At 42.9% G+C, this 72,089-nt stretch overlaps 1 long non-coding RNA gene across 9 annotated transcripts; it reads left to right on the top strand.

Moving 5' to 3' along the window:
• Positions 1-14,844: 14,844 nt before the first annotated feature.
• Positions 14,845-59,086, top strand: LOC106732223 (uncharacterized). 9 transcript variants are annotated; one of them, XR_012898067.2, is made up of 8 exons: positions 14,845-14,939; positions 24,800-24,911; positions 26,621-26,736; positions 29,965-30,166; positions 36,524-36,683; positions 38,503-38,556; positions 48,284-49,591; positions 58,356-59,086. It is a non-coding gene; the product is annotated as an uncharacterized LOC106732223 (long non-coding RNA). The 9 variants fall into 9 exon arrangements; XR_012898065.2 differs by having other exon boundaries at positions 14,905-14,986; XR_012898068.2 differs by lacking the exon at positions 14,845-14,939 and adding an exon at positions 15,873-16,111.
• The last annotated feature ends 13,003 nt before the right edge of the window (positions 59,087-72,089 follow it).

Raw genomic sequence — 72,089 nt, 5'->3', positions numbered from 1 at the left:
CCCTGTGCCGCGCGGCTACACGGGGCACGAACTAGGTAGTTCGAACTAGGCTTCCTAGTTCGAACTACCGTTACTCCTCATCCCGTGTAGCCGCGTGGCACGGGGTTCGAACGAGCAGGGATTTAAAAATGGCGGAGCCCCGCTTATGCAAATGAAGCCCGGGAAATTCAAATCCCGGGCTTCATTTGCAATTACGGTATGCCTACATTACCCTCCTATTTCGAATTAGGAGGGTAGTGTAGACATACCCTGAGTGGATCTGACACCAAAGAGATTAACCAGTTTTCATTGAGAATCTTGAATGCTGTTAGACAGAAGACTGAAACTTAGCAAAAACAGCTTGGTGACAGGAAGGGGTAAATCTGTGAACTCTCACAAAGAATTTCAGTGCATCTGAGCTGATTGGGTTCCTCCCTATTTCAGGATGAAAGAATCTTTAAAAAGCAGTTGGTCAGGGTTTGCAAAGGTCAGGTCTAGACAGTTCTAGTATAGTTATCTTTGTGGTCTCTGATACCTTCTGGTATGGCAGAACTAGTTACATCTCTCCTTGTTTTCACAGAACAGGCAAAACTGTAGTTATCTAACATGAGGCAATACTTGGACTCATTGAATATTTTCAGCTAAAACTGTTCTGTGATGGAAAATTTGTGTTTTGCACACACAAAAAAATATCCCTCACTCATTTTTTTATAAGACGTTGGTCTGTTTTCTCTGTGAAATGTTATGTTGAAAAACCCAATACTAAAGCTAAAATATTTGTTTGGGGCTTTTGGGGGGATGTGATGGGGTGTCTGCCTGTACTGGCCCTTTAAGGGATAAAACCCAACCCTGGGAGAAGGCTGAGAGAGCGGAACCCACAGCTGAGGCAGAGATAGCCAATTAGGGCCCAGCTGGGGCTGTACAAATAAGGGATCCTGCAGGGAGGTGAACAGACACTCTTGCCCTAGCTAGGGAGCAGGAGGGCAAAGCAGTGCGGGGGAGCTCTGGCCTGATCTCACCTTGCACCCAGGCTGCAGGGTGTACTAGCCAGGACAGGAAAAGGCAGCAGGTCCAAATCCCCTTGCCAATGAGTGGCCATTTCAGACTGCAGTTTGCCCCTGAGGTAAGGGGCTAAATGACGATTGGTAGAGGGTCACTGAGGCAAGCTGGTTATAGGAGAATTGGGGATTCCCTGGGAGTTGAGGACCCCAGAGTACAGGGGCACTGACCTAAGACAGTCTGAGGTGGAAAGGAAGGGACATGGAGCTGAACCAGCAGCAGACGGGCAACAGAGTCTGGGCCACTGAATCACTCTGAGACAGGAGAGCTGATTCCCCAAGTGACAAACAGGAGGCGCTGTGGGGGTGGTGAGTGCTCACCTCATGACAGAGGAAGTCAGTCAAAATGCAAACATTTTAATTTGGAAATGCTGATGCAGTATCTCATGAGAGTTGTAGTTCAAGTGCCTCAGACTCCCATTCTCCTCTGTGGGCCGGGTTCCCCCGGCTGTATTATCTCCCATGATGCAGCACAGTGACTCAGCAGCAGGAGTGACTGTGTTGTATCCTAAGGGATGTAGTTTTGCCAAAGGATTCAGTGCATAGTAAAGAATGGGGGTCTTGAGGCACCTTGGCAGGATTTCCAAATACACATTTTTGGTTTGGGCTGAAAAATTTCAGTTTTCTTCAAAAAGTGTTTTGGTTTTCACTGAAAAATTTTAGTCTTTGATTTTTCAGCAAACTTCTAATTTTTCTGCTGATTTGTTTCCCACCAAGCACCTCTAGAAAATATAAACACTCACAACATTTTGATTTAAACCTCCCAACATCTCTAGTGCCATAGTGGTTGCCTTTATGGCTTTTGACCATCCTTTGACATTTCTTAAAAATTGCCTAGAAAAAATAACAATATTAGGGTTAATGTTCTGTTGCTCAGCCTTAAATCATTCCCCAAAAATCAAAGCTGTCAGTGGCATGAGGGCTTTATATACCCAACCAAATTAACAATGATCGCAGTAGCAATGTAAGCTTATAAAATCTCGATCTTTATTTAAGATTCTAATTCTGCTGCTGTTGAAGTCCATGGCAACATTTCTGACTACAGTAGAAACAAGATTGGGTCCTAAAGCTCATATGAATATCCTGTATGCAATGGAAAATGTCCTGCTGATGGCCAACAAAGAGAAATTCATGTCTGTAAATGGAAGTGTGACAGTTGGCAATCGTCTCTCTAACAGAAATTGTTTTCCCTCTGGAATTCAATAACTGTTAATTCTTCATATACTTGGTTTCTGCCAAAGTACATTGTACTTTTCAGTGATAGGAAATTATATTGTTAAACTCCACATGAACTCCAAGTATTAATGTATAATGCTCACTAGCAAAAATGAACTGCAAATGTCAGAGAAAATTTAATAATTGAGCTTAAAAAATAAGCTCATTTTTGAAATCTTGCTTTATACATCTTGGATAGTCCAATCAGTCTTGTTAAAATGAAGCCAGGAGTGAAATGCACTGCATTGTTAATTGTCAAAGGATCAATTGGTACAACAAGGACGTTGAAAATACTGTTTGGAAAAAATTGAATATATAGAGTATGTTTAATTTAATCTCTCTCTCTTAAGCTGCCAAAGTATGCTTGTGACAGATGAGGGAGAGAGGATTGTTACTGTAATATGGTATGGGGTGATATTTGTGTGCAATTGGGATAACTGCCTTACTCATGACTGAGCTAGGCTGGTCATCCTAATGGAAGGGTAATTAAACCTTTCAGCATAGCACAGCATATCATCTTGCCGTATATTAAAATATTTTAGAAATTACATTTAAAAATGTGAGTGGGGCTTTGATCTCCCTACCTATAAATCTAGGTGACTTAATTACCATAGGCCTAATCCTCTTCCTATTAAAGTCAATGGCACAACTCTCAGTAGTCAGCTTTGGGCAAGGATCATTGCACAAAACTCAAGGGAAGGGACTCAGAAGTGCCACTTAATCACTTCCCCACAGCTCTAGCCTAAATGTGGTGAGTTGGTCTGCAGATATAAGTTAGAACCACCTACAGACAGGAGAGAGGAAGATAAAGAATGAAAGATTAGTTAGGTGAAGATAAGGAATAAAAAGTAGAAAGTCATAGTGCTTTGGTTCTGCTGCCTGAAAAGAGGAATAATGATGTGATGGGAACAGCAACATTTGATAGGTTACCAGAAGAGATATGAAACATGAGTTATGAAAAAATTTGGGGGAAAGGAGGGATGGAGGAAACAGCACAGAAGAAAGATTAGAGTTGGAGAGGATCATTCTGGTTGCTGGCAGCTAGCAAAGGAGAAATACAGAAGGAAACAGATGGGGACTGGAATTGGGAATAGTGGGAAGGGAATCAAGAAGGGAAGTTTGATGAGCATTAACGATAATGTAGAGTGAAAAAGATTGCTAGGATGGCAAGCTGGAGAAAATGATCAGATTAAAAGATCTGAGGTGACAGAACTCATATATTGAACAGCTAGCTATCAAGGACAAGTTTATTGTTTTGGGAGACTGAAGAAAGATGTGGGCAGCTGTTAGCAAAGATAGGAAGTGGAGCAAGAAAATAGGGGTGCAAGACAAACTGAGGGAAGGCAAAGGAAGGGGTGGGACTGACTGGAATTGAGGGAAAGGGATGGCTGCATAGAGTAGAGTTAGAAAAATGGGTAGAGGGGGATCTTTTTGCTGTGTCCTGTCTGGAGTTTGAGCTCTGTGTGGAATGCTGACCCTGGTGTTGGGACAATGTATGCACAATGCTGTTGAATGTTGAGGGTTTCGATCTGTTGCCGTAAACACACTGTATCCCGCAACCCACAGGTAGGAAATAGTAATTTTCAACAGCTTTTAACGTGGTCCAAGCGATGAGGCCACCAATACCGCACTAACACTTAATTTTTCTTGAATACTAGATATTAGATAAGGGCAATATATATTGATGAGGCAAGTGGCAGACTCCTCAGAAAATCTTTGTAGCAAGCTGTGTTCCAATTTAGAGTTTTTCTTGGGACATCTCATAACATCTTGTGGACAATAAAGAGGCCAGATGTTCCTGAAGAGCTGTCAGATTTTTGATTTGAAGGAAGATGTCTTTGTATTTTTGTTCTAATGATTTCCGTATGCCCCTCAAATGTAGAAGTGTTTTTCATCTGTTTCTTTGACCAGTCACTGACTAACTCTACATTAATCTTGAGTAAGTGTTACAGAAATCTCACCAGAATTTTTATGATGATGAAGCTGTGTTGAAGAAGACTTCACTCAGCTGTGTGGTGAGAATGTGTTAGAGGAATGGATGGACTGAGCTTGGCATTTTAGAAAGTTCTGTGTATATGAATGTGCAACACAAATGTACTATAACCCAAGAAACTGGGAAATACCTGGTTCAGAACGTCTATAGTGTGCCCTGATGTATTTCAAATTCAGGCCCAGCTAAACAGTTAGAGCTAAGGAAAAAAATTGTGCAAAATGTTTATTAGTTGAAAAATGCAGATTCGTTTCAACCAAAATGTTTAGCTATTTTGTGTTGATTTTGATTGTTTTGGTTGAGAGAAAAAGAAATTTCAGGATGGAGTTGCAAATGAGTCGTAAGCATTTAACTGCAACATTAGGTGCTGTTGACACAAAACAGACGAAGAGGTAGTGGCAAGTGCTCTCTATCTCCAATAGTTCAGTGGTTAGAGTACTCAGCTGAGATGTGGAGACACAGCTAAGTGGCCTAACCATCAGGCTATAGAGAAGTGCTGGACAATCTTGACTAGTGAGGGGGCCACATGAGTGGCCTTCCTTCATCTCAGGGGGCCGCAAGATTGTTGTAACCTAGATGGTTTCCTTGCATAGGATGGGTTTGCTAACTGCACTTGTGTATCTAGAATTTGCTGGATATGTTGATTGAACCATAGCAGTACTTTGATTGGGGGCAGAAGGAGTGTATGGCTCTCACAGTGAATGTTGTGTGCCATCAGCACTCGCTCCACTTTGTGTGCCTTTGCTTAAACAAGTGTCACTTTAGCAATACTGATAGGAAATGCTACATGGACAGGATCTGGCAATGGTAAACAAAATGTCTCGTGTGCCACACATAGAACTCCAATGGGCCGCAGGTTGCCCACCACTGCTATATGGTCATTTGCTCTTTGAGTCTCTCTCTGTCTGGCCTAATGGATATTTTTCATTGTGTTAATACAATGTGGAGGAGAATATAACAGGAGAAACGGAGAGTCCTCTAACTCAGAATAGCCAACAGCCTGGTGGCAGGCCTAGGTTCAAATCTTTTCTCCTGAGCAGTGATTTACCCTCAAGCCTCCCACATCCTAAGGCAGTGCCCTAAGCACAGGATGTCGTGGAGAAGGGTGCACCGCTGCACGACCAATTGGCATCTTCAATTTTGTGAATGGCACTTAGATCCCAGGGGATTGCCGGACCCTTAGACAATTCAGGGTATGTGTGTGTGTGAGAGAGAGAGAGTGAGAGAGAGAGAGGGGTGGGGCTGGGACAGCCAGCTCCCAGCTGGCCCTCAGAGCTGGCCTAGGGAATTGGCCCCTTTGCCCCTTACATCAGTGTGCCTGTTAGGTCCCCTTGTGAAGCTAGACCTTTGTTTCTAAATTTCGTTTGCTTTTATTAAACAATGATTAAAATGCTTGAAATCCAAGAGAAACACTTCATTTTACCCAAAACTTATTTTATTTTATTTTCAGAACCATTAGTGAACCACTTATTCACACATAGCTCTAGTTCTTAGAGCCAGTAAGGATCCCATTGCAGGACTAGGGCCTTTCTGTATGTTCGTAAACCTTGAACAATCCATGTTGAAACTAGTGTCTTCCTTATAGCTGCTTCTGACTTTCGGCTCCTGCTGGGTCATATGCTATGTAGTGTACTTATTTTTAATTTAAAATGAACTAAAAATGTAACAAATTAAAAAAATGAGGTTTAATGTGTTAGTATCAAATGTTGCTACTGACTCAAATGTAATAAGTAGCCTGAAAATATTAGATAATAAATATTTACATATTGTTCAAGCAAGTATTCAGGGTAGTACCACTATTTTGCTCTGTATTTGGGCTCATTACAACTCCCACTGAAAACTATGGAAAAATTCCCATTGCCTCATTGCGCTTCTGATAGCTGTCAGAGCCCAGTTCTATAAATACATGCGAGTAAATTTACTTTTGTGCATAAATGTTTCTGGGATCAGAACCGTTAGTGTAGACCAGGGGTCTCCAAACTACGGCCCGCGGGCCGGATGCGGCCCGCGAGGCCCTCTCATCTGGCCCGTGGAGACCTTTTTGGATTCAAACGCAGAAGAAGTGAGATTGTTTCAAAACCCATTTGAAGCAGATGTGGCCAGTTGCCCAGATGAACTGCAGCTGGAAGTCATTGAGTTGCAAGCAAATGACCTCCTTAGGGACAAGTTCAAAATAGGACTGGTGGGTTTTTACCAGTTTTTGCCCAAGGAAGACTTTCCTAATGTCAAAACTTTTGCATCAAGGTACCTTTCAATCTTTGGAACAACATACCTGTGTGAACAAACATTTTCAAGAATGAAATACGTGAAGAACAATTTGAGAACAAACTTGTCCGATGATAATCTCAGGTCACTGTTGATGTTAGGGACAACAAATCTAAAGCCAGAAATGTCTGCTATTTTGGCATCCAGAAAACAATTTCACCATTCACACTAATACAGGTGTTCATGTGTAGTGTATCAATGTGTTATTAAATAATAACTGAATAAAATAATATTAAATAAATAATTAAAAACAACATCCATGTTTTGATTGTTTTTTATTTGGACCTCAAGTGTGTAGTCGGCCCCCGAACTGCTGTTTGATAGTTAATGCGGCCCTCGGGCTGAAAAATTTGGAGACCCCTGGTGTAGACCAAGACTACTAAAACATTTTGCCTCAACTGGCTCAGTTATGAACTCTATTTGCCTACTGAATGGATGATGATGACATTTCCCTATGGGAAAATATGAGCTTTATAACCTTTTCCCTCTCTTGCACATCATCAAAACTGTCAGATGTCAAGTGCACTGTTGTGATATTAGCAGACTTTCCTTCTGTTTGGCAGTGGTATAGGTGTGGTCACACCCTTCGGGTTCTTTTAACTACTGAGTGCCACTCTTTGTACAGCTATGTGACCATTAACCAGGTGTGACAAAAAGAATGTTTTTATGTACTGCTAAGGAAATCCTTGGCAAATCTTGGAAATCCTCCAAAATAAATAGCTTTCCCCTACTACTCATTTGCTGCCCAGAAGCTCTTAATCTAAAGAAACCCTCAGTAGTATTTTTTATAGGCCCTTCACACTGTAATTCAGTTATGAACTTTGAGCCAGAAAAATTAAGCAATATTGACACTGCTGAAAGGCCACAGAGCTCACTGTCATTGACGATATTTCAAAATTGTGAAAGCACACACATATCGTTAATATGTATCAGCATATACATTGAGTATGTATCTAGCATGTTGAGGCACAGATAGCTTCTCACTCTCTTTGATAAAGCCTTTATTGCCCATCGGTAAATTCATTCAAAAGTTGATTCTGCTCTTTGTTCCCATTTAAGGTTTTACCAATACTGCCCACTCTGGCACTGGAGATTGGCAATATAGGGTATGTCTACACTAGCCCCCTAGTTCGAACTAGGGAGGCTAATGTAGGCATTCGAAGTTGCAAATGAAGATTTAAATATCCCGGGCTTTATTTGCATCTTCCCGTCTGGGCGCCATTTTTAAATCCCCTTAGTCCGAACTAACTGCCCGCGGCTACACGCGGCAGTCAAATGTTAACTCAAACTAAGTCCTTAGTTCGAGTTAACTGTTACACCTCGTGGAATGCTGTGTAACAGTTAACTCGAACTAAGGACTTAGTTAGAGTTAACATTTGACTGCCGCATGTAGCCGCGGGCAGTCAGTTCGGACTAAGGGGATTTAAAAATGGCGCCGGGATGGGAAGATGCAAATAAAACCTGGGATATTTAAATTCCAGGCTTCATTTGCAACTTCGAATGCCTACATTAGCCTCCCTAATTTGAACTTGGGGGCTAGTGTAGACATACCCATAGTGCTGCCTGGTCTCACAGCTGTATCTTGAATCGTGGGAATCAGATGATATTTGTCACTCAGACCCAGCTGCTTGAATAGATTGCAAGAGAACCTCAGTTCTTATGTTTTTAAAAAGGGAGCACCTAGCCTCATGGCTGTGGATAAAAATGTGAAAATGTGATATGAGTCCAGCCTAAAGGCTCAGAAACCAGAAGACAAATAAAATGATCCCAAATATATTATTTAAAATAGCTTAATGTTGTTTAAGCCAATTCTCTGATTTTTGTTGTCTGACTTGTGATTTTTTAAACTTTTGGGGTTGGCAGTCCTATAACTAAAGGTCAAAAAGGCTGAAATGGAAAGTTTTCAGCCAGCCTAAGTGTTTGTACATGCAAGAATATGAAATATGGTTGCAAGAAAAATGGTCTTAACTGCATTTGAGCTCATTTTCAAAAAATAGGGTTTTTTTTACAGTAAATTTGCTATTAAAGTATAAATATTTAACAATGGGGCTGGGAATGGGCGACTGATGTGCTGGGGAAAGAATAAACATATTTCATTTCAGAATAAAAACAGTGATATACTAATTGATACTTTTTCTAAACAATTGTCTTCTAAAGACTCTTTTTGACGCTAAGTAATCAGCAGCTCCATGTGTTCATTTGTAGCAGTCACAATAAAAATACGGGGAGGGGAAGGGGAAGGGGGTAAATTGAGAAGAGGAAGTAAGCCATGGATAAAAGCACAGTGCCAAGAGCAGAGTAATTAAATGGATGTGGCATGGGAAACAATATAAACAGTAAATCTCTGTGCTGCTGTGAAAGTTGAGAGTGTTGCAAATTGCACAGACATTGCAGGTATTTGAGACAGGACCAGGGATGAGACAGAGGTCTTTGGAGGAGAAGGGAATGGAGCTGTTAAGATTGAGTAGGAAGAACCTAACAACCAAAAGATTTCTCATTCTGACCAAGAACTGGAGCTGTTGCTACATCACAGACAGGCCTTACCCCCCTATTTCTAGTAGGGCTTGATATCAACAGGGGTACTGTTCCCAGAAATAGCGTCCTCTCAACCAGCCATACCTTCCAACTTTTGATTTTGATCCTTCAATGGGGTGAGTGGAAAGTGGTGTTAATAGTGGGTTGGTAACATGTAAAGGAGGCCTCAGAGTCTGGCCCTCCATCGCAATCTGCTTCAGCTTCCCCATAGTCAGGTGGAATCAATAATGCCCGTCTCAGAAGTGTGAAGAGTGTGATCCTGATGTACCTCATGCCAGGGGCTGGCCCTGAGGAGCGATCACAGCACAGACAATCCCACAGGGGACGCCCAAGAGATGTGCTTAATGTTGTATGTGGCTTTCTTTTGGCCTAGGCATTCATTTTAAAAATTAAATTAGCGAATTAGGGGTTGTGGACTGCATGTGAGGGTTATACTCAGGGCTGGCCTTAGGGAAAATGGCACCATGGGTGAACTTATACGTTGGTGCCCCTGGTCCCCACAGCTTCCCCAGACTTTCCATCCCTCCCTCCCATTAACCCTGGCTCTCTTTCCCCCCGCCAATTGCCCAAGCTTCCTTCTGCTGCCTTGCACCCCCGACCTGTCCCACTTCTTGCCTCCTGACCAGGGTGCCTTGGGTGATCTCCCATGTTCCTCACCCATATGTCCAGCCCCGGTTATACTGGAAGACAGCGAAGGGAAGCTGACCAAGAGAAGTAAGTATTGTGATGGGTCATGGAAGGAGTACAATACTCTCAGGTGTTTCTCAAGTTATACTGACTTCTGTCCTCATCAGGAACAATGCAGTTTTAATTTATAACTTCAGTTAGTTGTCCTGCACTGCACTCACTAAATTGCATTGCCTATGACAACTCTTTACGGGGGACAAACCAGTTGAACCCTTTCCTGCAGTAGGACAGAAAAGCACATGACTGTGCTTAGATTCAACATGAGCAAGAAATGCTGGTCTTTGTGGAAACATTCTATTTTTATTCCCAGATATCCTTTTGGGTAAACACTGAAACACACTGAATCAATTTTTCAAACAAACTTGTAAAACTGGAAAATACAACAGTCTTTGATAAGCAGTGTCATTAATTACTAGCAGCTACAAAGGGGTATTTAACCATTGGAGCATTTTGGCAAAAATACAAGAGACTTATTTTCTTTCCATGCCCTTAAAAATAGCTTTTATAAACTCTGAGCTTCCTGTGATGGCAAGTTCACCATTCATCACCTTTATGACATCTTATATGTAGGCCAGGGATAAATCCATGGGCCCTAATCAACCACTTTCCTGAGGAAATTGGCCAAATCCCGACTCTCTGAGTCAGGGGATGAATCACAACAACTTTGCTATTCAGACAAATCTCTTTTCAAGTGCCCTTAAAGCTTTTTTTCATACACAGCTAAGACAGCCGCACAGGAAACTATAATAGTTTAATCTCTTGAAAAATTTCCTTCCTGCACTGTAGCACCGTTTCAGACAGGTAGTCAAAGCACACCAAAGAAAATTAGCAACAGCTGATGCCAAGAGCAGGCTGTTACTTGAGCCTGTTAGCTCTGTCTCCTTTCCATGTGAGTAGAGCGCAACAGACGATGTCTGTGACTCAGCCTGCTCCCAACTATGTTTTGTTGCACATTAACAACAGTTACTGACATTGGGAAATGACAATGGAGGAAAGAAAACACACTGGGCTAGATCCTGCAAACAGTTAGTAATGAGCATAATACTTACTACCACGGATAAACCCATTGATTTAGGGTTCTGAGGACAGCTTATGCAGATTTCTGCATGTGAATATGCTTAGTAATAAGGCAGGTCATAAAAAATTTTGGTGAAACATTTGTTGATGGAAAATGCTGCTTTTGTTGAAATCAAAATATTTACCAAAACATGCTTATTTTGACAAGTTCATTTAGGCAAAAAGCAATGAAGCATTGGGATACTGCCAGAGCATTTGGTTTCAGCATGTTTGGAAGAGAACATTCTGATTTTTCATTCTGAAATGACATTTCCAAATGAAATAAATAGTTAACGTAAAAAAGGTCAACAGTGGAACAAAAATATTTCACGTGTATCAAAATGAAATATTTCCATTGAGCTCAAATTGTTGCTATTTTATTACATAGGAAATTTTGAAATACTTTTTGTTCTGCTTTGAAATGGAAATTTAAAAATACCTCCTGAATTCACTCAGACCAGACTATCTGGTTTCCCCCTAGCTCCAAATGATAACTATTTGCAGAATCAAACCATTAATTACCAATTCTGTGACACTGGCATTTTCTTTTTCTGATTCTTTTCCACCTAACTTTGTATTTTTTCTTAACTCACATGGAGAGAGGTAAGCAAAGGCACAAGAAAAAAAAAGCAATGTTTTACAGTTTGAGATGGATGAGATTAAAAATGGTTGTTATATGGAGTTTGGTGCAGAAATATTTGCTGTGTCAATCAACATCAATTTGCACACTATGGGCTTGATTCCCAATGGCTTTGTATCTTGTGTAGCCATTTTCATCTCTTAAGAAAGAGTGTAAAGGAGGTGTCAGATGTGGCCTTTGTAGCATCAGTGTAACATTGATGCTCACTTTGGACTGGTTCAAAAGGTGTCATAAAGTACAAGCATGTGGTGGATCAGCCCTCCTCGAATTTCACTATATGTGGCAGGGTTGTTTCTGTATCAATACCATGTGGAAAAAGCTACGTGTGCCCGTTTCTGATGCAAAGTGTACATTTTACCTGCATTCATATTGGTTCAGCCTGTAGCTGTACATTAACATTTTTCATAGAAAAAGACCCATTTTTGAGTTGAGAACAGAATGCAGAAAGCACGGGGGTTTTCTTTGAAAAATGTAGCAATTCTCAATGTAGTTTATCCATGCTGTGTACCTAGAATAGGGAGAATACAAACAGGGCCAGAGCCTGCTCCCAAAGCCATGGTACATTTGGGCTTCGGTTATTCTTTGTAGCAGGAGGAATGAATTCCTGGGAGCAGTAACAGATAGTTTACATGGTAAGAGGGAAAAGGCCTTCAGCAGAGCTGGGCTCTCAAGCACTTAGGAGCTGGAGCATACTTCTAATATCCTCTTGCAAAATCCAGTAAGACTATACCAGTTCTTCTGCCTTCAAGTTCTTCAATAGTTCTTAGGTGGGGATGGAGTAGAGAACGAAATTCTTCTGTATGTGGCTACTATCACTGAATGTGTATATGGTGATTGGTAAAACAATGCTTCTATATTCAATGTAATTAAATTGATCAGTTCTTATGGCATGATCATTTATATATTTATTATAGTAGCACCAGGAGATCTCCAAGTGAGACCAAGACCTCACTCTGCTAAGAACTGTCCAATACATAATAAGAGACAATTCTTTCCAAAAGATCTTTCAGTCTAAAATCAAAAGTAACAGAACCAAATCACTATGGCTGTGTCCAGACTCCATGCCTCCGTCGACGGAGGCATGTAGATTAGCCAGCTCGGAAGAGGGAAATGAAGCCGCGATTAAAATAATCGCGGCTTCATTTAAATTTAAATGGCTGCCCCGATCTGCCGATCAGCTGTTTGTCGGCAGATCGGGAGAGTCTGGACGCGATGCCCCGACAAAGAAGCCTTTCTTCATCGACACAGGTAAACCTGGTTTCACGAGGCTTACCTGTGTCGATGAAGAAAGGCTTCTTTGTCGGGGCATCGCGTCCAGACTCTCCCGATCTGCCGACAAACAGCTGATCGGCAGATCGGGGCAGCCATTTAAATTTAAATGAAGCCGCGATTATTTTAATCGCGGCTTCATTTCCCTCTTCCGAGCTGGCTAATCTACATGCCTCCGTCGACGGAGGCATGGAGTCTGGACACAGCCTAAGTCTAGACTGCAGACTTCTTTCAGAAGAAGCTTTTCCGGAAGAGATCTCCTGAAAAAACTTCTTCTGAAAGAGAGTGTCCACACTGCAAAAGCACATTGAAAAAGTGAACTGCTTTTTTGAAAGTTAGCGTCCACACTGAACAGATGCTATCTCGTATTTCAGCTGAGATTAGTATGGATGGAATGGCCACCAGGGCACGTGTGCTTTTTCCTTTTTCCTCTTCTTTTGAAAGAGCTTTTGGAAAAAGACTTCTTCCTTGTAGAAAGAGGTTTACCATTGTCAGAAAAACATCTCTGTTCTTTCAATTTTTTTTTTGCAATTGCAGTGTGGACGTAAGTGAAGTTTTTTCAGAAAAACGGCTGTTTTTCCAGAAAAACGGTAGTGTAGATTTACCCTCAGAAGGGTTAGTCTGTAACTGGAAAAACTTAAAAACCAACGAATAGTCTAGCAGCACCTTAAAGACTAACAAATATGTAGTTGGTATCATGAGCTTTCGTGGGCACAGCCCTTGAAATGAATAACTCCATTCAACTGAAGAAGTGGGTTGTGCCCATGAAAACTCATGATACCATCTACATGTTTTGTTAGTCTTTAAGGTGCTGCAAGACTATTCGTTGTTTTTTAAGTTTTTCTAGAACTGAATGACTTACTGATGGAAAAGACTTATTTCCTTACCCATCCCCTGGGGACGAGTACCTGAATTTTACCTATAGTATGTTTTCTTAATATTCTATTCTGAGTGGAAGGATGGTCCAAGCATCAAGGTTGCTAGCCCAGAGTGTAAGGAGACTTATTTCAATTTTCTGATCTTCCAGGTATTTTCTGTGTGACTTTGGGCAAGTTACTCAGGGTATATCTCCACTTTATGTAAGCCCATGGTTAGTAGGACTTAAGTTAGCAATCCCTGGTCTTGTTAATCTAGAGTTTGGGCACCTACATTCATTTGCAACTCCAGATTAGGGATTGTTGAATCCGAGGTCCTAACCTGGAGCTCCAGATGCATTACTTGGGCCTGAGTCCAACCACCTACAGCTCAGACTTCCTAATGCCCTTCTCAAATGTGTCCACACTAACCCCTTTGCTTGTGGTGCAATATGGGAAAACTTGACTATTCACAGGTCAAAAAAGGAAGTCAGGCCATGGGACTATGGGATACTTTTGGTGGATTTCCAGGGCATACATCCAGTGGAACTTCATTTACACTTCAAAGCAATAGGCCTTGAACCCTGAGTTTCAGCTTGACTCAGATCTTCCACTCCTGTGGGGTCCAGAGGCTTGGAGTCTGAGACCTGGGATAGCAGGATTTATGTATAAATGGAAGGGGATGGGGAAGTTAGGCTTGAGCTTGAGTTTGACCCTTAGGCTTATGTTGTAGTGTTGGCATACCTTTAGTCTCTCTCTGCTTCACCATCTGTAAAATAGTCCTAAAAGAACTTCCTTAGTTCACAGTGACGTTGTGAGCATAAAGATACTATGGTAGCTAGGAGGCCGCTTATTATTATTATTATTATTGTAATATATTATTGGTTATTATTATTATTTTATTTATTAATTTTATTTATTTGTATTACTGTAATGCTTAGGAAATCTAATGAAGAAACAGCTCACTATCATGTAAGGTGCTGCACAAATACAGAATGAAAAAATGATCCCTACTTCAGGGGGCATATGATTGAAATAGTAGAAAAGAGACAACAAATGGATATAGACAAAGCCCTTATATAAATGTTTTAGACTGTTTTTTTTAAATCCAGTGTTGTAAATGACTGAACTACAGTTACAGAGCCACCAGTGTCTAGTGATACTTCAGGATGCATGTGGGACTGTCACTTTTTGAGAATAAAGTTCAGAAAATATTTTTTTTTTGTAAAATAGGAAATAAATAAAGTACTTACAGCCTGAATTCTTGTTGTTTCTTTCATCTCACATGTGGAATAGCTTTTATTTGCATTTAGTGACAAAGGTTCTCCCTGTTATTTATTATACACAAGGCTGAATCCTGGTTACTGATTACAAGAAACAATATGAGGATGGTGAGTTTTCAGGCTGGTATAGCAAACTCTGCATCTACTCCGAGATGGTAAAAAGGATTTCTTGCTTTTTCAACAAAGATGAGCTATGGTGTGGTCAGGGTGTGATAGATTCTACCTTGCATGGCTTACGCCCCCTGCCCTTATTTGTCTTACTTGCGTACCACTGGAGATGATCTCTATCAATGTGTCTGATACTCATCCATAATTTGGTTAATAAGCTATGCTCAGGGGACACTATGTTATTTTAGATTCAGAAAGGTTGAGATTTTTTGAATCTGTATTTTTCTTTGCCTCATGTTAACAAGGCACAGAACTATATCCCTGTGTATTTTCCTGAGCTGTGATTTATTTTATTTTCAAAACACAAGCTTGATTTTGCACAACAGTTATGAGAAAAGAGTGAATAGCTTCTACAATAATGCCAGCAAGTTTCAAAGCCTTTCAAAAAAAGACAATCTGTTGCTGAATCTGAGCCTCTACTTGTTGCAGACTTTGAAAAACGCCCATTGACTTTAATCAGAGCTGGATCAGACCCCATATCATTATCATTATTTGAAAATGATAGAAATGAATGTTACAGTGAGCAAAGTGAAAACCTTGTGTTGTGCAAATTCCTTAAAATAATGAAAAAAGACTGGAAGAATTTGTCTTCAAAGCTTATTTTGGTTCATTCCTTTTAAGTGTTCCAAATGTCCTCACATATCAAGCTGCATTGTACATTTGTGAACCTCTGTTTTGTAAACAAAACAAAACAAAACAAAACAAAACAAAAAGACTATTCCTGCTGATTACTGAATGAAAAACATGAATGTATTTTTTAAATGGGGACATTTTACTGCGCTAAATCAATGTGACTTCAAGTGACCTTTTTCAAACCTGTTATCAAATTAAAAGCAGATTTGAGGTGTACTTTTATATGTCAGTGGCATGCTTGGGACAGACAAGAAAAGGAAAAGTAACAGTGTAGTTATTCTGAATATAAAATTCTTTAATTAAATAGTGGAATATATGCAGGAAATTGTGGATTTGTCTTCAGAGAGCAAAGAATGTTTGTAGAAAGTTATTTGTTCTGTAAATAATTAGCTTCAAGTTCAAAATTCTAGTGTTATTTGAACCAATTTCCTCCCCAGAAAAAACAGCACATACTGATCATGAAATCCACTCACCAAAAGGTATTTAAAAATAATTACTGATGTCTTAATTATTTAAGCTTGTTGATAGCCTTTTGTTCAGAAATATACTATATGACTAATTCTAGAGGTGTCTTCTGCCTTGTTCAAGACAGGTAATACTAGATTTGCAGGTTCTTTATATCCTTCAATATGATGACAATAGTGCAAATGCTCAGTTAATGAGAGTACTTACGAAGTATGTAAACTGGACCTTTGCCTTTAGAATTTGCTTGTCTGCTGAAATACAATTAAATTTTACAAGCCATATCTTGACTTCTCTGATATATAATGGGAAAGAAAACTTAAAAATAGATTTCACCTCTGCTGTTAACAAGTTTTGACCTTTGCTCACATTTGTTGGGGGTGGGGAGTGGCGTATAGTACCAATTAACATGAATTATTAACTACTACATTAATAATTAATTTATTAGAGGGCTAAAGGCATCTGTCTTTGCCAGCCAATACTATCGAGAGAAAATGAAGAAAACAATACAACCCTAATTATAACAGCTTAATGAGGATGTTTGGAAGATGTGATGAGATTCAGTCATTCTGAATGCTCTTTATTTCCTCTTTGAAACCACACTAGGTGCAAAGAGTCAGGCAGCTAACTATAGTTCCTGTAGTACAGGTTTTCTCCCTACTGTCTGAAGAAAGGAAGCCTATGAAGGAGAGCTCAATCTGGATATTAAGGACTGACCAAGAATGCCATTGCCTAAACATTATGAATGCTGTCTGTTTCAGTAATGAACTATGTCTGAATCACTAATGGATTGAGTATGCCAGTGAGAAAGCTTCTTTGTCTCTAAATTACACTTTTGTGGAGCTTTCTCAATTTCATAGGTACAAGAGGTCTACTTACAGTACCTTTCACTGCAGACTGTGCTTTTGGACTCAGATATGCAGATTAATTATAACAAGTTTATATTACCTGAGTTCTTTTTATAGGTCTAGATCAAAATGAAGGAAAATGAGAAAAAGAACATAATTAAATTTAATGCCTTGGGAAATTTCAGGCGAAGTAAAAACAAACTAACAAAAAGATTATTCCACAACACCCAAGTATTTGTTGATGTTTTTTGTCCTCTCTGCTGCATCCCTTTTTGTTTAGGCCCCTGAACCAGGTTGTCTGTGTCCTTTCAGTAGGCGACTGTCCAGTACCGGGTGATGCAGTGTTCTACATCTTTCATCAGCCACTGGTGTAGAAGTCTTCATAAGTAAAACCTGTTCATAAGTAACACCTCTGTGTAGTGCTCATAAGAAACATTTGTTCATAATTAACACAACAACCCAAACAACACCCCGACCACATCTCTCCTAAAGCCCCATAAATGGTTCACGACACTAACAACTTTAAGCATCTCCACAATATATTTTTGGGAGTAGTTTTCTTTCAGTCCATAATTTTTCCTTTAAAAAAACTGCTGGACTATGCAATATGTTTTATTTTCCTCTGGGCCATAACCACAAGCCCCATCACTCCGTCTTGCTTAGCAGATCAGCAGTATTAAACCAACTTAGAAAGACTAAGATGAGCATTAAATTAATCAAACAATGCTCTTGGGGAAATGGCCACTAATTTCAGATTTTTCATCTCCTGAAAATCAATTATTATTATGTTTATTGATATTATACTTGTCACTACTTTCAGTATTTTGCTTGTGGTGACAGAGACTAAAACAAGAAAGATGCTTCGAAAGATGTATTAAACCAGGTATAATCTATTCCCTAGGCAGCAGAACTTGGTAACCATCTTAGTTTGGGTCAATAAATATGCTGTAATAGGAAAACCTACCAGAATATATTTTACATAGTCATATATTTTACATAGTTATATATCATTTTATTGTCTTAACATGTTATCCTCACATAAATTGTGGTTTCAGGTTGATATTTCTCCTAAAATTGTTAAAATGGACCCAAAGAGCAGCATTCTGCTCTGTTTTCATGGGTGTTCTAGGAAGGCAAGGGGATACCCAGAGAGTTTTCCTCTACTCCCATAGGTGGGCTGGAACGGGGAAAAATAACAGGAGTTCTAGTCAATGTGCAATCTCTCAGCAACATGGCCAAATCTAAACCTTGCAGTGTATATACCTGTTACTTTCTAGCAGTGGGCATTACAGGTAGAGCTCATTGCTTCTTATGTACCTGCTTCAATGACCAATAAAATAAATAGAAACCCTTTGTAAGCATTGGATCAGGCCCTAATGGAGCAACAGCAAGTAGTCCCAAGACCCTCCCTACTTAAGCCACTTAGGCAGAATAGGCTGTATTTCTTTAGGTTGGCTGCTACCATCCTCCATTCACTCTCCCCCGCCCCCCAGGTGATAAAGAAGAATAAGAATGGAATTTCTCCTTGACTCTGTGCTTATTATTAAACTCTGATGCAAACTTAAAGATGAACTTAAAATCATTTTCATTTGTCAACATTTAAGTTCAAGACCTCAGCTATGGACTTTTGGGTTACTTTTGGAATGTGGGTATAGATTGTTGTGGCCCTCATGCAAGCCATGTGTGTGGGGAGGGCAAAGGTATCTTCCGTCTCATCTCCTGAATACCCCATTTAAAAGTGAGGTACAATTAGCTCAGAAGAGTGTAGCAACTTTTCCCTTCCAACATGCTCAGGGGTGCAGTGCCCCACAGTGGAGGGATGGATAAGACAGAAAAGCATTCCTAGTCAGGTATGAACCTAAGCACGTGCTTAATTAAAAAAAAAAAAAGATTTGCCTCCCAGAGGAGTCAGTGAAATTTAAGTGTATGTTTAATTTATACAATGAGCCTTTAGTTCCTTCCCAAATAAGAACAGGCTTAGAGTTGTGTTTAAGGAGGTACTTAAAGGTGTGATAGCAGCCTTCAACTACTTGAAGGGGAGTTCTAAACAGGATGGGGAGAGTTTGTTCTCAGTGGTGACAGATGACAGAACAAGGAGAAATGGTCTTAAATTACAGTGAGAGAGGTCTAGGTTGGATATTAGAAAATACTATTTCCTAACAGGGTGATGAAGCACTGGAATGGGTTACTGAGGGAGGTGGTGGAATCTCCATCCCTAGAGGTTATTAAATCCCGGCTTGACAAAGCCCTGGCTGGAATGACTTAGTTGGGGTTGGTCCTGCTTTGGGCAGGGATTGGACTTGATGGCCTCTGGAGATCTCTTCCAGCCCTGGGATGCTAAGTCACACTGACTTCAGTAGGTACTTTGGTTGAGCTCTGAATAGAGATGGATTCAAACAAAAGTTTAAGGGCTTTCTTGATTAGGGCTCCGTGATCCTCAGAGGCCGTTAGGCATCTCACTCCCATTGATCTAATCCCAATAGTTCATTTCAGCAAGTAGAACCTGGCAATAGCAAGGGAGCCTGACAAACAAGGCAAAGCTCAGGCTCATTCAGAATCAAAGGAGAGGCTTGCCAGTGAGTCTGCCTGTGTGTCTGCCTTAAAAGACAGCACCGCTGTAGTAGTTACTTGAAAATCATCAGCTGTGCAAACTGTGGGCCAAATCTTAGTATGCTCCCACTGCACAGCCCTTACACTAGGAAGCTGCAGTGATCGAAATCACTGGATGGATCTAAGTCCTGTTTCATACAGGGGTTCAAATGATATGGTCAATAATTGTCCCTTCTGACCTGAAAAGACCATGACTCTGTTAAAAGGCCTATTGAAATCAATGGTACTGTGGTGTGACCTGCTGCTACTCAATGTAAGTAAGGGGACCAGAATTTGGCACTTTGAAATCAGGGCTTATTTTATTTATCGCTGTAGGATTCAGGACAAAGTATAGTTAAAGCTCCAGCATTATAGAAATGACTTTCCATTAAATTAGGGTTTCTACTAAGTAAATATTAAGATTCAGCTTTTATGAATTTAATAATGTTTGATTTTAATCATAAAATATATGAAATATTTCTTTGGTTACAGACTGATAACAGCTATTACTGTAGCAGTCACTAAATACTGTTATAAATCTTGCTAATGAAATAGCAATAATATAACCCTCCAATCATTGAAGATTTAATGCTTACTCTTTCCCGATGATATAATGTAACTGTAGCTTGTCACAAGAAAAAATGTGCATATATTAGACTTAGGAATTGTCATTCAATTACCTTACCATTCCTTGGGAATAAAAACATCACAGGGTGCTCAGTGGTTCAAAGAAACAGATGGTTTACCTTGTCTGTACTACGTCTAACTTACGGTATGTCTGTTATTAACCCCTTCCCCTGCTCTCACTCCAGCTCTAGGATCTTCCCACTGACCTGGAGCCCAGGCTCCAGTTCAAGCCTGAACGTCTATACTGCAGTTCACTAATCTGTTAGGGTATGTCTACACAGCAAAGTTATTTCGAAATAACAGTCGTTATTTTGAAATAACTTTCCTAGCATCTACGCAGTCAAACTGCCATTTCGAAATTAATTTTGAAATATCGGAGCGCTTATTTCGAATTTGGTAAACCTCATTCCACGAGGAATAACGCCAAATTCGAAATAGCTATTTCAAAATAAGTGCTGTGTAGAAACTTATTTGAAATAGGGGGCCTCCAGCCTTCCCAGGGTGCCCTGGTGGCCACTCCAGCCTCAACCAAGAAGATTCCTCTCCCTCCCTGTTCCCCGGAGCCCTTAAAGGGGTTGACTCTGGCCACAATGCCTGTGCCAGCTCCAAGCCTGCCAGCCCACAGTCAGCAGTCACTGCCCCTGACTCAGTGGCCCCAAAACATGAGCCAGCAAGCCACTGGCAGCCAGCCCTCCACCGCTCCCCAGGAGCAGTCTGCCAGCTCCCAGGAGCCTGCCAGGCCCCGGAGAAGGCGGGTGCATTCCTGGTCCAGGGTGGAGATCATGGACCTTATTTAGGTTTTGGGGGGATGCCCCCATCGTCCATGATCTCCACACTAGATGGAGGAATGTGGCCATCTATGGCAGGATAGCTGCCAGCCTGGCCACCAAAGGCCACATGCGAACCCAGGAGCAGGTTTGCATGACAATCAAGCTGGGCCGGCAAGACCCTCCAATCCTGGGCCCTGAGTTTCCCCTCCCCTTCTTCCCCTTGCTTCCCCTTTCCAGCTCCCTCCTCCCAGGTTTCCCCCCCTTTCCCACCCTCTCTTCTCCCCTCTCCCGCCTCCTTTCCCCAGTATCACCAGAGTTTCATTCCTCCCCCTCCAGTTTTGTTAAATAAAGAGAGTTTGTGTCCATGAAAATACATGTATTTTATTTGACATCAGGAAGGGAGGTTAGGGAGGGGTAAGTGGAAGGATGTGAGGGAGAAATGAGGCACAAGCCCCCAGTGCTCCTTAGGGTGGAAGCTCTCCCGCAGGGCCTCCTGGATACTGACAACTCCCCAATGTACCTCATGGATGGCAGCCTGCAGAAAGTGCAGCCAGGTTCAAAGCAACGCGTCCAAGAAAAGCACCAGAGTGCCTGGGGCAGCTCTGGCTCCATGTTGCAGAGTGCTGTGGTGTCCCGAGTGAGGGCAATCAAAGCGCGCAGAGAAAAAATTTGCTGTCCCTCATCAAGGTAGATGATCAAGCAGGGAAACCTGAGAACTGGCTGTCCAGGGGGGTCCCTTTAAGCACAGACCTCAGCCTCAGGAAGCAGCTCCACACAGTAAGTACTGACCTGGTGACCTGCCGGAACTGCTTCCGGCCACCCTTAAATGTGATTCAGAGTCCACTCAGTGTGGACATGCTATTTCAAATAGCAAAATGCTATTTCAAAATGCATTTTGTGTGTATTTCAAAATAACACTGTAGTGTAGACAGACCGTAAGTCTGAGCCTCACGAACCTGAGTTAGCTGGTCTGGGCTAGCTGTGGGTTTTTAAGTGCAGTGTAAACATACCTTTAGATTGTAAACAGAGGCACGGGAACCATTTGCATAGTAGGGGTGCTGAGAGCCATTGAATCAAACTGAGAACCCTGTCTGTGATGGAAACCACTTCAAGCCAGCCGGTGATACAGCCCCCCAGCATCCTTAGTTCCTGCGAGTAAACTCTTTGGGGAAGGGACCTTTCTACATGTGTTTGTGGGGACATGGTACAGAAATAACAATGACACAAAATCACTTGACCTAGGCTTGTCGCCTTGGATTCAAGCCCATTCAGGTAAAATGAATGTGATGTTTCATAATTAGTTATACAAGCAGCTCAGAAGGCAGCACCCTGAGCCACGTTCTCAGTTGGTGTAAACAGGCGCAGTTCTACCAGAGTCAAGGGAATGACTAGTGAGGAAGGATGGGTCAGTGGTTAGAGCCCTCGATGGAAACCTGCATTTACTGTCCCGCACTCCCACCTGTTCTCACTTCACTTAAGCCCAGAACCACAAAGGGATTTAAGGGCCTAAACCCTAATTTCACTCACTCCCTGACCTCTTGCTCAGCTGCTACCTAGCCTTGTATGCACCTAAACTTCTGCCTGGGCTTGTGCACTATGCCTGGCTGTTGGCATCCAGGTGCTTATCTCATACCTAAGACCTAGGGGCATCCTCAGCCCAGCGGAAACTAGGAATTGCCCAGTCTATCCCACCTATAGGCATCTCAGAGCTCACTTACCAGCTTGGGCCCATTCAAGATACAGTGGCAGGTAGAAAAGGTGACATCTCCCTTAGAATTTTATTTTTTTTATCCTACTGGTTACATTATTTACCTGGGAATCTGTATTTAATGCTCCCTCTGCTTTCTGGGAAGCAAAGTTCTGAATAGGTGTCTCCCACCTTGCAGGAGCGTGCTCTAACCACTGACCTGTGGGCCACTCTGTGATGGGACTCCTCCAGTCTCCCCTGCTGAAATTGTTTCCCTCTGGACTAATACTCATAGACTGATTAGAGCAGGGAGACTGGAGGCAGGGTCACCCACCTCCCAGGTGACTGCACCACCCACCATGCTACAGAGACTTCCAGTCTCTTTCTCTAGGACTATCTGAGTATTTATACAAAACGGAATGGCTTCAACAGCAGAGACAGAGGGGGCGCTTCAGATTATCTGCTAGCCTGAGGGATAGGGCATGTTCCTGAGAGGTGGGAAATACCCACTTGTAAAAGGGGATAGCAGGAGTACCCAATCTTGCAGCGGTAATGTAAGGAGATACTCATCAAAGACTGGGAGGCCTTCAGCTACTATGGTACTGAGGAGCCAAATGAGTACCTTAGACAGAGTCTTGCAGGGACTGCAGTGCAGCAATGTTGATTCATACCAGCAGAACTGGCCTAGTATACTTTCCCTGTTCTGTTTAGTTCATTATACTGTGGAAACCACGGGCAGCCTCTGATACCTGAACTTTATTAAGTCACTAGAAGTCTTACTGCCCGGCATTGCCCTGGCTGCTGTCTTCTCCCCAGGGGCGGTAGTGGGGGCACGGAGGTCACCGGCCAGTGCTGCCTGGGGCTGGCCCAGGGGCAGAGGGGCTGTGTGGTGGTTAGAAGTTTCTCCCCAGGGCAGGCCAGAGTTTTGGGTGCTGCCGTCCAGCAGCTTGTCTCTGGGATGCTTGCTTCCTCTCTGTGTTCACTCCACTGTTCTACCTACTAGATCCCTCCATGTCCATTTGATGAGAAACAATCGAATTCCAAGCACATCCCATTGTCCTGGTACAACCAAACCATGACCTTGCTTTAATTTAGGATAAGAGGAAGCTGCCTACCAAATGTGGTGGTCCTTGCTCTTATCCTTTAGGACGAGCTCTTGAACAGATAGCTTCAGAAACAGACAGACAGACAGACACACATTTCTAAAATAGATAGATTTTCATGGATAGGCAATAGATGAGCAAATCATCCATACTGGGCTACATCTTGCCATTTCTTCAGGGATCATGGAAGTCCCTGATCCCCTGGAGCCAGTGAAGTTTCCCTGTGGAAATTAGGGGGAAGAACTGGGGAACCTGCACAGCTACAGACCCCTTTTATAGGTCATGGAATTTAATTCTGTGCAACTAAATTGCATTGGAAGGTGAAAGTTTGGGGCAAAGCAGAGGCAAACTTAGAGGGAGCAGACTGATGAATCTATTGTCTTTGTAATTCCCTGGATCATACCCCCACACTGCAGAGAGCAGCAGTTGAAGAGGCTTCTTCAGGGACATTTGCAGAGTAGGTCCACTGCCAGTGTGTGTGACTTCAAAAGGATTTTTTCCCCTCCCTCAACTCTATGTAAAAGCCCACTGTACATCCTGGCCTCTCAAGCTGCATGCTGCAGACAGGACTTGGACCATTAAGGGCTAGATTGTACCACTATGCACAGCCATGAGCAAGGAAAGGTGCATAAATTGTATCATTCCATGACTAATCCAAAAGTCATTGTACCTTGGAGACACTCGTCTGAGACAGTTCCCTCCCCGCTTCTCCCTTCCTCAAGAGAGTAGTGGTTTATTGCTGAGCTATACCAGTAGGAAATTACCACCTTTTTTTTGCACTGGCCCTGGCTCTGCTGTGCTGGCCTGCTTTTTGGGAGCTGGAGTCAAGGCTTCACCTATTTCCCAGGAATCAGGCCTGGATACACAGACAAAAGGGCAGTCTAGCTCAATGTAAATATTCTGGGCCTTGTACATTAGTTAGCTTTTTTTTCTACAAAGCTCCCAGTGGCTTTGTGGGTTATGAATGCTGGGAAACTGTAGAAACAAATATTACATACATTTGAAAATGTAATGGGCTAGCTCTGAGTAACAACTGGCTAAAATTCTCTTTACATTATATTTATTTTTGTTTACTTTATAGATTTTAGCTTGAGATACCTGAGACGGTTATTGGAAGTGTCTGCTTTTATGGGAAGAAGCTAAACAAATGTCTGGACCTGTACGTTTCTGATGGGAGAAATAAACTTTCCAAGGTAGTTATATTTATTTCTCTTGGAGCTAGTTTTTTTTTGTGTACTGAAAGTTCTCCCAACTTCCTTTGTCACCTAATTCTTTATTTGTGCCTAGCTAGCTGTGCAGTTTTAGTTGGCATTGTTTAATAGGAATATATGTCATAATTCAAACAAATAGCTTACTCTCTCTCTGCCATCAAAAATTGAACTCCCTATATTTGTTTTTAGAAAACTTAGATCTCAGCTAATTAAGAATTTGGGCTTATTACTTGCACATAATAAATACAATAGATGAACAAGAAATTTAGAAGATTTATGAGAAGATCTGCCAAGAAATTTGAAATTATTTAGGCAGAGCACCATCAATTCACAAAAGTACTGTATTTACTAACTGGCTTTGACAACACTGTTTAACTTTGACTGCTTAGTGTGCCTATAACTGGCTCTGTTTCTAAAAGGTTCCCTTGTGTTTTGATGAAGCTTTAGTTTCAGGTAAATTGAAGCAGAAATGTTCCAATTTGTTTTGATGGGAGATTCCTCTTGAATCCTAAATTGAATTTTCTAATTTTCTTCTCTCATGAATATTTCCAGTCCAGCTTGGACTTTTTCCAGCATTCCCAGTCAAAACTTCAACTTTCTTACCTGTTCTCCTTCACTTGTTTTCTAGGTTGCTCGTTCTCCTGATGGCATCTCTAACACTCCTCATTCACTGTCCCCGTCTGCATCAATTTCCCACAGGCTGATATTTGCCTAATTATCAGCAAAGGGATCCCAAATTCTTTCTTTCTTTCTTTCTTTCTTTCTTTCTTTCTTTCTTTCTTTCTTTCTTTCTTTCTTTCTTTCTTTCTTTCTTTCTTTCTTTCTTTCTTTCTTTCTTTCTTTCTTTCGCTGAAGTTTTAATTAAAATCAAGATAAATGTTTTGCCTTTCAAACTATAGGTAATGCATCAATAATAAATGATTACAGCCAAGGAATTTCCTGTCTACACATAATATCATTTCTGGAAAAGACCTATAGAAAATGATAATCTAATAGGCTAAGTCTACACTGCAGGATGTTTGTGCAAAAAGTCTTTTGCAGAAGAGTTCTTGTGCAAAAACTTATTGCGCAAAAGCACGTCCACACCTCTAAGTGCATTGCTTTTGCAATGCGCTTTTGCACAAGAGAGTGTCCACACTGCATTGACACTCTTGTGCAAGAAAGCTCTGACGGCCATTCACAGAATGGCCATCAGAGCACCTGTGCTTTTTCAGATAGGTTCTATTTGTGCAAGAAACCCCCGTGGAGCGTCAATACATGCCTTTTTGTGCAACAGTTGTAGCACAAAAAGGAGTTATGCCTTATAAAAGTAGGTTTACCTACACTGGAAAAAGCCCTCTGTTCTGCCATTTTATTGCCGATTTACTTGTGCAAGAGTGCATTTGAGGTGTGGACGCTTTGCAGGTTTTTTTGCAAAAACCTTGCAGTGTAGATGTAGCCATAGGGTTTTTGAACAATCCTGTAGAATTTAACAGAGAATTATATCTGTGCAATAGAAAGTGATGAGCTGATTCTCTGTTATTTTGTATGGGTTTTTACAGTAATTTCTCTAATCTATAGGATATTTCCGTAAGGAATATATCTATTGGACCAATTTAGTAAAATGAGAGAGACAGAGGAGAAAGATCAAGAATAAGGCTTCTCAATAAAGCGGAGCGATGGTAGATTACTAATGGCATTTGTCACTTCAGAGAGGAAGTGGTCAGAACAGTGAGCAGGAGAAAGCAACAGCAGGTGACTCGCAGCACAGAAGATTGGTGTTACCTGATGCTTGGAAGGAGTTGAATGAGGTAGCATGGAGAGGAAGGTAGGAAGGTGAATCTTTGCTTATAACACCTCTGAGTCTTGGCCCACTGGGTAAGGCTACATTGTGACTCAGTGCAAGGAAGGAAGGAGGAGAAAAAAGCAGGCAGCATGCTTCACTGCTTCTGTCGAGAACATGAGCAGAGAATATTCTGTGAATGGGAGCAGTCAGCCCTCAGTGCTGCCTCGAGCAAAGCGCTGCCCTCCCCAGTCCTCAGAGCTGTGCAGAGCGTGTGGTGCGGCACTCTGACAGGGATTCCCAGCTGCTATCTCTGCTACTGAAGAAGCAGTGGTGGCTACGAGTCCTGGGGCCCTTTGAATTGTTGGGCCCTGTGGCAGTTGCTCCTCCCATCGGTGGGCCTGGTATTGGCTCAGAAATAAGTCTTGCAAATGTTTGGTGCTGTCTGGACAGAATGTAGTGCAAAGAGGAGGTGCCTTGGTGAGATAACAGCAGTTGTGAGAGCAAGCTAGAAAGTCTCTCTCTTTGGAGTAGATCCAGATCTCAGCTAGACTCATTCCATCCTGAAAACTGAAACATTTTTGGCTTGGTACAGACTCCTCAGCCCATTAATCTTAACTAAGAGAAAAGGGAGGCACTTTGAAAAAATACATTGAATAATTTAAATCTTACGGTTTGGAAACCATTTTCCCTATGTCATCAGAATGTCCCAGTTAGCTAACTTATAGATGTGAGGCTGAGAACAACTGCTGGCATAAAAGTGTAGCACACACTTTCTACTCTTAAATGTAGATAAAGCAAGAAATCAAGAGGCCTCTGTATGTAGACAGATACACAACACACACACACACAAGGAGAGGGAAGTCTGAACATGTAATTTTTTAAATAATAAAGTAATTCAGAGTAAAATACTTCCGATCAAAACCTATGACTATAGCAAATGTTTTGAATAATCTTGTGAGCTGACACAAATAATGAACATGTGTTTGCTTATGAAGTTTAGCCTTGGCTTTCTAAAAGGACTTCAGTTTGCTGAAGCTAGGAAACACAGTTAAAGTCATGGACAAGAATTACAAAAGTAAGAATTATAACTTCCCTCTTCCCCTAATGGAGTAGTTAATAGTATGCAGGTGGACAACCTGGCCGGTTGTCATTACTAAGTAACAAATTATGTAATAGACAGGCAGTGTTTTCTAGTGCATAGACAGGATCTCTCCATTGTTTCCTGTGACCTCAGCCTGTGTTTTGAAAAAAAAAAAAAAAAAGTCTGGTGTGATGGCTGGAAGAAAAAAAGCTTCAAAATGTGAAGTGAATGTAGCTAATGTAACAAGGCCTGCCTAAGTCTGCAGAGAACACTGGACATTACTTCTGAGGTGTGGTATGAACTACCCCATTCATTTCAATGTCTGCCAACCCAGATACCCACAAGAATGCTCTCATTTTTAACAGTTTCATGTAAGAAAGGAGGGGAAGAGCTACACTAGTGTTTCTCAAAGGTGCTGCAGGTAGAGTGAAGGGCTAGAGGGGATTAGGGAAGCTATCTAAATCAAGATGAGTAGGCTTTTAAGACCACACGCCAGGATTTCAGGGGAGTACTATTGGTTCCATTCTTCTGAAGCTGGGGAGGTAGGAATAGTGATAAGAATTGGGACGGGTTGGTTTAGAAGGAGCGAAGGAATTATTTATGAACTGCAGTGAGCCTACTCATCTTCTAACAGAACAAATAGCTTAGTAGCCATGTCTTGAACATGAACCGTCAAGGTAGTTTGAGAAAGAGCCAGAGACACACCCATATTTGTTTGTACTAAATTACAACTTCTATCCACTGCTTTTCTATGACTGCTTTGGGCCAGAACTTTGATACTTTGCCAATGATCTCAAATCTCCTATTTTCACTCTATGACCATGGTCACCAACAGGTCAATCGCGAGGCGTCCTGTCCGCCCCACCCCCATTTCCCTCCCACCCCTGAGAAGCCCACTACCTACCTCAAGTGAAAATGGAGGTACTGCAGGCTTCCCGGGGATGGACAGAAGTCCCGCAGCTTAGCGCCACTTCTGGCGATTCCAGAAGTAGTGCTAGCTGCTCTGCCGGGTGTACTGCGGGAGGGAGCATTGGCTCCCTGCACCGCACAGGAGGGGTGAGTCAGCCCCGGGGGAGGCGCGCGTGCAGGGCGGTCAGCCCTGGGGCAGGCACGCGCAGGGGGCTTCCCTGCGTGGGGTCGGCCCCGGGGCAGGCGTGTGCATGGGGGGCTTCCTTGCACCGCGGGGGGGGGGTCGGCCCCGGGGCAGGCACACGCTGGTTTCCCTTGTGGGGGGGGGGGGAGAATCCTGGGAGGAGGCAGATACAGGGGACTCTCTTTCTCCACTGGCACCCCACTCCCACTCCCACTCCCCAGCCTCCACTCCCCAGCCACAGAACTCTGTCCCCACTCTCCGGTCCCCAGCCACAGAATTCTGTTCCCACTCTGAACTCTGTCCCCACTCCCCTGTCTCCACTACCCAAACTCTGTCCCCACTCCCCTGTCCCCAGCCACAGAACTCTGTCCCCACTCCCCGAACTCTGTCCCACTCCCCTGTCCCCAGCTACAGAACTCTGTCCCTATTCCTGTCCCCACTGGCACCCTGTCCCTAGCTGCAGAACCCTGTCCCCACTGGCACTCTGTCCCTTACATGCAGAATCCTGTCCTCTGCCCTCCCAGCACCCTGTTCCCTCTTCCCTGTCCCCAGCCGCAGAACTCTGTCCCCACAAAATGTATAATTATAAATGCTTCATTTTAGATTTAAATAGCATGAATAAAAAACAGATCATTTATTGCATAACTATAAACACGTGATTTTAATTTTATACATCGCATAATTTAAAAATAAACTGTTTATCAGAGTGTGTAAGTAAGGGCTGGGGATAGCAAGTGATGGACAGAAGGAGAATAGAGAGAGTGGGGCTTCAAGGAAGGGGTGGGGCTTCAAGGAAGAGATGGGGTGATAGATCTTCGCCTGTTTGGGGATTTAAAAAGGGATCTTGGGTGTAAAAAGGTTGGAGACCACTGCTCTATGACCTTATTCTCTTTTCCACACATTTAGTTCCATATTATCTTTAGTAACCTTCCTTTGTGGGGGAGGAAGGAGTTTCCACCTGGCTCTCTGTGGAAAGGTAGGCTTTTGGAGTAGTTAGAGCAAAGGAGGTGAAGTATTTATTCCTTTTCACACCTAAAGTTCAAGCTGGGTTCAATTCATTAACTGAGCTCATTCTTATTTCTCTGTCCAGTTACAGATTTTGCACTAGAAAATGAAGGGGCCACCAGTTTTTCAGGTTGCTATTCAGCACTGGACCCATGCTGGACAGTTCCCCATGAATGATGACTATGCGCTACATCAGGAGCAGAAGTAGTACAGTATCTACCTTTTGCCCAGTAGATTTCTTTCTTAATCTGACAAGCCCAATCTGACAAGAGCCCTTCAATATAGTGGAAAAGGTAGGAGGGTGAAATGAGAGGGTGATATGTAGAATGAGATTATCTCACTGGGATCTCATTTTGGGGGGAAATGGAGAAGAATTGGAGTAGTGATTATATGAAAAAGAAGTGAGAGAAAGAATGTGTGACCTAAATCTTAATAGAGTTTCAGTGCAGGAAACTCCAAGGAGCAAAACTTGTAGAAGTGGGAAGGTTACAAAGAACTGCAGGGTGGCATAGGCAGCATAGGGTAGGATTTTTGCCATATATAAAAGGGATTCATTGATTTTCTAAGAAGCATACAAAATATTGTAAATGGAGTATTTTGTATAAGCTAACAATTTACCTCAGGCTCATTCATGATAGGATAGTGCAACCTGGAATGCAGCATGTTTGTCATGATTATGTTGAGGAATATTGTTTAACTATAAAAATTGGGTAAGAAAAAAGGTAGTGCCAACTTCTGAAAAAGTAGCACTCTCTCTCAGGTCTCTGTGCTACATTTAATGGGAGTTGAGAATCTTCCTTTGGAATTAAAAAGCTGATTTAAGAGTGATGGGCAGGATTTGCTCTCCCATCCCAAGAGATCCTAAGACTGCATTGATCAGCAATACAACTAGGCTACGTCTAGACTGGCATGATTTTCCGGAAATGCTTTTAACGGAAAAGTTTTCCGTTAAAAGCATTTTCGGAACAGAGCATCTAGATTGGCATGGACGCTTTTCCGCAAAAGCACTTTTCGCGGAAAAGCGTCCATGCCAATCTAGATGCACTTTTCCGCAAAAAAGCCCCGATTACGAAAATGGCGATCGGGGCTTTTTTGCGGAAAAAAAAATCTGAGCTGTCTACACTGGCCCTTTTGCGCAAAACTTTTGCGCAAAAGGACTTTTGCCTGAACGGGAGCAGCATAGTATTTCCGCAAGAACACTGACAATCTTACACAAGATCGTCAGTGCTTTTGCGGAAATTCAAGCGGCCAGTGTAGATAGCTGGCAAGTTTTTCCGGAAAAGCGGCTGATTTTACGGAAAAACTGGCCAGTCTAGACACAGCCCTATTCTACTTGCAGGTAGCTGGGTGCTTCTTGTTTGGAGAAGTCAAGATTCATTAGCCCCCATCTCTTATATAAACGGGTCCTGAATATGCCTCATTATGAGCCTAATCCAAAACTCACTAAAATCAATGGGAGATTTTCCATTGACTTCAGTGGACTTTGAATCAAAATCTCTAAAATTATATCTGAATCCCCACTAAAATATATGGATTCCCTTCACACCCAGCCACACTATTCCCTGTTTCACCCTGTCCAATACCTTCAACATGCTCAGAATTCAATTAAGATTTTGATTGTGAAGAGCAGAAAATTGTATGTCAATACTGCAATTGTACACTCTCTCTTCTTTTCTGGCTCTAAAATCTTTATTGAATTTTCATCCATCATTACAAGGGATCCATTCAGCATGGTGATGGTGCCATTTAGATGCAAGCATATTCAGTCAGAGCAGGTTAAACTCTTAATTTATTGCTTGTTAAACATGTCAGTTTCCCCATCAGTGTCAGTATTGCTGATATAGAGCTGACAAGCTCTCTTGGAAGGAGATTGGAAAACCACGAACAGGCGGACTTGATACTCAAAGCGGGTGTCAAACACTTTGTAACCCACTTTGTACAGATGGAAATGGTTACACAACAGGAAAGGCATTGGAGAATGAGGTCTGTGTCTCCACCTGCATCTAACTGATGTGTTAACTCACAGTACATGAGAAGTCAAGATGTGCACATAGAATTCTTGACTGGGGAGTTATTTGGGAGCTCTAACGACTACCCACTCTCCTAATTTTTTTTTGCCACTCACTAACCACACATAAAAATAATGTATGGAATTTTCAAAGATGCTTACAGGATCTGGATGCCAATAATTGTAATAGAAATTGAGCATCCAAATGCCTTGGGAAAATCTCACCCACTGGGTGTTTAAAATTAAAGGAAACTTTAAAAAAATCAGAGCAAGAGACAGAGAGAGTTTAATCGTGATTATTTTGCATGCCATATTCTGTTTGTAGATGGACACTCAAGAAGCCTTAAAATTAACAAAATGGTGCAAAATATCCGTAAACATTCATCATTACAGTATGTGTGGTAGATCTTCCCTAAATTTATTTTAGGTATACCTCACTAAGCTGTCTGTTGTTGAAAAGTTCACCAAAGATTTCTTGGTTTCTGAAATGCAATATGAAATTATTTTTTGCCTTTTATAGCTAACCAAGAAGCCTGTGCTTTGTCCTGCTGTTTCTGTTGTGCTCTCGGAGAGCCAATGTCGTTATTATTATTTTTATTTACTGTTTGAGTTGCAGGAAGGCTTAGAATACCAAGTTACGGATACAAATCCAATGTGTAAGTGCTGAACAAATACAGAACAAAAAGATAGTCCCTTCCTCCCTAGGACCTTACAACTAAGTAAGACAGCAAGTAGTTACCAGCACAGCCCTCCCACCCAGAGGACGATTCAGAGCAGCTGCCCCATGCCCCGCAGCTTGGGAGGCCCCTCAGTCGATGCCTCAACCGTCCTATGGACTGGACTAAACATGGCCCGGGGATTACATGGTTGGGGGGAGGGGGCTGGCATGAGGCAGCAGCAGGTGTCAGGCCCCCAAACTCACTGCGGCAGGAGTCAGAGCGACCCAGCATCCTCCTCCGCTCTGCCACCCTCTCCCAGCCTGCTCTGCTTCACTTCATGGTGGCGGCTAGATGGAAGCAGAGTGTCTCAGCCCCAAGCAACTTCACTTCCTGACACCAGGGTGAAGCAGAGTGTAGGAGGCTGGAAGAGGGAGCAGAGCAGGCTGCTGGGTTCCTCTGGCTCCCACTGCTATGGTGAGTAGTGAGCAGGACTTAGGGAAAGGGGTGGAATGGGGGCAGGGTCTGAGGAGGGAGGGTTGCCCTGGGCCCCACACCTGGGCACTGGAGTGAGGGAGTTGCCCTGGGCCCCTGTAGGGATGGCCCTGGTTGCAAGACAGTCTAGGAAGCACAAGGAAACACTCAGATAATGGACAGTGGATGGGTATATCATCAACAGATGCAATGCACCATAACTTGTCAATCAGTTCTTCAAACTTCAGTTTACTGACTTCTGCAAAAACTTCTTCTGTTATCCTTTAGCTTATTCATACTTCAGAAAAAATAAACCAGTCTGGTCTCAGCAGATGCTGATGTTTTTTTCTGTATCACCCTCTCATTGGGCTGCCACCTTGATGCGGTAGAAAAACTTGCATATATTTAAGATCCTAAGAACAATGTCCTCTGGAGTCCTGTACTCTTGGTAGGGTCACTCATGGTGGTAAGGTTGAAGACAAGGTATCAGACAAAGTGCAGCCCACTGGCTAAGGAAGCAACCTGGGACAAAAAGGCCCCACTGCCTTGTGGGTGAATTTGTGAGAATGCAGGTCGATGAGAATAATTTCAGACAGAAAATCTGGAGTAGATCCCCCAAGGTGGTTAGGCATTTTAGCATCCTCCAGCAATTCCTGCAGCCGATTGGGTACCAGATGTGTTGGTCCTCTCCTTTGGGGTTTCCAGATGCATGGGCAACTGAGGATCTCCACATCATTTGTCCAGGCTATGCCCTGGAGAGGTTCTCTGGCTTTGTCTCCAGAGTTGACACAACATGGGAGACAGCTCTATTGAAATCAACCACAGAGGGGAAAAATCAGTGATTGCATCAAGCAGATGCATTGCTGGATAGTAAACTCTGAGGTTTACTCTCATGAAAATATTATTATGGATGCAGCCATCAATGCTCTCAAAAGCCTGTCTGTTATGAACCAACTTGATGATGAACCTACTTTAAAGGAGCTTAACCGTGTGACAGATGGCCTTCCAAATGAAAAGTCTCCCCTAGAAAAGACTGCACACCATCAGGCATACAGTGTGGACAACCTATTTTACTGCAACGTCTTCATGAGTTGCTTTGCCTGTGCTGGAAAGAAGGGAAAAGACATGAGAGGTGCCAACATCATCACACTTTATAAAAACAAGGGTGTCAGGAGCAACCATAAGAATCATCATGGCATTTCCCTTCTTCTTATTATGGGAAAAGCCTTTGCCGAGTTGTCGTGAACAGACTTCAATCCCAGTGCAGACACAGTGCAGCTTCTGAGCTGAAAGGTCTACTGTTGATACGATCTTTTCACTGAGGCTACGTCTACACTGCAGCCTTTTGCCAACAGAGAGTATACTAATGAAGTGCTCATTAGCATTTGTCATGTTGTCATTTGCATATTCTCTGCTGATGCTTTTTGTGCAAGAGGTTTTTGCGTAAAAACAAGCATTGTAGATGGGTCTGTTCTGTGCAAAAATCCCCTTTTGCGCAAGATTCTTATGTCTCAAATTGAGATTTTCTTTTCCCTGATACTGAAACAAGAATTAGGTTCCTCAAATGAGGGAATCTGCTTGCACACAAGGTCTGATGGAAAGCTATCCAATCTTGCAAGACTCAGATCTAAAACCTAGACTCGTTATCCAACGCCTCCTCTTTGCTGAAGATGCAGCAACGACAACCCATGCAGAAGCCTAATGGACAGTTTTCCCGAAGAATTTAGGCTTACTATAAACATAAAAAAGACTAACAATGTGCCAAGGAGATGAGGAAGCACCTTCCATCAAGATTAACAACCATGAACTGGAAGTGATGAGCGAGTTCACATATCTGGGGCCCACTATTGCAGACAACCTTTCACTTGAAATGGAATTCCGCATCTGCCTTGGAAAAGTTGTCACAACTCTGTTTAGACTGAAAAAAGGGTGAAACAGACAACACTGACAGAACACACAAGATCAGTGTGTATGGTGCACGTGTTATCAGCACACTTCTATATTGGAGCGGGATATGAACCTTATACTCATACCAGGAGACGAGGTGTAGCAGCTTTATATGCATTGCTTTGATTGAATCTTTGGAATCTCCTGGAGGGACAAAGTCACTAATGGTGAAGTGCTCAAACAGGCCAGCATACTCAGCATGCAAACACTCCTCAAACAGAGACACCTTTGTTGGCTTGGGCAGGTGTGCCGAATGAGTGAATTGGCATCTGAAAAAAGACTAAAAGGCAGAACTGTCCCATCCATAGGACAATTCAGGGAGCCCACCCCAAGTCCTGCACTTTGTGGGGCCCTGTGGCAGCCTCCTCAACTGTCCTATAGATAGGCGGGATCTGGGGATTTATGGGATCCTGGAGCAGGGTGGCAGCAGGGGTCACCCCACCCCTCACTGCAGCAGTGGAATCCAGAGTGGCCTGGCAGCCTGCTCTGCTCTGCTCTGCTATGCAGTGCTGCCCTCACCTGACTGGCTGTTCTCTGCTTCATCACAGCAGTGGGAAGCAGAGCAACTCAGCCCTAGGACGCTCCATTTCCTGCCACCGCAGAGAAGTGGAGTACAGTGGGAGAAGGTGGTGGGGCGGGGCCTCTCTGGCTCCCATCACGATGTTGAGTATGGGGGAGGGTACCCCCTGCTGCTGCTTCATGCCAGGTTCCACAATCCCCCAGCTCATATTGCTCGGAGGAGGGGGTAAGAGGGTGAAGCCGGGATGGGATGCAGGTGGAGTAGGAGCAAGGCATGGGGAGGGGTGGAGCAGGGATGGGGAGGGGTGGAACAGAGTCAGGGTAGGGCAGGGGTGGGGCCTGCAGGAAGGGAGTTGCCCTGGGTGCTCCAGACCCCGTGTTCCCCCTATGGATGACGCTATGTAAAGGATGCTCAAAACTGCATTTCAAGAATGTGTGCTAGTGAGACCTCAAATTAATGGACATGGATAAATGTGAAGGTCATGCTCAAGACCTCAGCCTTTGGAAACAAGAGCTTAGCAAAGCTCTCTGGAGTTGAGAGGGAGCAGTCCACAGGAGAAAAGAACTTGCAGAAAGCAAAGCCCAAAGAATCAAAATATCACCTTTAAATGTGACAAATGCAGCAGAGATGGTCTCTCCCAAGAGAGTCTCTTCAGCCATGCACCCGACTACTATAAAACCAACTGAATAAATTCTTTACCTCTGAGGGTAGTTCGAACTAGGAGGCTAATTTAGGGATTTGAAGTTGCAAATGAAGCCCTGAATTTAAATATCCCGGGCTTTATTTGCACCTTCCTGTCCGGGCACCATTTTTAAATCCCCTTAGTCCGAACTAACTGCCCATGGCTACACGCGGCAGTCAAATGTTAATTCGAACTAAGACATAGTTAGTTCAGACTAAGGGGATTTAAAAATGGCGCCCGGATGGGAAGGTGCAAATAAAGCCCGGGATATTTAAATCCCGGGCTTCATTTGCAACTTCGAATCCCTACAGTAGTCTCCCTAGTAGTCTCCCTAGAAACTGTTTTTCTTGTCATTTCAACCAGAAAGGACACAGTCTCAATGACCTGCTAACCTGCATCCTACTTCAGAAGACATTCAAATCTGCACTTGAAAGGGAATCCTCTGAACTGGCATTCATGCTAAAATTCGACACCCTCCGCACCGGACTTAACAAAGACCCCAACAATCTTACACATTACAAAGGTAGCTTCCCTAATTATCACCTCTAATACTATTAACTCACAGACATTTCCCCTTCCCCACCTCTAATATCATTAACTCACTGGCATTCACCTTCCTTCCCCCCCCCCCCCCACATCCCCCTTCTGTTCTGTAATGTGATTTGTCCTTTTCATGTGTGTTCATTTTTTTAAATTGTATCCTTTGGTATATATGGTTGTGACTATTTTCTTCCATTATTTGATCTGAGGAAGTGGGTCTGGCCCACGAAAGCTCATCATCTAATAAACCATCTTGTTAGTCTTTAAAGTGCTACATTGTCCTGCATTTTGCTTCTTTAAAGGGAATTTCAGTTTGTTATATCATAATTCCCGTTATGTCTCTTAGTCTGTTTTAGTTTTTTTGCTGTAATTTTATTTTCCTGGCAATGGATTAGAAAATGGAAGCTATGGGAAGAGTCCTCTCTGGCAGATTTATATGCCCAGAGATTCTCATCTCCTGAGGTGATTAGTCACAATATCACTCTGGTTTTCCTTTTTATAAGGTCTTGTCTGTATGCTGATTTGTCCCCAAGCTTCTTTGTTTACAGGAATAAGTTAAATTATGACAAGCCACAATTAAAGTGAAATTAGTGAGCCTACACAAACAAATTAGACTAAATTCATTTTAAAAACATGCTTTTGATGCAAATTTTAACCTAGGCAAGGCCTTAGAAGTAGATACTTTTTTGTGATATTAAGCCTCCAATAACAAAATTTAATGTACTGCGTTATGATGTCCAAGCTGTTTTGGAATGGCTGGATGCTGTTTTAGTGCCATTTGCGTATGAGCAATGCCTTTTTCATAAGAACATGTGTGCAAATCATTTACTACTTCAGACTATTGGTCTGTAATGATCTAAATGAAATCTTGAATCTTCTCACTCTTTCCATTTGCCTGCTGGGAGCTGTGGCTGTAGGCTTTACAGACTCTGTAGAGTGGCATGAGGTGTTGACTGAAGAACAGTGAAAAGGGCACTGTCCATGTATGTCCGCTAAAGAGTCGGTGAACTCTTCCCTTCGTATAGATTCGTCCTTTCCCTCCTGTCTTCACCCTATAGTGGTTGGACTGCTGGCCCATCTTGGAGTGTGTGGTGATTCTTGTGGATCTTTCTTTCTTCGAAGAGGCAGGAGGACATGATAGTCTATTCTAGTTTTCATAACTGATGTCAAATTGTAAGGGGCAGTGACCTCGCTCACATTTGTTTTATTTTTGGTTTGTTACTCCAGATATGTAGGTGATGGCAGTGAATGGTACAATGAGAATTTTCTTTTTCCTTCATCTGTTACTAAAACCTAACTATAAACAAAAGTGAGATTCTCTCGGTCCAGGCTGAGAGAAATGGGGAAAAAAGTCAGTGGGGGAAAATGGTGAAAAATAAATTAGATTTTTTTGTTAAAAATAAATCTATTTTAATCAGCTAAATGATGTTGTCAGAACCATACAGAAGGAATTTTAATTTTTAAAGTCTGATTTGAACCTGACAGTATTCCTTTAATTTCAAAATTCATTGCTAAAACTAAAACCACAGCTTGTCTTTTTAAAATTTTCACGTCTTCCACAATGCACTGCCTTTTATCATGAGTTTTTAGCCCTGTGGTAAATTTGTTTTTCATGTCACAAACCCTGGCTTGCTACAGGAACCACAGAAATCTTTTCTGAATTCATAAAACTCCATTCTCTATATTGAGGTTACTGCTGTCACCAGGTCACACTCCTGAGTCAGAGAATCCATTGTAGAAACTTTTTACAAATTCGTCAAGACATTTGCTTTTAATGACCATTTTCCATTTTCTTTTGAAAGGTCTTGTATCCATTTTCCTTCTCCTTTTGAACTGGGCCTTCTCATCATTTTGAGGTCAGTGAATGTTTCTTTGTTTTGTTTTTTTAAAATTCTGCAGATGATGGTCAGAGACAGGGTACGCAATTTCCTAATTCAGGCTTTTCACAAACAAACACCCAAACAAATTGATCCTCTGCTTCAATGTCATAAGTTTTCATGTAGCTTAGCATGCCGAGTTTTCACTGATTTGATCTCTTCGGTCACAGAGTTCAGACTCCTTTAATGACAGTGTCTAGAGCTGTATATGACTTTCAAAGAAATTTTCTGTGCAGTTTAAGCCATGTTCCATTAAGTATGCCTCATCTATCCCTCCAGTGTTTCTTTGGCTGACCTTATTACAACTTTCTGTTTAAGGCTTTTTCAGGCAACCTCTTTTTCATTTAATAGGATTTGAAATATCTGGACTGACCATAAAAGAATCACATATAGTGGCTTTAAAATTCCACCTGACAAAATTTGCTGTTAAATACTGCTCTATGTATACAGTTCTTTTTCAGTCTCTATGCATTTCTGCTAATTCACCTGAATCTTGGCCACCCTTTTAATCCAGTGATCATATGGGTAAAGACTACGGCCTGGTCTGCACTTAAAAGGTTAGGTTGACTGAGCTACACGCACCCCTGGAACGATGTACATAAGCCAGCCCAGGCCCCTGTACAGACACAGTAGATCAGTGGAGGAATTCTTCCCTCAACTTAGCTACTGCCTTCTGGGGAGGTAGATTACCCAGGTCTGCAGCTGTGATACTGTAGTTTTTCAGATAAGCCCTATATTAATTGAGTTAAAAAGTTCCAAAAACACAGGGGCTTTGTGAAGCAGAGTATTTCCAATGGAGGCTTGCCAGATGTAATACCACTGCAGCCTTCTGACCTAACTATACCTCCAAATCCCATTCGTTAGCAGTAAGATGCAAATTCATGGAATTGCCTCCAAAAAGGCCAACCCATCTGAAGTCTTTTTCATGCACATAGATGTGCAGTAGAGGTGGGAAGAAGAAAGAAGCTTTCCTCCTGCCTTCGAGTAGCTTTTATAAGAATCGGGCACCATATTAGTCCCTGCACAGAGAAGGCATAGCAGAAGCACAGAGATTGGTCCCTTCCCACTCCCGGAGGAGGCAGTGTCTAAAAGGGGGGGGGGGGGGAGAAAGGAGGGACTCATTGGCTACGTCTACACTGGCATGATTTTCCGAAAATGCTTTTAACGGAAAAGTTTTCCGTTAAAAGCATTTTCAGGAAAGCACGTCTAGATTGGCAGGATGCTTTTCCGCAAAAGCACTTTTTGTGGAAAAGCGTCCGTGGCCAATCTAGACGCGGTTTTCCGCAAAAAAGCCCCGATCACCATTTTCGCGATCGGGGCTTTTTTGCGGAAAACAGTACTGTGCTGTTTACACTGGCCCTCTTGCACAAATGATTTGCGCAAGAGGGCTTTTGCCCGAACAGGAGCAGCACAGTATTTCCTCAAGAACACCGACAATCTTACATGAGATCGTCAGTGTTCTTGCGGAAATTCAAGCGGCCAGTGTAGACAGCTGGCAAGTTTTTCCGCAAAATCAGATGATTTTGTGGAAATCTTGCCAGTCTAGACACAGCCATTGAGAAAAAGCTGTATTCTTATTTCATATCAAATTGCAAAGGAGTTTGGTCTCTGCCGTTTTCAATAGGTAAGTTCAGTTGTGAACTTTAATGAACATGAGTTTCATTTGTGTAAATTTCTTTGAGGGTTCTGTAACTCTTGCAGAGACTCTTGTGAAATCAGTAGTTCCATTGAAGTCAATGGCAAAACTCCCGTTGACTTCATGGGTCCAGAATTTCACCATAAAAGAACAGGATACAACACAAAATTTATGATATAATTTTCCAGATGTCCGGCCATCTCATCTATAAGTAATGCTATCTTCATTTTTAACTATCCTGATACCCTGGACTTTAGAATACAAATAAGATTTCTGTGGTATTGAGTCCACAGCCCACACATAACAGCCCAGTATATCTTCATTAACAAGAAACATTTCTATTGATTTCATTTTGCAATGTTTCATATTACACATAACAAATATGTATGGTCACCTAAGTGAATTATTGCAATTCAATTTGCAATGATTGCATCAGGTTATTGTATTATCTCTAGGATGCCTCAGTCTCTGGGTGTCAAAACTGTTTTTATTTAATGGAATAACATGGAAAAGTTAATCAGAGTAGGTTAACCTCTGTGGAACTCAAGGTCACATACATTCAGTCTGAGTTGTAAATGGGGAGCTTTCATTTTTAACTTTTTGAAAAAATACTCATGTACAGGAAAAAGCCAACATGGGAATACTTAACAGACTCACCCCCTCAGTAAGTTTATTGGGCTTTCCACCAAGGAGAATTCCTCTGTAAAGATCCTCTGGAGCAAATAGATTTAACAAGGCAAACTTAATTAAACTGTATTGTAATTAAGCTTTTTGAACTAAATCCCTCCGCTTGAGGTTTAACATTATTATGTACATCCAGAAAGTGAAACAATTGTGTTTTAAAGAAGAAAAAATTGGGATTATGTTGAGATTACAGTTTGTTTTTCTAATAATACTTGTTTCACTGTTACTTGAACTTTCCTGCCTCCTCCTGATCACTTGCATTATCAGCTTTGTTTTTCAGCCCTGTGCTTACACTGCACACCTTGGTTCAGAGATGAGCCCTTAGGACAGAGGGGTCCTCACCCTGATTCGGGGTCTCTAAGAACTATATAAATTATTTTACTCCTGTACTATGGAACTCTCTTAGGCTATGTCAATACAGTAGCGTTATTTTGGAATTACTCATGTTATTCCAAAATAACAAAATGTGTGTGTACACGACAAGCCCTTATTTCACAATAATGCCGAGCAGGAGGACTTCTTACTCCAACTCACGTAACTCGCATTTCACAAGGAGTAAGGGAAGTCAAAGGAAGTGTGTTCTTCCTTCGACTTCCTGCTATGTGGACAGCGCCAAAAGCAGAAATAAGCTATTTCGACTTAAGCAACGCAATTGATGGAGCTGAAGTTCTGCCCTGCTGTGTAGACATGCCCTTATAGGCCCTGTCTGGTCAACTAGCATATAAATAGAGCCACAGGAAAAACATTTTAAAAAAATTGTAACGGGAACAGCAATATGCCCTCTGAAATGTGGTGAAACAGACTAGGGAAGGGGAAGCTCACACTTCAGTTGGAGCTATTATTTAATCTGTTTGCAGGTGCAAGTGGTAGCAGTCTGCATTCTGATGGATTTGATGTTTGGCAAATTTTAAAGGGAAGTATAGACTCTGGCAAATATTAAAAAATTCATAGACGATATAAGGTAAGAATCAGTCATAAAAACATAAGAACGGCCATACTGGGTCAGACCAAAGGTCCATCTAGCCAGTATCCTGTCTGCCGACAGTGGTCAGTGCCAGATACCTCAGAGGGAGGGAACACAACAGGTAATCCTCATGTGATCTCTCTCCTGTCACCGAGACAAGCGGAGGCTAGGGACACCATTCCTACTCATCCTGGTTAATAACCATTGATGGACCTAACCTCCATGAATCTATGTAGCTCTTTTTTGAACCCTGTTAAATTCCTAGTCTTCACCACATCCTCTGGCAAGGAGTTCCACAGGTTGACTCCAGGCTGGCTCCAGTCGTTCGAGTGGAAAGATTTCTGTTTTCTCAGTAACTAGCAACCTTGCAAAGTGACACTAATACAATTTCAATACGAAAACAGGTTTCTTCTAAACAGATTTATTTTTATAAATGTTGATCATAGATAATATTTTAATGAAGCAGAAGAAATTTTTGGTATTTGCAAATTTTTGGTATTTCCTTTAACCATAGATAAATGCCTGAACATCAAAGCCTACTAAGGAAGTCCCCGTGTTTCACAAATTCACTCTCCATCACCTCTGACTTTAAAATCCACCCCTGTGCAAAGGGCCAGCCCAAAGTCTAGCCGTCACTTAAGTCTCATTACACCATACAAAATGGGACATGAGTGAGACTGAAATGCACCTTGGGTGGATGTTACATTGGCTTTCAGAGGAAGATATATTTCAGCCATAGGTAGCAGCCATCAAACCACGGTGAAGGTTGATGAGTAGGTAAAAAAATTCAGAAGATAAAATGTAGGTGCTGGGGCTCTGAAATCTTCTGATTTGTGGTGCTAAATAAAGTGCCAAGTTCTATTTACACAGGACTTGTTGATGCCTCTTCTCTTCTCTAGCATCATCCTCTTAATTGTGTATATCAAGGTAGTACATTGCAACTGGTGGATTGGACCCTTTGGAAGAATTGTCTCTGGTAGAGTAGCTTTAAATGATACTTACTTTTAGGTTCATTCTTTTTGTTAATACTTTAGAGAAATTTCCCCCCTGTGCAATAACATGTTAGTCAATGTCAATATTCTTCCTCTCCAAATGTACCAGCAATGGATATAGTGTTCTGCCCACTGGTTAGAATAGAAACCAGCAAACTAGTTTGTGTTCTGGCCTGGATCCTGTTCCAGCCAAATCCTCCAGCTGCTGCACAGCCTGCTGTCTTCAAAGCTGCAAAGTTTTGGGGAACTGTAGATATTAAATCCTGATGCTGAGGACAATGGACAGACATAGAGTCCCTGGGCTCTTTTGCAAACAAAAAGAAGCTGCGCTCTGTCACTGTCACACAATAAATGATTTCCATTCGCCAAAGGGTTTGACTGAATTTCAATTGCAGCCTTATAGAGTCGGGCCTGGCTTTCTCCAGGGAACAGGGCTGTTTTCAGTGGTCAGCAAAAGAGAGGCCAGAACTGATCATTAATATTTTAAAAGCTAAACATGGAAATGACATCATGAATGATGTATAGAGCCTGCTGTTTCTATACTAAGACAATGATTTCTAAGCAATCAAGATTTTTCTAGCTTGGGACATTTAAAAGAATGGTCCCTTAGATTCTTTAATTCTTCTGTGATCAAATTCTTAAGCACAGAACTGTGGGTTAGATTCTCAGCTGCTGAGAATGAGCCCAGCTTCACGGAAGCCTAGCCAATGCTTGTTTCCCCAGTATTTTTATCCTCATGCCAGTACTAATGAATTCAGGATTTTCTTTCTCTTCTCAGATCTATGTTTTGGACTTGTTTCTCTCTATTCTATTTGATTTTATTGAGAATATTTTTGTTTTTATTGTTATACTTGTTACATACATTATACAACGTGATATGTTGTTTTAATCCAAAATGCTACGTGGATATGGCATTTTAGCTGAACAATATTTGTCATTTAATTTGCAATATCTAATCATAACAAGAAGAAAAGTGCATGAGGCAGATTAAGACACACATTTAAAGAAAAAATCCATATTTACAGTGAAAAGATTTTGTTTTGCAATTCTGAGTACTCCATAGCCCCTTGAGAAAATAATGAAACAATTCTCTAGAGTTTCTGGATATGTCTACACTATTCAGCTTTTAGCGAGACAGATTTGTTAACGCAGCCCTGTTGCTAAAAGTCAGCGTGTGTGAATGCTGTTTGTTGGCACTTTTGTCGACAAAACACTTCCAACCCCCAACAAAGCACTTTTGCATTGTCAGCAGCACAGTGGTCCTACTAACAAAGCAGGGGGGGGAGAGGGGGGAAGGAGGGGAAGGGAGTATAGGGTGTGTGAATGTCTACAGTTTTGTTGATCAAAGAAAGTGTAGATATAGCCTCTAGCTTAACATATGTTACTGATTTAGACTAGGTTTTGCATAAGTACCTAAGTGCCAGATTTACGATGGTACTTAAGTGCCTAAAGATGCAGATAGGTGCCAACTGGGATTTACACTGGTGCCTAAGTGAATTAGGCATCTAACCCCCATTGACTTTCAAATTTATTTTGATGGGAGTTAGGCCTGTAGGTGGTTTTATAAATCCCATTACATATCTGTAGGTATCTAAGTCCCATTGTAAAGCTGGCCTAATTGACTTAAAAACACAAGTCACCTTGGAAAGTCAATTGAATTTATACTCCTAAATCACTTGGGGCTTTTGAAAATCTCACCTTTCAGGAACATTAAAATTTATCCCAGAGGGAAGACAGCTGTATAAAAGAATAATAGTACGCCTTTCATCACTAAGAAGATTATATATTTAATATAAAGTGGCAGAGCCACCATAAATATGCCTATGTTATAGGATTTTTTGGATTAGGAAAATTAATATGGTGATTATTCTGTGATATATACAATTGAAGCATCAAATCAATATATGTTTGAAACTTCACATTTAGGCATAGAGTTCCAAAATGTATTACCAGCAGGTCATGTGATAGTAAAATGCAAATCTTCATACCTTCTTATTTTATTACTTTCTTGTGTTGCCCAAGCTATCTATGCTGAGGCTCTGAACACTCCAAGGAAAACCTATATTTCATTGTAATTTTTAAAAATTCAGTTTGAAATTTTTGCAATTTTATTTTTGCTGCTAAAAATCAAGGATTCAGGAATCGTCACATTTTAATCAGATACACATTAGATATACGTCTCATACAACTCGAAAGATATCAGTTTAATACTATAGTAGATTTCTGAAAAACACTGCTGTTTTGGATAATGCAGTGAAACCTCCACAAAGTACTTCTCTAATTAGGCTACTTCCTGTTGGAGGAGACTACTCCAAAGTATTCATCAGTATACAGAGTAGAATTCTGCTTCACTGTTCTTGGAAGGCTGTCTGTTAAGCTATAAATGGTGGTAGCTCACAGACTTCATTACACATTGTACTGTACACAGTTATGTTATCTATTCTAGTCGAGATTTTGAAAAGTGATTAGTGGTTTGGGGATGCTCAGGACAGTCAGCCACCTGAAAGGGCTGATTTTGTCAGAGTCCAGTGGTGCTGAAGACTTTTGAAGCACCCAACATCACTAGTCAGTTTTGAACATTTAGGCATTTATATCCATATACAAGTATATGTTTCTAATTTTTCAGTATTCGCATAACATTTCAAGGAATTGGTTTTGTAAAACCAATAAGACAGTGGTTACACTGTTAACACTCAGGACAGATCAGAAAGTGTTGAAGTGTGCAGAATCAGGCTGAAATAATATTTGTTCTGAGAATAGTTATAAGGAAAGGAAGGATGCAAGGGCTAAATTGTGGAGATAATAGAAATTCAGCTACACCCTGACTTATGGAGAGACTATCACCACTCTATAATATCACAAGTTAACACCCTGCCAATAAAACCACAGACAAGAAAATACAGTAGGGGAAATGAAAAGGAAGTTATTGTGAATAATGCCGATGAAAAATGATTCCAAGAATATTTTAAAAGGGGAAAACTGAGATGCTTCCAAGCACTGCACAAGCACTCCTCAAACCTTCCAGTTCTCCTGTCTCAACTTTTTTTCTCCACACTCCTTCCTTCTAAGAGAAAATTGAAAAAATACCACACAACTTTCTCCTCTCCTTGGTTCATCTTTCCTCTCCCCTTCCTCTTCTACAAGTCTTTCCTACACCTTCTGGGTCACAGACACAGATGTTTCTCATCTGCCTTCCTCAGCTAACCTTGCCACCGACCTCAGTGACCCCATCCCATATTCTAATCTCCCTCACATATGTTCTTATCCCCTCCCTTAGTCCTCTTAATTTCTCACTCTGCTTTGGCTTGTCTCCTCACAATACAAGCTCATCCTTGAGCCCATTTGCCTTGCTAAAAACTTCTCCATCTCCCTTTCATCTCTAAACACATTGACTAGTTTGTTACTCTCTGGAGTTCCACTCTCCACTTCCATTCTGAATGCTTGCCAGTGGCTTTTATATGCCACTCAAACTGCTCTTGCCTAGGGACAAAACTGGTATCAGAAAATGTAAGTGATATGGTCTACAAACATTTATTCAACTATCAAAACAGCGTACGTGGCAATAGGTTCATATGGATACTTTTCCACCTTAAAACTTTCCAACTGCAACAAGCCAGTGGAAAGACTCCTGTGTGCACATTTCTCTCTGTCTCTGTCTCTATCTCTGTTTCTGACACACACACACACACACACATCCAATCATACATCATATGGCCATTATGAAGACCCAGTGTTACCCAGGTTTTCAATTAAGAGAGCTTACATGGCACTTTTTGGTGAAGTAGGAAGGAGCTACCAGACTCAGGAGATCTCCATACCCCTTAGGTACCCATGTGCCCTCTGCCAATTGGCACTAAGAGTTTCCTGGGTTGCAAAGGTATAATCTGCAATATCTGTGCCCCACAGAAAATATTAGGTGTAAAAACCTGACCTTAACGAAGTCAACAACAAAAAATGCCATTGACTTCAATGGGGCTAGGATTTCATCTGTTAGTATTAAACAGTGTAGACAAAGAGAATGAGACGTGCTGTTCCTACTTTTAATGAAGCCCATGTGTATTGCAAACTTTTAAAAGTTCCTAGTGTATTTTCTGTCCTCTACAGATAATTTCTTTGCAGTATTTAAAAACATTGTTCTTTGTTGGCAAATCATTTTGATGAATTTTGTGGAAATTTTAATCTCAGAGGTAGAAACCCTTAATTGGTTAACTCGTACCCCAATATATAAAAGCATCAGGCCATGACATTTAAAATAAACTGCTGCAGCTTAAATTCTTACAAATCATTTTCTTGAATATATGTGTTACCCTTGGGAATCTCCATTAATGATCTTGTGATTTTTTTCATGGGTTAAGAAGAAACAACAGCGTGGCCTTATAGGGAATGTCTACACAGCAGCATTATTTCGGAATAAGCGATTTTGGACTAAAAACTCTGAAATAGCTTATTTCGAAATAGCACGTCTACACTGCAAATACCCATCAAAGTAATGCTGAGCTATTTCCAAATAGCACGTCCACACTGATTGGATCCTCAATCACATTTAAGACCCCTCAGAAGCACTTCAGGCAGGGCATCAGGACAGCAGTCACTTCCTAGAGCTGCGGCCTGAGGCTACCTGAGGCTCATGCTTAAATGGACCCCCCTGTACAGTCATGTCTCAGGCTCCTCTCTTTTGCCTACCTCCGTGAGGGACAGCAAAACCATTCTGCTGCATGCTCTGGTTGTCCTTGCGGACACCACAGCATGTCTGCCATGGAGCCAGGCCTCTTGCAAAGCAGGGTACGTCTAGACTCCATGCCTCTGTCGCCAGAGGCATGTAGATTAGGCTACCCGACACAGTAAAATGAAGCGGTGATTTAAATAATCGCCGCTTCATTTAAATTTACATGGCTGCCGCGCTGAGCCGACAAATAGCTGATCAGCTGTTTGTCGGCTCAGCGCGATAGTCTGGACGCTCCCCTGCTGACATCAAAGGTATTTGTCGACCACCCAGGTATGCCTCCTGGGATGAGGTTTACCTGGGTGGTCGACAAATGCCTTCGATGTCGGCAGGGGAGCGTCCAGACTATCGCGCTGAGCCGACAAACAGCTGATCAGCTGTTTGTCGGCTCAGCGCGGCAGCCATGTAAATTTAAATGAAGTGGCGATTATTTAAATTGCCGCTTCATTTTACTGTGTCAGGTAGCCTAATCTACATGCCTCTGGTGACAGAGGCATGTAGTCTAGACGTACCCGCAGTCTCTAGCTCCTGGACCTAGGGAAGGGGGAAAGGTAGTGGAAGCTCCCTCCCTGGGAGGTTTTCCAGCCTTGCCTTCGCAAATCCCTGGGTTAATTGGGGTTGGGATTGGTGTGTGGAGAAAGGGGGGTTGGGCTTGGGGACCTCCCAAGGGCTCTGGCAACCCTGTGATTCTCTGTCTCCTTTTCCAGGTGGTGAGGGCCATCAACACCATCCTGCTGCGCAGGCTCATCCTCCTGGGTGATGTGGACACCATTGTCACTGGCTTTGCCGCCAGGGACTTCTGCAACTGTGTGTGGGGGGGATTGGCTGCATCCACATCCCCATCTGGGCCTCAGACCACCGGGCAGCCGACTACATCAACCAGAAGGGGTACTTTCCCCATGGTCCCACAGGCTGTTGAGCACCACCATGGCTGCTTCACGTTAATTAATGTCAGGTGATTGGGGAAGGTGCCCGCATCTTTAGGTAATCCAGCCTCTACCAGATGATGAATGCTGGCACTTTTTTCCATGACCGCACCATCAGGGTCAGGGATATGGACATGCCCATGTGCATTGGGGGAAGCCTACCCTCTGCTGTCCTGGCTTACAAAGCCCTACACTGGACCCCTCTCTGGAACAGTTTAATGCCAGGCTCAGCAGGGCCTGCACTGTGGTGGAGGATGCCTTTGGGCATCTCAAAGGGAGATTCCTCTGCCTCCTCACCTGCCTGGACCTCGGCAAGCAGAACATCCCCCAAGTAGTGGTGGGATGCTGTGTCCTTCACAATATTTGTGAGGAAAAGGGGGAGATGTTCCTGTTGTGGGGCAGAGGCTGAGTGGCTTACCAGGGCTTTTGAGCAGCCGTGCACAGCTGCCATTCAGCAAGGCCATCAGGGGGCTGTGCGCATCTGGGAGGCCCTGAGGGAGAGTTTCAGACAAGGACATCTGTGAGACTCTCCCCTGGGCCTCCCCACAAGGGGCCTCTGCAGGGCCCCGCTGTGCCTTTCCTCCTTCACCCCTCCCTTCCCCAGCCCTCCCTTCCCTCTCTCCCTCTCCCCTCCACGGCAGATACAATAAAGCAGACTTTTTGGTTTGGGACAATGAACTATGTTTTTTTAATTTGTGTTAATGAAAATTGGGGAGGGACAGAGGAAAGAATGTGGGAGGAGGGAGGTGGAAGGGGGAGGAGAGGCTTCTTCATGTGGTTGACGGCTGCTGTATATGCTGCACACATGCTGCGGGTCTCTTGTGCCAAATCCCAGCAGGTGTTGCGGCAGGTCCTGGTCCACTTCTCACCACTGGTCCTGCTGCTCTAGAGACTGCTGGAGGCCATGCAGACAGGCAATGTGTTCCCACTCCAGGTCCTCATGGGTTCATCTGTGGAGGTGGCTCCCACGGGGTCAGGAGGCTGGCACGGGAGGCGTGGTGTGTGCCTCACTCACAGCTGGTCCAGCTATGAAGAAGGGCAGTCATCTCAGGAGACAGGGTGCATGAAGCCTCATCCTCATCTCTGAGGGTATGTCTACACTTCCCCGCTAGTTCGAACTAGCGGGGGTAATGTAGTCATCCGCAGTTGCAAATGAAGCCCGGGAATTCAAATCCCGGGCTTCATTTGCAACTGCGGATGACTACATTACCCCCGCTAGTTCGAACTAGCGGGGTAGTGTAGACATACCTTGAGATGACACCGAAAGTTCTCAGGTCAGACAAAGGTGATGTGTATGGAGCAAGCAGGTCCTTTACTGCAGGGGCACAGCTGTCCCTGGGGGAAGCCTCGCTATCCCCACATCCTGGGGACAAGCAGGCATGGGAAGATGCTAGCCAGGTCAGGAGCCTTCGGGCAGGAAGGGGGTGATGGGGCGGCTCAGCTTCCTTGCCTGCTGCACACACGCCGGGTCTGGCAGTGGCAGAGATCCCGCAGGGAGAGGACTTCTGTCCCTGCCCGCTGGAGTGGGGGGGAGGGCAGTGTGGGAGGTGTGTGTGTGTGGCAGAGGCTGCTTGCTAGAGAGTTGGGGTCCCCTGCACTTCCTTCCCCACCCAGCAGGCTCCCCTGCAGGGGCTTAGTGTCCTCTGCCTCACTGTGTTTGCCCCGGAGAGCATATTGCCCCCGAGAGAGTGGGCCTGACCATGTGACACTACTCTGTGTGTGTGTGTGTATGTGTGTGTGTGTCCTTAGTGGTGGCTTGTGGTGTGAGGGTGTCCCACCATGGAGTTGGGAATAAGGCAGGCCTCTCCAGAAAACCTGTCAGCAGGAGCACAAGGGCCCTCTGAGGCAACCTCATTGTGGCTGTGTGCTCTGGCCTGGCGCTCCAAGTGCACAGGCTGCTGTGCAGTCCCCAGGCCGAGAAGGCCAAGAGAGGAGTGTGCAGCCCCTCACAGCCCACCTCCTCTCCCTGTGTGTGCCTAGGGAAAGAAATGGAGCTCACCTGATGGGCCTTCCTTGGCTTTGTCTGATTCCTGGGTGACATCCTGGGAGAGTGGTATCAGCTCCAGGGACTGGCTGAGTTCCTGGCTGGTGGACATTGTGGTGTCAGTGGCCTGCTTGTCCTCCTCCTCCTTGGCCACAGGCCTGCCCTTCAGGAGGGTGACAGTGGGTGTTTCCAGCCACAATGAAGGAAAGAAGGCACTGCCGCCCCCCCCCCCAAGATGTGGTGGAGCTGGTTGAAGTAGAGGCAGGTCTAGGGTGCTGCCCTTGAGCAGGAGCTGTACTCCCTGGCCTTGATATAGGCCTGCCTGAGCACCTTTACTTTCATGCACACCTGCTCCTGGGTGCGCATGTGGCCCCTCTGGACCAGGCTGTCAGCCCTCCGGATGCAGGTGTTGGTGTTTCTGTGCCTGGTGGGGAGATCCTGGAGGTTAGCCTTGTCTCCCCAGATCTCAATGATGTCCAGGATCTCTGCACCAGTCCAGGATGGGGCCCATCTCCTCCGCCCCCCAGGAAGGGGCTTGGGAGATGCCGGCAGCTGTGCTTGCATCCATGGGTGGTGTGGTGGGGTCTGCCATGGCAGCAGGGAATGCAGAGCTGGCGCTGCTGTGTGTGGTACAGTGCTAGCAGGGCTCATGTAGTGCCACAAACTGATTCCCTCACTGAGGCTGCAGCTTACAGGGCTGCAGGGGAAAGGGAATAATAGAGTTCTTATGGCTGTGGATGGAGTGGCCACCAGGGCAGCTGTGAGAAGCCCCGGAGGCCCCTTATTTTGAAATAACTTCAGCTGCCCTGTCTACACATGCCCTATTTCGAAATAATTATTTCAAAATGGGTGTTACTGCTCATAAAATGAGGGTTACAGAATTCAGAATAAAATGCCCATTATTTAGACATTCGAAATAACGGGCTTGCTGTGTAGATGCTCACCTAGTTATTTCAAAATAAAGTGAGTTATTTTGAAATAACACTGCTGTGTAGATGTGCCCATAGTGACTGAAAAACCAGAGAACTTGGAGTGAATTTGCTCAATAATGAATGAAAAAGCTTCACTAAGAGGATAAACTGACCAATTAGTAAACCTAATGCATAGAACATTTTTTAAGATGCTGAAGGCTGACGTGAAGCCCTACATCTTAAAGCAGGAACATGATGGAGTTCTAATTATTCAGCAAGTGGAAGAACTGATAAATGAAACTGTCCATCCCCAAAATATGCAGACAATCCAACATGCAACTGATCCTGAATTTCAGATCAATAAGGTTTAATATTTCACTAGCAATCATACTTTTGAAAATCAATGCTGTCATGGTTGGTAATGCTGTCTTATGGAAGAGATGCTTACGAGACAAAAGGATTGAAGGCAGTAGTCCAAGGATGAACTAACAAAAGCGGTTCTGAAAGTTATTTTAGTTTAGAAAAAGCAAACTATTTTACAAAGTGGCTTAAATGTTGTGCCCTAGATTTTCATAGCTGCATCACTGGATGTCTAAGGCAATAGCAAGTCATATGCAAAAGGCCATGAAGCTACATAGCAGGGTTTTTAGCATCTTGAAATGTGCATCAGATGTGTTTGATACACTTTTGTGTACTTGCAACAGTAAATACTGTGAAGGGTAACTATCAAAATTGAGGCATAGTGCACTAGCCAACACCTGCTTCACCAATGCCTGCAGATAATTGTAACAAGAAACACTGTCACACCTCCTCAAATATAAGAGGCATGCAAATGTTTCAAAGTTTGATATATGTGTTCTATCTGGCTTTATCCTACCATTTGTCAAGTCTCCTATTGGAGTGTCTTTCTCTTCACTGTCCATCCGCATTTGCATCTCTATCACATGCCTCGCTCACATAGAGAGACACGAGGAAGAACGGCACATAGCAGGCCCTGCTCATTGGAAAGGGCAAGGTTTAAAATGAGATGTGTTGCACTAGTTGCAGATTTGACCAGAAGAAATACTGATTTCTGGTATGAGCTGATCTCAAACACAAATTCAACATTCAAAAGTAGTGGTTTTCCTCTGCTTTTCTCACCTCTGGCACTAGCACCTTGTGAGGCTAAAATAAGAGGGAACAATCTGTGTTTCAGTACAGGTCTATTAGGGAACACATCAGGGTATAGCTTTGAATGGAGGAAAGTTTGCCTCTGTTCTGATGGGGATAAGGAACTCTGCAGTTCCACATCTAGAATGGAGGGCTTGCGGTGGTACCAGTGGACACCTGATTAGCCTCTAGAGCAGAGTTGAGCAATAATTTTTGATTGGGAGCCTCAGGAAGAAGGGGCCGGGCCAGGACACTTCCATGCTTCCCTGCCCACAGTCCCTAATTGGTCTGTGGGTGGGGAAGCATGTGAAGTCTTTGCCCCCTAGAGAGAACTGCCAGTTGTTCTGAAAAGCTGGTGAGTCTCTTTAGGTGCCCATGCCCCTGGCGGTGGGACGGAGGAGACTTTATGCCCTCCACCCCCAGTTCAGTCAGGGCCCGGGGGCGGGGGAAGCATGTGAAGTCTGCCCCCGCCCTGCAAGGGAGTGCTGCACTTAGAGTCGGCTGCCAGCTGAGCAGCAGCTGGCAGTTGACTCTAAGTGCCAAGCACCTTGCAGGGTGGGAGGAGACTTTGCGCTCCCCCCACCCCCAGGCCAATCAAGTACACAGTCTCCTTCCACCCTGTCCCAGTTCTGCAAGAAGTGCACAGTGGTTCGCAATGCTGCACACTCCTTGCAGGGCAGAGGCAGGAGCAGGATAGGAGGAGACTTAGCGTGTTTCCTCCCACTTCCAGGCCCTGATTGGCCTGGGGGCGGGGGAGTGACAGGTCCTCTGTGGGGTGGATCAACCCGCTTGGTGGGCTGGATTCAACCTGCAGAGGCCCTTTTGCCCACCCCTGCTCTAGAGGCTGAGACATGAGTTTCCCAGATTGTTCCTTAGGGACCCAGGAATCCACCCCTTTGCCTCTGGAGTGCCCACTTCCAATCCACTGTCCCTAAAATTACTAACTCAGCCTAGGTCATCTGCATTTCCTATGCTTTCTTGTGTTTAGTACTTCCCAAGAAGCAGAGAAGAACTTCAAGACCCTGAGAGGAGGAGGAGAAACAAAAGGCAGAACTATGTAGCACTGTAAAGACTAACAAGATGGTTTATTAGATGATGAGCTTTTATGGGCCAGACCCACTTCCTCAGAGCAGTATGTGGAAGAAAATCGGCACAACCAGATACACCAAAGTGATACAATCAAAAAAAAGTGAACGCATGTGAAATTGACAAATCAAATTTTAGAACAGAGTGGGAGTGAGAGGGGAAGGTAAGTTTCTGTGAGGTAGTGACATAAAATTTGATTTGTCAATTTCACATGCGTTCACTTTTTTTTGATTGTATCACTTTGGTATATCTGGTTGTGCCGATTTTCTTCCACATACTGATCTGAGGAAGTGGGTCTGGCCCACGAAAGCTCATCACCTAATAAACCACCTTGTTAGTCTTTAAAGTGCTACATAGTTCTGCCTTTTATTTCAGCTACACCAGACTAACACGGCTACATTTCTATCACTGAGAGGAGGAGGTAGCTGACTAACCCTAGTCTGATAGTAATAGTAGCTTGGAAGAATCCTAGCTCCATGGATCTTAATACTTATCTAGTTATGCCACATTCTAGAACCGGTTTAATTCCTTGAAAAATAAGGAAGTTGTTTCTGTAACTGATACTTTATATTTTTTTATTATTCTTTGAGGTTTAAGAAGTTGATAAGTGCAGACAGTTCTAAATTGATCCATAAATCAAGTTATCTGTGGTTGATTGTTCCATCCTTTCGTTTAAATGACTTCTCTCCCTGAAAATGAACAAATATATTTCCTTAAGCCAAATATAGAAAAGGAGGAGCAATGCTTCTGAGCATATTGTCTGATTGCAATGATACCAGGGCAGAGGTGAGTCTGAAGTTATTTGAGCACAAATTCGTGTGTTATTTGAGGAGTGCAACCTTAACGCTGAATTTTTTAGGTCTCTGATTTTTAAAATTCTCTAATGTTCTTGAAGGCTAACGCACACTTATAACATGGATGTGTGCCTGAAACCTTAACATCATCTTTACAAAGCTTTTTTGTATGGGAATTTTCTTCTAGATCCAAGTGTTCAGTTAGGGGCTAGTCCTTGTGCAGTAATCATTGTAACAGCTAATGCTGTGCCTCTCTTTGTTTCTGTCGGTTTCCCTCAGGATTGGGGGATTTTTGGGTGTGAGGTGGAGTGTGGGTGTGATTTGCTGTTCTCTGAATTGTTGTTTTTTTCGTTTCTGTTTAGTTTTGTGGTTGTTGTGGGTTTAATTTTGTCTGCCCTCAGGGCTTATGGCAAATCCAGAGGGATAGAGGCCTCTGCTTGTTGTGGTTTTTGAGGGTTTAAGCTGTGCTTATGAGTTGTGAATTTTGCCTCCAGATTCTGTTTCTGATAAGCAGTGTGTTCTCACAGTGGGAAAAGATGATTGGCTTAAAAATGTGTTTTAAGCTGCTTGCATGAGCAAGGCTTTTGTTTTGTTTGTTGCCTGCTTAGCCTGGTTAAACCAGTGTCATGGAGGCAAATGTTGTGCAGCAGTATTTCCTGTAAAATGAGTGCTTGGGTGGCCACCCAGGAGAGATTCAAATGCTTCCCAGATAATTAGTAGAGTTCCCTCAGCATCCACAGCTGGCAGCACATGCTTCTAGAGGTAGCGCATATCTGCACATTCTTCAGGGCACATAAAATTTATTCTGTACATGGATGGAAAATTTAGAGGAAACGTTGTTCAGGTGCTTTATTTCCTGTAGTTCTGCTCAAAACAGCTGCTGTTAAAGTCATGATCTTTAATGTTCCTGCTTTTTTTGTCAATGAGCAGCTGGTTAGAGTCCTAGTAAATTATGAAGACTGTGGGGTGGGTGGAGGACTCTGACTGGGGAGGCAGGCTCTGGGGTGTGGCTGGAGAGGTGGGGTTTGGAGTGCAGACCTCACCTCAGCCCTCTCTCACCACAGACGCCTGGGGCTGGGGGAGAGCACTTCTCCCTCGCTGTGGCAGCTTTGGTGGGACTGGGATTGTGGGGAGAGGTGTCACTCCCTTGCGGTGTGCTGGAGCAGCCACACAGCTTAGAGGGAACTTAGTTTTACAAGTTTCTGACCTGTCTGGTATGTGATGACATTTTCACCCTTATGTGAATGCTTATACATCTGGCTGAATGCTTGTGCCAGCTCTTTCTCAATGGCCCATTTGGACTATTTCTATGTTTTACTCATCATTTGTCTTGTTCGCTTTCTAGTTGTATTGTTCCTGTTGGGATTTCTGATCACAGTTAGGTGCATTTGTGTAGTCTCTTCTTTCTATTCAAGACTGTTGTCTATATTGTCATTTTAACACTGATCTTTCACCAGGTGTTCATTTTTGGGACTCTTTCAGTTATTTTTGGGAGGCCTGGGTTGCCTCACAAAATATTTTTTCCTCCCTGAGGCAAGGATGGGAGGTGAGTACAGTTATTATGATACGCTTTTTCTGAGCGATATGCACAGCAGACAACCCTAACCCTTCCCCAGAGTTAGAGTTGGGGATTGTGGAATATGAAAGGGCCTTTCATGCTGATTTGCAAAAGACCTACACATAAATAAAACAGCTCCTGCAGGACCTGCTGGAGAGCAAATTCAGGGTATGCCGATTAGGGCCAATTTCAGGGCCACTCTATCAAATGGATTCACCTGTTCAGTTTTTCTTCAGCTTGGAAAAGAAACCTGTAGAACAGAAAATGAATGGCCACTTCAAGAAATCATTGAGCCAAGTGCTTTCATATCCTGTGGGGATGAGGAACTTTGCTGTGAATTTCTTTTTACACTTGTATGCTGCAGATCACGTGTTTCCACCTCAGACTCAATGGCTCTTTGAGGATTTTTTTTTAGGATCTCAGTTTTCAATGAGTGGTTCTTACCCTGCTGTCTAAGAAAAGGAACCATGGTCAGATGAAGAATTGGAGACCCGTGTCCCTTCCTTGCTCCAACTTTTTTTAAAGGCCTTGGCAAATACATTGAAAACTGATTGGTTTGCTCATGCACTCTGATGAGCTCAGTTGCATCCTCAATAGATCAACTCTTGATAACGTTTCCTAGTGTGGCACGTGGTTTCAGCCTCAGAAATGTTTGATTTGCATACTAGACTGATTTCCCTTGATCGGGAGAAGGCTTTAGATCATGTCAATCATTCATATTTGTGCTTTTTGCTTTTGGTTCCTGCATTTAGTTACTATATAATGATATCTGTCTATCTCTATATGCAGACTACTTAAGGTGAAGGGTGTTTTGAGCATGCCATCTCCAGTCAATAGGGGAATCAGATAGTGTTATTCCCTGTCTGAATTATTGTATGCTCCTTCTGTAGAACTTTGTTATTCTTGTTGTCTTTCTAGCCATTATTTTCAGTGGATACTCTGATTTACACCACTATGGGTATGTCTACACAACGAAGTTATTTCGAAATAACTTTACTAGCGTCTACACAGCCAAACCGCTATTTCAAATTAAATCAAAATAGCAGAGCGCTTATTTTGAATTTGGTAAACCTCATTCCACGAGGAATAATGGCAAATTCGAAATAGCTAAATTGAAATAAGCGCTGTGTAGACTCTTATTTCGAAATAGGGGGCCTCCAGTCCTTCCCAGGGTGCCCTGGTGGCCACTCTGGGCCAAACCAGGAAAACTCTTCTGCTCTGCTCCAGCCCTGGAGCCCTTAAAGAGGTAGACTCTGGGCACAGTGTCTGTGCCAGCTGCAAGCCTGCCAGCATAGAGCCAGCAGTCACTGCCCCTGGCCCAGCATAAACCAGCAACCCACTGGCACCCAGACCTCCACTGCTCCCCAGGAGCAGGCTGGCAGCTCCCAGGAGCCTGCCAGCGGCTGCAAAAGGTGGATGTCTTCCTGGTCCAATGCAGAGATCATGGATCTGATTGAGGTTTGGGGGGAGGCCTCCAATGTACATGATCTCTACACTAGACACACAGGATCGTGGCCGTATACAGGTGGATGGCTGACAGCCTGGACACCAAAGGCCACGTGCACATCCAGGAGCAGGTGCACATGAAAATCAAAGAGCTGCGGCAGGCCTATGCCAGGGCCACAGGGGGCAGCTCCCAACCAGGGGCTGACCCAGACCCCTGCCCCTGTTATGATGCCCCGGACCACATCGACCCTGGGGCAGAGGGCTCTGAGCAGGGCATGGAGGAGGAGGAGGAAAAGAAGGAGGACTATGGCCAGGAGTTGCAGGAACCTGGAGGGAGTGTGGCACTCACCCAGGACCTCCGAGGCCTCACTGCAGCCATGTCACTGGTGTCATCCAAGGCCGGGGAGGCCTCGACATGTGAGTACCATCACTGTCCCTTATGCGGGGCGGGGAGCGGGGGCAGAGAGGGACACCAGGGACTGCGCGTGTGGGCCTTGCTGACCACGGAGCACACAGCAACCTGTGCATGTGCCGTGCCACCCTGGGCACGTGGCCCCCGCTGGCTTCCACACAGGGTCCCTGGCCTGTTACTCACACGCGTGTATCTATGAAGGCCCATAACATGCTCCTGACCCCGGGGAGGGACACTGCACAATACCCTCCCTCCACAAGCCTCCTCTATGCAGAGGCAGGGCACATCTTCCCTCCCTCCTCATCCTCACACTATATACAGCACAGGGGCATGGGTGCAGTCCCGGGCCAGTTCACACTCCCGGGGATAGCAGGACATGCCAAACATGGCCTGTGTGCAAGCACATCGGCTCTGATGGTGTGGAGACCTGCCGTCCACACCTTGCAGAGGGGGGCTGGGCTTCACCCACTGTGTCCCCAGAGAGAACTGACCACTTCTCTTCTTTCTCCACAGCCGCACCAGCTGCGAGTTCAGGGTGCACCACCCCACCTAGAACATCCACCCACACCCGGGCCAACAGGCTCACCCAGAACCAGGAGGAGTACCAGCAGCATCACCTGGGGCTCCTGCAAAGGCAGGTCCATATCCTGGAGCACTGGGTGCATGAAGACCTGCAGCTGCGGCGGGAGACCACCTGCAAACCCTGGAGCAGAGATTGGTGCCTCCTGCTGCTCCAGCCCCTGCTGCCACCCCATCTACCGCTCCTCCTCCCACTCCTGCTCCACCTCCTGCCTCTTCCTCCCCCCCGCCCCACCCTCCATACCCGCTCCCCCCGCCCCGGGGACGCCGAGGCCTCCACACCCACAGTGCTGGGAGATAGGTGGACCAGCAAGACCCTCAACCCTGAGCTTCTCCCCCCTTCCTTCCCTTGCCTCCCCCTTCCAGCTTCCTCCTCCCAGGTTTAGCCCTCCCCTCTCTCACCCTCATTCCCCCCTCACCCTAGTTATGGTCAATAAAGAGAGTCTGTTTTTGGCAACACACATGTTTTTATTGTACATCTGGAAGAGGGGTTAGGGAGAGGAAAGAGGAAGGACGTGAGGGTGGAATAAGGCACAAGGCCCCAGTGGGGCACGCCAGGGAGACTTCAGTCCTCCTCCTGGGTAGAAGCTCTCCTGCAGGGCCTCCCAGATATGGACAGCCCCCCGATGGGCCTCTGGCTGGCAGCGATGCGGGGCTGCATGTAGAGGACAGCCAAGTGGTCAGCCTCTGCCGTCCAGGCTGGCAGGAAAGCCTCCCCCTTCCTTTTGCACAAATTGTGCAGCACACAGCATGCCACCACCATGTATGGAATATTCTTCTTGGAGAGGTCCAGGTGGGTCAGGAGGCATCTAAATCGGCTTTCAGCCAGCTGAAGGCCCCCTCCACCACAATGCGGGCCCTGCTGAGCCTGGCATTAAAGGCCTGCCAGGAGGGGTTGAGGTGTCCCGTGTAGTGCTTTATGAGCCAGGGCTGCAGTAGGTAGGCCGCATCCCCCACCAGGCAGACAGGCATGTCCACATTCCCGACCTTGATGTGGTGGCTGGGGAAGAAAGTTCCAGTGTGCAGCCTCTGGAACACGGAGGAGTTGCGGTAAACCCGCGTGTCATGTGCCTTTCCAGACCAGCCCATGTTAATGTCCAGGAAGCAGCCCTGGTGGTCAGACTCAGCCTGCAGGATGACCGAGAAGTATCCCTTCCGGTTTATGTACAGGGAGGACTGGAGTTCCGCGACATGGATGGGGATGTGTGTGTCCTGTCGATTGCCCCCCCTGCAGTTGGGGAAGCCCAGGGTGCCAAAGCCCTTGATGACCTCGTCCATATCAGTGAGGTGGATGACTCTGCGGAGAAGCATGCTATTGATGGCCTTGACCACCTGCAGAGGGACACACAAAACCACCGAGAGTCACTGGGGTGCCAGGATGGTTGACAGTGCTCCTTCCCCGCTACTGCCCTGTACCCCCTCCCAGAAGCAACCCCCCCCCCCTGCAATCCTGGCCACCACGGGCAGTGAATAGTCTGGCTGGGACAGAACAAACCCTCCAGGGAGGCACAGTGGCTGGAGACTGCCTTACCTGCATGAGCACTGCTCTGACGGTGGATCTCCCCATGCTGAACTGGTTCGCCATGGATCGGTAGCTATCCGGCGTGGAGAGATTCCAGAGGGAAATGGCCACACGCTTGTGTAGGGGAATGGTGGGCCTCATGTGCGTGTCTCGTCACTGCAAAGCAGGGGTGAGCCACTCACAGAGCTCGAGGAAAGTGTCCTTCTTCATCCTGAAGTTCTGGGTCCACTGTTGGTCTCCCTAGTGCTCCAGGATGATGTGGTCCCACCAGTCGCTGCTGTGTGCAGATGCCAGATGTGGTGGGGTACGCTGGCATCCAGGCACTGCTGCTGCTCCCCTCGTCCCCCAGGAGGATCTGGAAGAGGGCCTAGGGTTTGGGCTGCTCCAAATGCTGCCAGGCAGTCTCCGGCAATTGCTGCCAGGCTTGCAGCAAGACATCCAAAATGAGCACCAGAGTGCCCAGGGGCAGCTCTGGCTCCATGGTGCCGAGTGCTGTGGTGTTCCGAATCAAGGCAACCAAAGAAACAGAGACAAAAATGCTTTGCTGTCCCTCAGCAAGGTAGGCAAGCAAGCAGGGAAAGCTGAGAACTGGCTGTCCAGGGGGGATCCCTTTAAGCACAGGCCTCAGATTGTGTGGCTGCTGCCTGAGGCTAAGTAACTACTGACCTGATACCCTGCTGGAACCAGTTTCAGCTGGCCTTAAATGCAATTCAGCATCCAATCAGTGTGGACGTGCTATTTCGAAATAGCAAAACACTATTTTGAAATGAATTTTGTGTGTAGGCGCGTTATTTTGAAATATCTTGTTTTGAATTAACTATTTAGACATACCATGAGAGTCCAGAGACCCCCTTCTTGCTATAAGTATAAATCAGCTTCTCACTCTCACCCACAAAAGTTGGCCCAATAAAAGATATTACTTCATCCACCTCATCTCTCTAGTGTAAATGAGTGCCGATTCAAAGTCGGTGTGTCTTCTGGAAAGGTAGCATTTGAAAATACGCCAAAACAAAGAAGTACGGCTACGTCTAGACTGCAAGCCTCTTTCAAAAAAGAGCATCTAGACTACAACCAGTACTTTCAAAAAAGCAGTCTGGATGCTCTCTTTCAAAAAAGCAGTGTGCCTTACATAGCGCCTTTTTTTCAAAAGAGTATGTTTGAAAAAAGGCGTTTTTCCTCGTAAAATGAGGTTTTCCACGGTTGAAAAAACTGCTGCATTCTTTCGATTTACTTTTGAAAGAAAGTGGCAGCAGTCTAGATGCAGGGGAAGTTTTTTTGAAAAAAGGCCACTTAATTTGAAAAAACCCTGTGGTCTAGACACACCCTACGTGTATTTAGTAGTACTGTGGATTTTCATCACGGAGAGAGCTTCTCTTTTTCATTAAGGCTGTGTCTAGACTGCATCCCTTTTCCGTAAAAGGGATGCAAATTAGACACATCGCAATTGCAAATGAAGTGGGGATTTAAATCCCCCTCGCTTCATTTGCATAAACATGGCTGCCGCTTTTTTCCGGCTCGGAGCTTTGCCGGAAAAAAGTGCCAGTTTAGACGCGGATCTTTTGGAAGATAAAGCCTTTTCCGAAAGATCCCTTATCCCTCTTAAAATAAGGAATAAGGGATCTTTCAGAAAAGGCTTTCTCTTCCAAAAGATCCGCGTCTAGACTGGCGCTTTTTTCCGGCAAAGCTCCGAGCCGGAAAAAAGCGGCAGCCATGTTTATGCAAATGAAGCGGGGAGGATTTAAATCCCCGTTTCATTTGCAATTGCGATGTGTCTAATTTGCATCCCTTTTACGGAAAAGGGATGCAGTCTAGACACAGCCTAACTGTGATTATCACTGTGCAGTAGCAAATGATGTGTGCTAGTATGTTAGTTGTTAACTGCTTTAACACCAAGCCATCTTTGTGACATTTAATTACACAGAACTAAGGCTGCACTATTAAATAGTATAAAAAACTGCCTGAAACAGGTTTTGTGGGATCAGCACAGGGGATGAAGTTTTCTATTCCTCCCCCACTATTTTAGAAATAGGCACCACAGAACAAATACCAGTGGGCATTCCCTTATTGATCTACAGATTTCTCTTTCCACAGTGGTTACGAGCCACGTCCTTTGCTGCTAACCCCAGTCATTTGTGGCTAGAAAATGAAGACACCCAAGTGTGCTATTGTCAGTCCCTACCCCCCATCAGACTGAACTGAGGAGTCTCTGAGAAGGCTAAGACTGCAAGGCTCTGCCGCCTGGCTCGGAGAGCAACCCTGACGCCGCCAGGCTTCAAGATGACAACATGAATTTCTATGATCCAAAAATTAGAGTTGATTGATAGCAGGATACTAATAAAATGTCACAGCTTATAGATGTGGAAGGACCACAGTGCCAGTGATAAAGTGAGATTGGTCAGTTCTGACAAACATGCATCATAGCCTTATTATTGACAGTGGAAGATAGTATTGATTGAGCTGCCAAGCTTATCCTATTACCCAATTATGATATTAGATTTGCATTTTTAATTCTTTTAGAAGAAATTGGCCCAAGGCAATTACGGCAGAAAAATATGATGATGGATCCAATGCTTCAAACAGAAGGAATCAGAAGCTTTTAGGAAGATGCAGTCATTGTCAGAGAAAAGTTTTCCTTAGCAAAACCTTGACAAGGAAACAATGAAAATATGAAGTCAATAAGCTTCAAGGGATTTGCTCAAGGCAATGTACTCCCAGGGGAGAATAAAACAAGGCAAGATGGCCATTAAACATTGGCTAGAAGAGATGGGGAGTCTACTTATGTTTAAGGACTTTTCACAAATCACAGAAACACACATGTGCAACCTATGACATAGCTGAGAATTTAAACAGAGAATAGCTTCTTCTCGTTCCTAGAGCACACAATATAAACTGGCCTATTTTCACGAGAACATGAGTATCAAGAATTTATCAAAAAGGAAAAAGAAACAATTTCATGGGATTGGTTCTAAGAGTTACTTTAGGCTTAAGAATTAGGAAGCCGTTGGTTAGGCTGCTAATTATTATTGATACATCTTTATTTCTATCTTCTTTTTATTCTGCCCACCCTCTTGTTATCCAGGGAATAGAGCACTGGTCTGGGAGTCAGGAGAAAAGAAGCTTTGTTCTTAGCTGTGACAAACTTGTAGCTCTAAGCTCTTATTTTTCTCTCAATTCTGGTTTGGTTCTTGGCACAAGTCAGAGCAGCCATAGTGCTGCTCTTACTTATGCCAGCCAGAATGTCCCACTCTGCTGTTCCACCCTCTGTCTTTGTAGGAGCTGCATTGTTATTGGATGATGGGAACCCAATCGAGTGCCTGTTTTAGGGGGCCAGGAAGAATTTTTTTCCAAATTGGCAGAAGCCTGCTGGGTTGTTTTCCTTCCTTGTGGCACTGTGTGATAGTTTGGTTAAAGAATCATAGGATTTAAAAAGCACTTATATTAATTTTTAAGAATGCCGAGTTCATTGTAACTTGTAGCCAGACTCTCTTGTGAACCCAGAACAAAAAGATACCTGGAGAAGGGGAGAGCGGATGTTTTTAAAGACTAAGTTCCCCTTTCCTTGCCCTCTGTCTCCCCCACTCTCCTGCTCACTGTAGGGTTGGAGAGGGTAAGATGTTTCAGAAAAGTGAGATGAATCCTAAGGGTATACCAGGAGAGTCTACCCTGAATTATGGGTTGTATGCTAGGATATCTGTAATCCAGCACTGGACAAGTTTGCTAGTTAGAGTGAACAGACCCCCCTCCCAGTTGCAGTCTGCCATTCAGATCCATCCCTGTGTCTGTCTTCATGCACCCTATGTCTGATCAATTGTGTGCATCATGTATGAACATCTGAGATGCATACTCTGAAGCAATTCTGGTATCTCATATACAATAAAAGTGTTCTTATTAATACCCCTTGATGCATTTTAGTTTTAAAGATATATTGAGGCTGTGCTTTGAATACTTTAAAATGTTGTAGCCATTACTATTAAACTAGTTGATATATAATATGGTATAATCAAAATATAATTTTTTATGTTACAATGATCCATAATATACACAATTTAAAAGAGAGGCTGTCAGCCTCCACTTCAACATTCAATCACACCTCCACTTCAACATTTTTTATTTCAAGTATCACCAACTATAACAAATAAAGGAATTAGAGGGAAACCTCTTCTATTTTCCTGTATGTTCATATTGTATATTTGACAGTGTTTTGTCTGCTTTGCTGTGTCCCTTATATATTCAGTCAGTCAGTCAACTGCCCCTTTTGTTTGTGCTGGTCTTTCACATAGCAACTTGAAAGAGAAAAAATGTTAAAAAAATTTCCGATGGCAAAACCATAAGAATAGGAATTCCTGAAACATCTTAACATCTTTTGTGATGGACTATATTTCAAGTTGCCAATGTCCATCTGAAAGGAAAATGTTGACTGACATAAAAGGTAACAATTAAAATGTTTGCTAATCTCCCACTATCCCTAGTTTGGCATCTCACATTTTTATGGTCCTCTCATATCAAAGTCAATGGGGCTAACACAAATGTTAAAGTCAAGTACATACTTGTGTGCTTTGCTAAATAGGGATACTTTCTTGAATTGGTGCCTATGTGTTTTACAGAGCAGTGTTGTATGGCCATTATACTCAGTGAAGCAATTCGCATTTCTGGTGTAAACTTAATAAACTAACAGTGTATTCAACTTTGTATAGAAAAGTACAAACTTAAATAGAAGAAACACATCACTATACATGAAGAAATATACTTATTTATGAAAAATAAAATATAATGACGACTAAACTGACAACATATACTATAGCCTATTTACTCTCTGGTGACTCGGAGGAGTATTCATCATTGTAACACAAAGGGTATGTCTACACTACCCCGCTAGTTCGAACTAGCGGGGTAGTGTAGACATACCCAAAAGCAATAATAAAAATAAAAATGGATTAAATGTATGGTCAGTGATCATAGCAGAGACAGCAAATGGCCTCAATGGAAATATGAAGAGCCTATCAAAGCACATGTGCAGTATAAATCACCAACAAGAATGCCTCCTATACTAGACTCCCTGTTTGTGGGGAAAAGGAGAGGCGGTGAAACCTTAAAATGAGCTTCTCTACACATTGACTATGCTCTTGCTGTGGTGTCTTTTTCCACTCTAGCAGCCCCAAAGCAATATAACAACAAATAGCTGCAAGCAAAAATCACAAACTACAAATAGAATATTCTAATTCACACAAACACACAAATGCAACATCAACACGTGTAAAGAACTAAAAACTAGAGCTGGGCAAATGAAGGATTTTTCATTTTGTTGGCAATCTTGAAAAAAATAACACAAAATTAAAAGCTGAATCAAAAAGATTTTTTAAAAACATTTTCAGCAAATTGAAAAGGAAAAGAAAAATCATTCTAGGCTAAGCAAAAGGTTCCATTCTGACAAGCTGAAAAGTTTGTATTGTTTTTGACCATTTTATAGCCTTGATTTAAAAATAAGATTAAAGGACATTTTAGAAATAGAAGTTATTTTGAACTGAAAAACTGACACACTGAATTTAGAACATGTCAAAACAAAATGTTTTTTTCCCCAGTTTTTTTTAACTGAAACAATTTGGCGAAATTGACACAAATTTGCATAATATTTTGGTGTTGGCAACATTGCATTTTTCACTGAAAACAAGTGTCACCTGACAAAAATCATGCAACACTAATAAAAGTATTCCACTGACTGTCTCTGATCAGCACCTTGGGAAGAGCTGGCTGGAGGATGACAATTCTGTTTTGTCACAATTTTGTCACAAGGTTTTGAAATTTGTTTTTGTTCTGCTTTACAATGGAAAAAAAATGTTTAGAATTAATGAAGTGGAATTTTGTCAAAATGGCTGATTTTAAATCGAAAAGCTCAATTTTTTAATTCAGGTCTGTGTCTCTGGTCACATAAGAACACAGAGCTCTTGGTTTCAGAAACCTTCTCAGTGAAATCTTTCTCCAAACCAATATTTTCTCACAAAGAGTACGTCTCCACAATGGGGCTATTTTGTGATACCATAAGTATTCCGAAATAGCTAGCCCACATCTTTTGAACGTGCCTACTATTTCAAGATAAGTCTCAAAACAGCAGACATGCTATTTCACATCCCTGTATTCCTCGTTCCACAAGGGTTAAGGGCTGTCTCAGAATAGAGTGTTATTTTGAAATTTGGTGCTGTGTAGCAGCAGCAAATTTCAAAGTATGCCATTTCAAAGTTCAATCAAAATAAAATACACAATTTGCATAACACAAAATGGTGCTGCGTAGACGCACCGTAAGTGTTTTGGATTTGATGAAACTGCATATTTCAGTGAAATTATATTTAATTGAAAATGTTCTTAACAGCTGTGTGACCACTTAGAGATTGGACAAATATATTTTTATCTTTATTAATAATTCCAGCAGATTTTTCAAGTGATACAGTTGTTCTTGACACTCATGGGACCCCCAGAGTAAAAAGGGGAGTCGACAGCTGATAAGTGTACATATGAAGTATATTGGACCCAGCCTTGGAATATTAATGAAGCTGGCAAGAGATAGTGCTAAAACACAATTTTTGTTGTTTCCAGGGTGCTTACTTTAAAACCAAAAAGCACTCAGGTGATTCTCAGTTCAAATTGTACTCAGGAGTTTACTCAGCTCTTTCTCCACATTGCTGCACCCAGGTAAAAGGGCCCAAACTAACTCCCACTTAAATTGATGGAAACTGTCTCCATTGGTAGGACTTGAATTGGGCTATCAGTACAAAATGACAGCCATGTTTGTTGGCAATACAATCTAATGTCAATCTACTGCTATTGACAGTGGGTAACTGGGATAACACAACCTAAGCCAGTGGAATTTTACTGTTGTAAAACTCAATATACAGTGAGGCTACATCTAAACTGGCATGATTTTCTGGAAATGCTTTTAACGGAAAAGTTTTCCATTAAAAGCATTTTTGGAAAAAAGCGTCTAGATTGGCATGGACGCTTTTCCGCAAAAGCACTTTTTGCGGAAAAGCGTCCGTGGCCGATCTAGACGCGCTTTTCCGCAAAAAAGCCCCGATCGCGAAAATGGCGATCGGGGCTTTTTTGCGGAAAACAAATCTGAACTGTCTACACTGGCCCTTTTGCGCAAAAGCTTTGCGCAAAAGGGACTTTTGCCCGAATGGGAGCAGCATAGTATTTCCGCAAAAAGCACTGATTTCTTACAGTAGGAAGTCAGAGCTTTTGTGGAAATTCAAGTGGCCAGTATAGACAGCTGGCAAGTTTTTCCGGAAAAGTGGCTGATTTTCCGGAAAAACTGGCCAGTCTAGACACAGCCTAAGAGCAATGAACAGAGAGGACCAAGGTCACTGCACTTTCTGTATCCAAACTTAGCACATTGTAAACTTTTTGAGGTCTATTGAATAAAGAATGCACAAATTCTTTTCTACTGTAGAATAATGTGTACAATTAGCTAATCCTTTTGGGGATCCATGTCTCCCCATTTTAAATATTTACCTTCAAAACAAGACTTTAAAATATTTACCTCAGATATAAGACACATTTCACCAGAATGAGAGATTATTATTTTGTTAGCTTTCAAATACCCAATACATAGCAAAAAGATACAAGACAAATATATTTTCAATGGGAGGGATATAATTGAACTTCTAGCATTTACTGGTGAATTGGATTTATATCACAGCCTAACAGGAGCAGTTCAGCTACTGAATGCTCAGTCCTACACAACACTGTGTATCTTGCATATATGTATAGAAGCGGATTTTATTTCTGATTTTGGCTCAGCGGGCCAATGGAAATGCAATGCAATACATTGCTAAAAGGGGCTTTCTGCCTGTAGATGTTGCACTTTCTCCCTGAACCTGAAGAGGTGTTAAAAACTAAATTGTTTTGTGTTATGTTTGGACTCCATTGGATTGACTCGGGAGGTATGCTTGTACTGTCCAGCTCCTCCTGGTTAGAAGGACAAGTTTGCCCCATGTAGGTGGAGTGGAGGGGAGAAGATGACTCTGAATCATACTTACCCCCCAAAAGCTACTGATTATTTACTTAGGTTATGTCTACACTAGCTCATTAATTCGAGCTAGGTAGGCAAATCAGGCAACGGGAGTTGCAAATGAAGCCTGGGATTTAAATATCCTGGGTTTTATTTGCATGTTCCCATCCGGCCACCATTTTTATATCCCCCTTAGTTCGAATGAACTGCCCGCGGCTAAACACGGCAGTTTAAAGTTAATCCAGACTAAGTCCTTAGTTTGGATTAACTGTTACACCTCATTTCACGAGGAGTAAGAGTTAATCCGAACTAAGGACTTAGTTTGGATTAACTTTAAATTGCTGCGTGTAGCTGTGGGCAGTTCGTTCGAACTAAGGGGGATTTAAAAATGGCGGCCGGATGGGAACATACAAATAAATCCCAGGATATTTAAATTCCAGGCTTCATTTGCAACTCCGATGGCCTGATTTGCCTACCTAACTCGAATTAACGAGCTAGTGTAGACATACCCTTAGATATTTCAGGACAGAATCAAACTTAAATTTAATAGTTTTAGATTCTAACTTCTTCTGTAATACTTTTTGGTGGATTATTATATTATTTCAGAACATCTGAGCATAGAATTTGAATTGCATGTGTTCTCTAATTTATATTTTTGTCTCAGAGGGGTAGCTGGGTTAGTCTATAACTTAAAAAAATCCAATGAATAGTTCTGTAGCACCTTTAGAGATATATTTTTGTTAGCCTCTAAAGTACGTGGATACTTGTTATTTTTTGTAGTCTGTTGTTGAAAAAAACTAGAAAAATAATGACATATTAAAGACCTTCATCCCTTTCTTGTATGGTAACATAAATTTTACATATTCTTTGGAGATATTGCTAAGGAAAAGGCTATAAACTCAGTGTCTATCTGAAGTTTGAATATAGTGCCCATCATTGTGTATCTAGCTACAATATATTTTTGTGCAAACATTTTGGACACCACTTACAGCTCATGTTACATTTCTCTTGCCCCAGATGAGCACATATATATTGAATTTAACACTAGATTCTAAAAAGAGATAATCAAAACTCCATTCGTAGGAAATGATGCAACAATAAGACAAGACAGAGTTCCCTTTTCATCTTCCCTGGAAGTTAATTTGCTGGCAATTACTTTGTCTTTACTATACACTTAGAATCACATTCATTTACACTGCAGGAAGAAGGATGATTTTTATGACTTTTTTATTTAAATTATTGATGATTCAAACCATGAGCCATTCATTTCCTGCTTTTTTTATAATGATAATTGATGAGATTCCAAGTCAGGTGGTGTGTGGTTGTGTATAGTTGGTTTGGGACTAGAGGTTAGTAAAATGGACACTGTTCTGTTAATTTTGCCTGTAGGTTATCATTCACATAACCATACTGTCTTTGCTCCTGGGAATGTGGGAAATATTGTGTCTTATGTGGCACAAAATTATAGTGAAATAATAATTTCATAGCAAATTGGTTTTTCATAAAAGTATTTCCAGTTGATAGGGTATAGCAAAGAGCTGAAAACAATATGGTGAGATTCTGCAGTCATATAGATGAGTTATAGTTAAGAGCCACAGTGGTATGGGACAGAAATAGGATGAGACAGAAATATCTTTGTCAACAAAAGTCATGGACTAACATGGACTTCAACTGGCAGCTGGGGGCCAAGATCCCCTTTCTGCCACAGAAATCAAAAGGTAGATTTTCAGTTGGATTAAATTTCAACCTCAGTTTTCAACTAGGGCCAAAATTTGAATCACAGCATGGAACCTTGCTGGCCAGAAACCTCACCCTATAGCTTAGCGCTGTTGTGTATCTGAAACCAATATGACCTTTGAAGAAGGGAAAGTGGCCAGTGAATCAGAATAGTTATGGATCCACTGATCCCAACTCTATTTGTGTTATCCTTCTAAAACAATCTTTGTGTGGGAGAACTGGGACAATGAATGACAGAAATTCTGCAGTCAGGTTATATTTACATTTCCGGCTACAGGGATTTGGTTGGGGTGGGTGGTGGTGAAACTTGTAACGGCCTCTAATCAGATGGAAATTCAGATAAAAATATTGGAGGGAGAGTATTTTGTTTTGACTACCTGTAACATTATGACTAAAAATATTTCTTGTTGTGTAGTTAGAGGATTGAATATAATGAAATGGTTATAAGGGGGCTCTGGGCTTGAGAAATAGATTTTAGTTGGGAGTTCAGGAATTATTGGATTATTGTGGAAAAAAAAGTTTCTCTTAGCAATTCCATGGTAATTCTTGTTTATTGCCAAATGTGGATGTTCTAGTTCCCAAATGAAATGTTAATCTCTTTGAATCCTGTCGGTCATTCAGGTATGTGATAAGAAGGTAGAAACAGCTGCCTCCATCTGCAGAATAAGCATAAGAGAAGCAGATTTGGACAATTATTGAAAACTAGTTTATGAATTAAGACATGGGAACATTTTGCTTATCAAATATTCTAGGTATCAGTCATTTGCAGGTTAGAGTTCATGCAAGACTGGCCTGTATTCTGAGAGGGAGGGTATTGTCCTTAATGTAGCTACAATTTAGTATCATTCAAAAGTTACAGAGGGGCAGTCGTGTTAGTCTGTAACTTTAAAAATAACGAGTAGTCCTGTGGCACCTTAGAGGCTAGCAAATATTAATCTCTAATGTGGCACAAGACTATTTATTGTATTCAAAAGTTAGTAAATAATGATCATAATGATCTCCTGAAATACCATAGACTTTGGTTGGAGCTGCATGGAAAACGAATACATTTTACACTCCCTATGGAGCTTTCCTGTTCCTTCAGGGGTCACTGAAGAAACTATCAACATTATGGTTCCAGTCATTCAAGTTCTGTAATTCTGTCACTGGGCCTATAGTCTTTTAGAGTTTCTGCTCTTAACATAACATGGAACTGTTACAATAAAAAGAGTCTAACAAGCTCTCTTGATCTAACCAGGGTATTCGCTTCATTGATTTTCTGAGGCTGAAAACCCCCAGCCAAAATCCAGGAAAGAGATTAATACAACTGTCTTTTAATAATATTAAGTTTCCTGAAATCAATATTTTTTCTCATATTACACCATAGGTTGCTACACACCAGTAACGATACGGGTGAATGGAAATCAATACTGAGCCTATGTATCTGCCAAGACATTTTCAAAGGCTGGAATAATGGAACATAGATTAGGAAAAGTTGGACTGAATGTTAAGAATGCCAATACTGTGCTATTGTTCAAGAAACACAGATCATGGAGTGCTCTTGGGTCAGTGGAGCCCAGACACATTGTAATGTTGGTGACCCATTTAATCTGTGCGTGAGGCATATAGTGTGGACTGTGAAATGATGGTATTAGTGGCTTCTGTAAGCAGTGATGTGCTGTCGTAGGGATCATGTTGCAGCCCCTTATTAAAATTTTGCTGCCAAACTCATAGAAGGGTTGCCGTGATTTCCCTATGTCTGATAAAAGTTCATCCCATCTCTGGCTACTGCTCAAGCATTCCAACCAGAAGTGATATATCTTCCTAATTCCCAAGAGCCTATTTTCCGATTGTCAAATGCAACGGGTTTCACCAACCCTCAGGCATTTTCCAAATACTTCCACAGAGAAAACATAGTCCTGCAGTGGCTGCTTCTATAGGATCTTCACAGCCTCTCATCCCTCTGCAAACTATTATGCTTAAGAGTTAGTACCACAGATTCACTACATTACTCCAGAAGAAAATCACACATTGCCAGCAAATGAACTTAACTGGAATTGCCTTTCTTCTTGGTTATATTTTCTGGAAAGTATTCATTATTTTCAATCTCCCTGCAAGCATATGCACTATTGGGACATGAGGTGTATTACAGATTCATAGGGAACCTTATGTGGGAGTCCTTGATGAAATACCGTAACACATTATGTTAATTATGTGGTGATCAGCAGCTATTGCTAATGAGGCAGCCTGCAATGGAATATAAAATGGGATGGTTTAGGTTAGCACAGGAATCATCATTGCACATACATTGAATAATCTAAATGCAATCAGAAAACAGGTTTCATTTTTTGGACTTTAAATTATTATTTTCTATGGCAGCCTTTAGAATTTAAGAAGATGCAGAACAACTTATGCTTAGGGCAGTGGT

Source organism: Pelodiscus sinensis, chromosome 1 (genome assembly GCF_052426305.1).
Source record: "Pelodiscus sinensis isolate ZL-2025 chromosome 1, ASM5242630v1, whole genome shotgun sequence".
NCBI classification, from domain to species: domain Eukaryota; kingdom Metazoa; phylum Chordata; order Testudines; family Trionychidae; genus Pelodiscus; species Pelodiscus sinensis.
The sequence above is the reverse complement of the archived record's forward strand: the minus strand, read 5'-3'. Positions and strand labels throughout refer to the sequence as shown.